This window comes from Gadus chalcogrammus, chromosome 11 (assembly GCF_026213295.1).
Source record: "Gadus chalcogrammus isolate NIFS_2021 chromosome 11, NIFS_Gcha_1.0, whole genome shotgun sequence".
Lineage (NCBI taxonomy): Eukaryota > Metazoa > Chordata > Actinopteri > Gadiformes > Gadidae > Gadus > Gadus chalcogrammus.
Genome location: NC_079422.1, coordinates 9,399,956 through 9,467,707, shown reverse-complemented (window position 1 = coordinate 9,467,707; position 67,752 = coordinate 9,399,956). Strand labels below are relative to the sequence as shown.

The 67,752-nt window shown below is 44.8% G+C and overlaps 4 protein-coding genes across 4 annotated transcripts in view; 2 read left to right on the top strand and 2 right to left on the bottom strand.

Annotated features, from left to right (window-relative positions):
* The first annotated feature begins 28,457 nt into the window (after nt 1–28,457).
* On the top strand, nt 28,458–32,773 carry si:dkey-82o10.4 (uncharacterized protein LOC797793 homolog). Its single transcript, XM_056602420.1, has 5 exons — nt 28,458–28,967; nt 29,648–29,719; nt 29,830–29,956; nt 30,470–30,617; nt 31,791–32,773. Exons 1-5 carry the CDS (start codon nt 28,584–28,586, stop codon nt 31,873–31,875), a joined length of 816 nt encoding a protein of 271 aa, XP_056458395.1. The 5' UTR covers nt 28,458–28,583; the 3' UTR covers nt 31,876–32,773.
* A 1,234-nt stretch (nt 32,774–34,007) lies between these two features.
* On the bottom strand, nt 34,008–45,348 carry efhb (EF-hand domain family, member B). Its single transcript, XM_056602584.1, has 12 exons — nt 45,160–45,348; nt 45,025–45,084; nt 44,784–44,927; nt 44,153–44,330; nt 43,670–43,780; nt 42,685–42,814; nt 42,046–42,113; nt 41,780–41,934; nt 41,157–41,361; nt 37,591–37,830; nt 36,143–36,327; nt 34,008–34,926 (listed from the first exon to the last, which is right to left on the bottom strand). The coding sequence occupies exons 1-12, from the start codon at nt 45,226–45,228 to the stop codon at nt 34,780–34,782; spliced, it is 1,692 nt and encodes a 563-aa protein (XP_056458559.1). The 5' UTR covers nt 45,229–45,348; the 3' UTR covers nt 34,008–34,779.
* Nucleotides 45,349–45,647: 299 nt separating this feature from the next.
* LOC130392028 (ras-related protein Rab-5A-like) lies at nt 45,648–55,401 on the top strand. Its single transcript, XM_056602425.1, has 6 exons — nt 45,648–45,818; nt 46,877–47,112; nt 47,508–47,659; nt 50,537–50,659; nt 50,916–51,009; nt 51,701–55,401. The coding sequence occupies exons 2-6, from the start codon at nt 46,947–46,949 to the stop codon at nt 51,814–51,816; spliced, it is 651 nt and encodes a 216-aa protein (XP_056458400.1). The 5' UTR covers nt 45,648–45,818; nt 46,877–46,946; the 3' UTR covers nt 51,817–55,401.
* Nucleotides 55,402–66,651: 11,250 nt separating this feature from the next.
* The window catches only part of znf385d (zinc finger protein 385D), a 73,980-nt gene continuing 72,879 nt past the window's right edge, over nt 66,652–67,752 (bottom strand). The window contains exon 9 of the mRNA XM_056601983.1: nt 66,652–67,100. Coding sequence (XP_056457958.1) covers nt 66,783–67,100 — 318 coding nt within the window. The 3' untranslated portion in view covers nt 66,652–66,782. The remainder of the gene's footprint in view (nt 67,101–67,752) is intronic.

Genomic DNA, 67,752 nt, shown 5'->3' with positions numbered 1-67,752 from the left:
TGTGCGCACGTGTGCAGGTGTGTACTGCGGGCTCGCGTGGGTGAAAGTGTGTGTCAATGAGGGCAAGGGGGAATAAAAAAAACAATCGAGCGACAACGAGATTAGGTATTTGTCACGCGATTTGAGAGTCTGCTGATTTCCTGCCCAAGCCGAGCCACAGTAAACAGAGTGCAAATGCACTAGTTTGTAATAGATGTAAAGCACAGACAGGCCTATACGTGTGAGTCTGCACGCGCATAGCCGCTCCCAGCCTTAAAACAGAGCTCAGACCTGGGGCTGGCTACTGGCAACTTTTAGGTCAAGTTAAGGGGTGTGAGGTCCCCACTTTGTCACGAAACGCACATAGGTTTTGACACTTTCCCTGTTAGAGTTTTACCACACGCCAGCGCTGTCGCTGATCCTCACTTTGTAATTAAACACACTGGGACAATCCAAGTCGTTGGATTCACGGTTTGACACGCAAAAGGGCTTTGCGTGGTCCTCAGTATGTCATTACACACATTCTTTGCCCCGATAAGATGTCGTTATTAACTCTATCGCGTACACACAAGGACTCTTTAAGGACCTCACAAAGTGGCTGGGGCTGTTTGCAGCCCGAGATCATATTTCATAAGAAGAAAGGAGTTACTATTCGGAACAAATGTGACACAGGAGTTGAATCAGAAACCTGATCATTCCGGCCAAACAAGTTAAAAAGCTGAGGAAAACAACTCAACAAGCCAGCCGTTTGAGTGTGTGTGTGTGTGTGTGTGTGTGTGTGTGTGTGTGTGTGTGTGTGTGTGTGTGTGTGTGTGTGTGTGTGTGTGTGTGTGTGTGTGTGTGTGTGTGTGTGTGTGTGTGTGTGTGTGTGTGTGTGTGTGTGTGTGTGTGTGTGTGTGTGTGTGTGTGTGTGTGTGTGTATAGGTGTATATGTGTGAGTATATAACTAGCACCAAGATTTCTCAGAGGACCACGTCTCGTGATGTTCTCTGACAACTTATGAGAAGTGTGTCTCGCAGAAGTCAACAGGAAGAAGGGCTGAGTGGCAGCGCAGTTCAAGATACTGACCAGAAGAGCCACAGCATTCTGAGGCGCTGATCGGTTCAGAGGATGCTACACACACAAACACACACACACACACACACACACACACACACACAAACACACACACACACACACACACACACACACACACACAAACACACACACACACACACACACACACACACACACAAACATAAACACACACACACACACACACACACACACACACACACACACACACACACACACACACACACACACACACACACACACACACACACACACACACAAACATACACACACTTTCAAGACACTGAATACTATGGCTATTTATATATTTCTGAGCTCACATTGATTATTGAAATTTTCTCTTCATTACGTGGGAAATACCATCTAACAGTAGTATCAATAATGTCAATAGTTAACGGCTAAAATAGAAACATCCATTTTTGGGGTCATGTTCTACACAATATTAGCTTATCTTATTAAATTATGCATTCATTATTTGCCTATAATAATAAATCTGGATTTTATTATTAGGGAAGTAGACCCGTTGTTATCTGCATTATCTTTAGTATAATTAATTGATTATTATAGTATAAATAATGCAATAACAAAGACAACACATAATTATTCGATTTTTTTTAGGAAGATGTTATGGTTAGATTTATTTAAAGTCCGGTGCGTAACAATTAAACTAATGATCGTAGCCTTGTAAATAAACGCAGGAAATAAAGTAAGTTGTGAGGCGAACGCATTGAGCAGAAGAAACCACAATACACTAATGCCCACGCACATGAGCACAGTAATGGTCGCGCTTTTTCCGTCCTTCGCTATCTCGCTCTTTCTCACAGGCGCACGCAAACAGGCATACAGGGCTTGCGAAACACACTCACCCGCACAAGCACACACGCACACACACACACACACACACACACACACACACACACACACACACACACACACACACACACACACACACACACACACACACACACACACACACACACACACACACACACACACACACACACACACACACACACACAGCGGAAGGTCTGCTTCTATCTCTGAAATGATTATCAGTTGGTTGACAGTACAAACCACAAGATAGGCAGGCGTAGCGAGCGCCAGTATTGACATGAGATGTTAATAGTATCGGTCCAGCCATCTGAGCCTCCTGTCCCACACGCAGCCAACCAGAGACGGGCTGGGAGTCTGATCAAGTGCCTCGTTCCCCGGGTCTATGGGGGCTGTGCCCTGGACTTGTGCTTCACAGTCCTTTAGAGCAGCGCGGAGAAGGCAGTAAACGCGCTGGGATAAGTTGCCATGAAGTCATAAGAAAGGTGCGTCAATAGACAAGCGCGTAAAATATGATACGGGCCATGATTTAGAAAAAAGATAAGACGCAGACACACCTGAGGGTTTATCCGAAACAACCCTCAGAGGGAACGACACATCTGGAAATAAGAACACACAATCTCTAACTGCGAGTGAATGATCCAAATAAAAAGTAAATAATAAAAGAGTGGTGAACTGTCCGAATCAACTTTTATTTACCCAGAAACGTGCGTCCCGCGGAAGTGTTCCGGATATCAGTGGCCAGACACCACCAGTGAGATGAGGCAGGGGCCGAGCGCAGAGAGACGGACACTCAGCGGCTGTTCGCCGCGTAGGAATTAAGACGTGAAATGGTGTGAGCGTAAAGATCAAATCTAGTATGATATCCACGTTGAGGAGACCGCCTTTTATTTGTATTTGATTTCTTGTATTCGTATACGCATTTTCATTTATCATTTGATAATCATTTGATTATACTGTATCAATTGTTATTTGAATTGTTGAAATGGCTTTTGAGTCGTTGTGAAAATGAACGCGGTGTCTATCAGATCGGTCTTCAAGGTAAACACCGCGTCCCTGTCATGTGGACATATAGGAATAAAACTATGGTTGTGTGTGGAGTCAATCACACAGCGCCAGGTTTGGCACACATGCGGACGCAAGCACAAACAGCCCGATGAGCGCACCACCATACCTGTAAAGTTAATAGCTGGCCGCCGTCGCGTTTTCCATCAAAAGTTGAGAAACGTCCTAAACTCTGCTCCACGACGAGAGGTCCAAAAAAAAAGCAAACTGCTTCGGTGTGGATCGAGATCAGGTCCTCCGGAGCGATGCTGGGAATATCGGTCAGAAAACACCGCACTCGCGGCTAATAGTCTACTGCGTAAAAAAAAAAGGCGAAAAAGCAACTTGGTGCGCAGGATGGAGCGCGAGCTGTGAGCAGCGCGTGCGGCGGGCAGAGGCGGGAGAGTGGAGTAGCGACATGCGAGGAGGAGGAGGAGGAGGGCTTCCTCGAGAGGAGGCTGGCAGGTAAACGAACCGCCCCTCCCCGTTTCTGATGCTCAAATCGATGATTTGCCAGCTGTGGCGCAGCTTGTGTCTCGTGCCCCACTTTTTTTATTTATTTTTTTGAAGACGACGCTCTCCGGGGAGAGCAGCGGCAGCGCGAGGAGAGCTCGAAGTCCGCCGCCCGCAGAGAGGCTCGCGCTCCTGCACATATTCAAATTTGCACGCCACGTGTTTCCATGTCAAGGAGCAATAAAAACACAGAGAGACAGAGGGAGAGAGAGTCTGGTGAAAAAAAATAAGGTTGTGCGCTACAAGATGTGGTTGTTGCGCCACGTATGGAGAAAACCCCCCTGGTTTTAATAATGGCTGATGGCTCGCTGCCAAGGACGTGTAGGTTCACACCTAAGGAGACGAGCAGAACCGCAGCCAGCGCGGCTAGGCAGAGGCCCGTTCTCGAGGTTGTGAGTGCGACTACGTCTCCTTCTGATACCGAAGGGTCGCTCCGTGAACCAGGTGGTTTAACTCGCTGGATAGTGCACTGTTACAAAGTTTAGAGAGACAAAGACTGTTCAAATTGATTGGAAGTGGATCAAACCCACACGTGCTTTCATTGTTTCGTGTTTTTCTGTAAAAACAGAACTAATAATGGATCGGCAATGCCTTAATGACTAAATATAATTTAGAGGGTTAATTGCTTCTGAATTTCAAGCTGAGGCTTTATTTGCAATAAATTATGTTTACTGTGAGATCATTTGCGGTTTAAAAAAAACGATATACGCCAATCCATATCCAACTATAAATATCATATGAAATCAAATACACCCACAACTGAAATCTCATTAATTTAACTGAATGCATTGCAATTCGGGCACTGCAGACACTGACCACAAGGATAAGCAAAGACAAGGCCTAATGATTTACACGTGTCATTTCAAATAATCCGTCAAGCTTATTTAAATATATACAAATTGAAGGCATCAAGTGGATGTTGTCAACATTGAGGCATATTAAGACAATCGTTTGCAAATAATTATATTAAAAATAAAGTTGCAGGCCCACACTTTTTTTTCATGAAATAAATCAAATAGATGGACGCCTTGCATTTTTCTATATCGCTATGTTTGTCTTCGCTTGTGAATTTTTCGTTAAGTGTGTACGGTTAATTGTAGCTCTAGCCTAAATGTCTCTCTCTCTCTCTCTCTCTCTCTCTCTCTCTCTCTCTCTCTCTCTCTCTCTCTCTCTCTCTCTCTCTCTCTCTCTCTCTCTCTCTCTCTCTCTCTCTCTCTCTCTCTCTCTCTCTCTCTCTCGCTCTCACCCTCCCATCATTTTATTTCTGTGTGTGTGTTTGTGTGTGCGTAAAAGTGAGAGTGTGTAGTTTGTTTTACGCTTGTCATTGTGCACGCGGATGAAACTCCTACACATGATTGACAGATTGCATCTGCACACAAACGAACTGCTACTGCAAGAGCAGGTGTTTTAGAGCCCACGGGCGTGTGTGCCTGGTTGTGTGTGTGTGTGTGTGTGTGTGTGTGTGTGTGTGTGTGTGTGTGTGTGTGTGTGTGTGTGTGTGTGTGTGTGTGTGTGTGTGTGTGTGTGTGTGCGTGCGTGCGTGCGTGCGTGCGTGCGTGCGTGTGTGCGTGCGTGCGTGTGTGTGTGTGTGTGTGTGTGTGTGTGTGTGTGTGTGTGTGTGTGTGTGTGTGTGTGTGTGTGTGATTCTATGCGTGTGCGTGTGCGCGTCGAACGCGCGCAAACGTTACCGTGCATCCGCCGAGGAGGAGATCAAACATGATCAGCTCATTCAGGCGGGAGGCTTACAGCCTTTTACCTCGGCCTATATATAGTCCAAACACGCGATTATATCACCTAAAACAGTGTTAAATACATGATTATAATTAACCAAATAAAGAGTGGTCCACACCATGACCGACTGAGTCTACTCTGTATTTAATAATCAACGAGAACAAGAACGAGTATTTACTGTAAACCGACTTGTGGCATTAATTATGAGAAATGTCTTTTTTATTAGTTGTGGTTTTAGGGTTTCCCTTACAGCGTTGGCGACGATCGGGTTTCATTATGAATCGTTGAGATTTTCCATTGCAAAAGAGAAACAAAACTATATTACAAATTCACTTTCTCTATATGCCTCCTGATTCAGACCTTTCACCGCGGGGGTGAGTTCACTGAAATAGACCAATTATTGTAATGGGGGGAGGGGGGGGGGGGGTGCTCACCTTAAACTAACGTCTGTTCCCCTTGGGTCATTGATATTCTCTCTTCAAATTTATACATCGTCAGTTAACACAGCGCAGAGAGATGGGTTCTGTGAGGTGAGGCAGGACTCCGCCTGTGGTTGGTTACTGTGACCACAAGAGGGACAGGTGAGGGAGACGGAGAGGGAGTGAGACGGAGGAGGGATACCGCACCTCGGATCACCACGATGACCTTGCAGATTCCGTTTACATGACTCTCTCCATGGGCAAACAAACACACCTCGACCCTGCATACCATTAAACAGATTTAATAACTAATAATAAATATAAGTGCAAAACATATTTGCGCAGTGCAGCGGTTCCAGTCAGATCATAATGCAACGCGTTGTTTCATCAACGAAGCTGAACCCCAATGTGGAAAGAAGATCGGAAAAATACCTAACATATCAAAGGACACCTTCAACGGAGATCTGAGACCTTTCAATAACCTGAACTTTTTGTTTTGAGTAGGAAACAGCACTTGGAAAATTACAAGGGTTCTACACCCCAGAATTAATCTTTTCAACCCGCAACTAAATAGAGAGACGGGCCTCTCTCCCCATCACGTGTATTTTAATTACAGACTATTGAGCGCTGAAAGTAATTTGTCTCGGAAAGATTGCCCAAGAGCCAGAAGACAGACGTCTCGTCGAAACGAGGAATGCTTGCCCTTTTTAATTTTTTTATTCCGCGGTTAGCCTTCACCACTTTCTCCAGTCACTCATTTGCGATCGCTCCCCCTTTAAAGATTAACAAGGATTCCTGAGGAGACGAACACTTGTCTCCGAGACTTATCTGGGATAAACCCAGGATCTTTATTTATTCCTCGACACATGACAGTCTGTCTGCCCTGCCCTCCCTGGAAAAACATGCCGCTACAGCGATCTCTTCATCCCTTTTTAATCCACAAAAGGGAGACGTGGGATTTTTTTACATTTGGTTTAAACATTAATCCCATAATAAAGTTGTATTAAGGGATGTTATAAAAAGTTGAACCCCGTTTAACACATCGACTCAGTTCGAAACAGTCACTTACTGGCCCTCATGTCACACACACACCCACACTCAACCCCTTGCTCCCCTCTCTCCCGCACACACACACATGCGTGCACACACACACACACACACACACACACACACACACACACACACACACACACACACACACACACACACACACACACACACACACACACACACACACACACACACACACACACACACACACACACACACACACACACACACACACACACATACACACACACACACACATACACACACAATTCTCTGGTTACCGTATTAAACTTTTGACCCCAGACAGCACATGGCTGTAGATAACAAGGACGGGAGCCTGACCTGTGATGTCATCAGGCCAATTAGACACTAATTGGCGTGAACCGAGGTGTTGTGCCAGACACTCCTCTGAGGACATTATGGACGTTTCATCGAAGGCTGATGCCTTCCAACGCAGTTTGCTGAACATCAAGGCCCCACAAGGGGTGTGGGAGATGCTTTGCCTTTCCTCAACCACCTTAATTTCCCTCTCCCCCTCCCTTTCCTCCCCCCCTCTATTTCTTCCTAAATTCCTCCCTCGCTCTTTTCCTCCCTCTCTCCCCTCTGTTCCTATCTCCCTCCATCCCTCTCTCACCTTCTTACTCCCTCTATCTCTCTTCCTCTCTCTCTCTCGCCTGTGTTCCTCTCTTCCTCATCCCTCTCACCCTCTCCCTCCGCCTCCTCCTCCCGCCGTCCCTCCTTCAAGATAACCATCTCCTGTTGTCGCTCGCACTTCTCGCAACCTCACAGTGTGCCAGCCCCATCTCCCCTGGTCTCTAAGACGACCCTTTTGGTAACTTCCATCCAAAGCACACTGCATCCTCATCCAGACATACTCTCAATAAGGAGCCTCAGACGTTGCTCATGCAGAGCCTCAGACGACCGCTACAGGTACAATGCCGAGGGGTTCGAACCCAGAACCCCTCATTTGACAATCAAACACACCTTAACACTACTAGACTATCATGCCCCATCAAACAAATGCTTTCATCAGTACACGGAATCCAGACACAACAAAGGAGCGTCTCTCACGCACGGATGGACTTCATGAACAAGGCGTTCGTTTATGTGCTGGTAATGTGCGTGTGGTCGCTTCAGGTAGACTGGAAAATATTTATTTTTCCTTTTCGCTGTTTGGTTAATCATAGTTCAGTGAAGGCTGTCAGAGGCAATAAAGTGCTCTTCAATTATGAATATTTTATTGATTGCAAGAAGTTTAGCCGGGAGCCTGATGGGTTGATGGTGGTTATCCAGGAATACGTTCTCATTCTTATTCAATCGTACAATTGCCCAGTAGTCAAACATTACGTTAGTCGATATTAATTTACGTCTTAGTATGGGCCCTACGGGTCCTACAAGTGTACCTGGAAGACTAAATATTCTGTCACAAGTAGCGACTTGTTACTACTATTCTAATCCCTACGTTGTACAGAGGACAATCATTTTCTCCACTTGTTCTTTGCTGTTCATCACAAATAAGCCTCAATATTGAGTATAGAAACAGTAATACTATGTTCAATCTTATTTTAATCTAAACGTATATGTTAAAACGACACATATTGACATAACCTGCGGAAGAAAGAGCAATAGAATAAGGGTTGGAGTTAAATCGAACGAAGGAAAGACAGAGAAAGACACTCTTTTGTGTGGGCGGGGGAGGGCGGGCTGACCTAGAATTGCAATAATTTAATGGCAGTTTACCACTCATTTCAGCTCTCACATATAGTTCAAGCAAGGTTCTAGGAATAAATAAGATGTAAAGCACAGCTTTGGCCTCAAATACAACAGAGACTGAGACAATAAGTTAAATTGACGTTAAACATAACGTATTATTCAGTTTCCGTTTGAACTCACTGCCCTTTTCGTCTCAAGAATTCAATAGTGACCTTGTTATTTTGCTGCAAGAAAAAATTGCTTAGCCTCCTTAGCCAATAAAAAGCAGACCATTTTTTAGCACATATAGTCGCTTTTACTGGGTCATCATCAGTGACTAGGAAAGGTTTCAGATGTGTGTCATCGGTTTGAAGAAGTCGGTTTGAATGATGGGTCACTGAGTTGGGTCTGTTACAATGTCCCCCCCAGTCTTAAAATAACCTTACAATAAATAAAGGCCTTAAAGGTTAACAAGGTCATTTTTTGTGACAATATGATTATTATCTAAATGTCAATTTTCAAATGTATCATGAGCAAAATGTTAGTATTTTAACACTTCATGGTGTCTGAGACTCGAGAAACTGTGCTATTTGACAACAGATACGGGTCAAATATCATGTTTTCCTTCATGTTTTAAAATGACTATTAACCAGTAATATTGTTTTTTAATAAAGAAAGACATGACTAGACATGGAGGGGGGAAAAAGAGACGCTTCGCACCTCAGTGATTCATGTAGTTGGAATAGCGTGTCACAGAATTCCACATAATTACATAGGGTAGACATGAGGTTACCATGACAACCCCTGTAGGCATCAGGGTACACACCTGTGTTGAGGTGGAAGGTGCGTGAGTGTCTGTGTACGAGAATGTGTGTGTGTGTGTGTGTGTGTTTGAGAATTTGTGTTTTTGTGTTTTTGTGTGTGTGTGTGTGTGTGTGTGTGTGTGTGTGTGTGTGTGTGTGTGTGTGTGTGTGTGTGTGTGTGTGTGTGTGTGTGTGTGTGTGTGTGTGTGTGTGTGTGTGTTTGCGTGTGTGTGTGTGTGTGTTTGTGTGTGGTTAGGCGAAGGCATGTGCAATCGAAAAACTTTGCGAACACAATTAAAGTTTCATTAAAGCTATCAAAACAGTCAAGTAAGTTTGATTGAATTAACAGTTTGTCCAAGTATGTGGGAATCGCATGGCGCAGGCGTGTCGATGGGAGACAAGTATGCAGAGAGCTGGAGGATCTATAATTAGACGTATTCAAGTGTTTGTGCTCACGTAAAACCGTTAAATACTGCATGACGGGGAGACGTTGGCGCAGAGCAGCGAGTCGCTCTTCCAAACCCAGGCCTGTGCCTTTTTAAATACGGTTGCTGTGTGCAAGTTAAAATGCATTGCAATGCTATAGGCTACATATTAACAATTATATATGGTATTCATTAGCAATGCCAGAGGCTACTCATTAGAAATGAGATTATCAACATAATAGCAATGCTATAGGCTACATCTTAGCAATGCTAAATTAACAGAGAAAAGTGACACAAACAGGTTCATGGTTAGCTCTTCCTGTCTCTAAACCAATCAAGAGGCGATCTGGCAATTATGACGTCAGGTGATTTTCCCGCCAAAACTGCTCTGCCCTTAAGAAAATGTTGTCCTCTTGTTCCTTTATACGCTCATTAGTAGACGGGGAAACGTCAGCTGATCATCCATCAAACCCGAGACATCTCCACATGCAGATACGCATCATTTCACCTTCAACAATGGCTGGTAGCGCGCCGCAGCAACGTGGCAGCTAGCTCACTGGTGAACATGGCGGTTCGTCAGCGAGCTAGCACTCCAACAGCAGCCTAGGCACCAAGGCGCGCCGCGCTGCACAGCAGGGGGGTGTAGTGGGGACGCCCAGGGGGATGGGGTTGATGGAAGTTGGGGGGCGGGGGTGTTTAGGGGTGAGGATGTGTTAGGGTTGGGAGAAGGTAAGGCAGGTCCAATAACTACACTTCACCTCCCCCCCCCCCCCCGTTACCTCTTGGTGGTTGCCCCTGGTGACAGTGATGGGAGTGGGTAATTGCCACCCTGTCAGACAGCTTCATTAAGACGAGTGTTCTCCGTGCGGCTGAACGCCGGCGCTTAGCGAAACACACGAGTTCTCGCATCTCGGAGACGAGAGAGAGTCGCTAACGCAATTACTTCCAGGGGGCCTCCGTCTATGGGGGGGACCGCAAATGGAGGGGGTCTCCCCCCCACTAGCACCACCCCTGCATCGCCGCCTGCACCGACACCAACACCACCACAACCACCACCACCCTCCCCGTCATTAGTTGGTAATGATTGGCTTATTGTACAGATGAATTACAGTATATGTCTTGCTCACAAACACTTCCCTGTTCTATCCATCAGAGCCATCACGGCAGGGCCGTCAGATGGAATTAGGGATGCAGTACGTCTAGATAAAAAAAAGAAATAATAAATTATAGTAATCCCGCATCAATGTGTTTTTAAATCCGCTAATTGTGTGCCGCTGAAGGGGTGTGCTCGGGATTGTTTGAGTGTTTTGACACAGGCAAAGTCTTTATAAACGCTAAAATTAGCCCCAGTGATGAGATCAAAGTGGCGATTAATTATTACATTCAGGGATTGAATTATTGAATATAAAAATAAAGAACCTGTGAAATCCATTTAGAGAAGCAAAAAGTGTGAACTGTCTTGTTTGCTTTGCCGCACACTATTTGGTAAGATAACGTTAAAGATAACCAACGTGACAAATTATGTTTTTTATAGACTCAACGTAACATGGTAGTGGTGGTTTTTTGTACCAGATTGTTCCCTCTCATCGTCTTGTCGTGCACGGCCACACACCCCACGATCATGATCCTCTCACTGTGCTGGATTCTCTCTCTTTGTTGTTTTGAATCCGCTTAATGAATGGTTTCTTTTAATTTAATTATAACTATTGGGGCCTGTCGCCCTGTATTTTATTATTTTGAATAGCGCAGTCATGAGCCATTTCCAACCGTGTGGACGGACGCATACAGCATTACCTCATGAAAGAGAGAGGGAAGGAGCTGGAGGAAGACGGAGTGAACCAGAAACAGAGCGAGCGGGGTTGTGTGTGTGATGGCAGTTGCTCTACCTCAGTCCACCCCCAGCTAAACACATTCCTTTCATCTGCTAAAATTCCACATGAGTGGAATTGCCCCTTGGTGGAAGCATATCATAGCCATCCACCACTCTTGGACTGCTCCCATTGGGCGGCTCGGCCCATGCCAAGCGCCTGGATTGGCCGAGAGCCCTCAGGGGAGCCGGGGCTTATGTCTCCATGGGGCCAGTAAGCCCAGGGGCCCCGTAGCCCAGGGAGACGTGGCGAATCGAGGCAGTACCTTGGCAGTGGTGGGGCCCTTAGCCTAAGGACAGCCAGGGCTGAGCGCAGGGGAAGGCTGGCCAGCAGGCAGTGCTGGGGTCTGGGGTGTGGAGGCGCGTCTGTCTGGGTTCATCTGGATGGGCGTCGATAAGCTCCCCCGCTCCTCGTCCTCTGCCTATCACCCCAGCGCACCGGGTAGGAGCCCAGCACACAGCCCTGTGTAGGTGTGTGCGTCGAAAGGACTATGTTTGTATAGTCAAGTGCCAGTAAGTGCCAGTGTGTGTATGTGTGTGTGTGTGTGTGTGTGTGTGTGTGTGTGTGTGCGTGTGCTTTGAAAGCCAGTCTCTATGTGCATATCTGCATGGTTGTGTGTGTGTGTGTTTGTGTGTGTGTGTATGTGTAAGTGGGTATGATAACATGACCCTATGTGTGTGTGTGTGTGTGTGTGTGTGTGTGTGTGTGTGTGTGTGTGTGTGTGTGTGTGTGTGTGTGTGTGTGTGTGTGTGTGTGTGTGTGTGTGTGTGTGTGTGTGCATGGGTGTGTGTGTGTGTGTGTGTGTGTGTGTGTGTGTGTGTGTGTGTGTGTGTGTGTGTGTGTGTGTGTGTGTGTGTGTGTGTGTTTGCATATGTGTGCACGTGTGTCTTCGGGCGTTTGCATGTGTGTGTGCGTGAGCTTGCGTGTGTGTCTGCGTGCGCTGGGTGAGTATGTGTGTGTGTGTGTGTGTGTGTGTGTGTGTGTGTGTGTGTGTGTGTGTATGCATGTGTGTGTGTGTGTGTGTATGTGTGTGTGTGTGTGTGTGTGTGTGTGTGTGTGTGTGTGCGTGTATGCATGTGTGTGTGTGTGTGTGTGTGTGTGTGTGTGTGAGTGTGTGTGTGTGTGTGTGTGTGTGTGTGTGCATGTGTGTGTGTGTGTGTGTGTTTGTGTGTGTGTGTGTGTGTGTGTGTGTGTGTGTGTGTGTGTGTGTGTGTGTGTGTGTGTGTGTGTGTGTGTGTGTGTGTGTGTGTGTGTGTGTGTGTGTGTGTGTGTGTGTGTGTGTGTGTGTGTGTGGTGGCACGGGGGGAAGAGGTGCTGGCAGCCAGTATCCAGGATGCCAACAGTGGCTGATGCCACACCACATTCCTTTCATAGACAACCGTAGCAAGGCTACTTCGCCACCGCCAAACGCCCCAACCTCCAGCCCCCCCCCAGCCCCCCGACCCCCGTAAGGCTGGGAGAAGACAGACACAACTCACTGGAAGAAAGCTTCTGAAGTCACACATGGAACGGAGATAATCTGAAAAGAAAACTGAAAAATTCATTTTCTGTGTCAACTTGTCAAGCAAAGACAAGGGGTGGGGGGGGGGGGTGGGGGGGTGGGGGGGGGGGGGGGGCGGGGGCGGGGGATGCCATTGGATTTGAATTATGTCCCGTCCCTTATCCTGCTTCTTTTCTATTGTCGTAAAGCAGAATGACCTACAGTATATTCAGGAACATGTCATTAAGGAGCAGGTCGGGGTTAGGGCATCCTGCTCAAGGACACCTACACAGGTAGAGGCTGTGGACGCTGGGAATCGAGCCCAGAACCTTTTGGCTGGGAGTCGAACATCCTGCCGCCTCTATTCAATTATTCTCACTATAATAATGAAATGATAACAATAGAAATTTCCAACTATAATTCACTTCATAATTTCCTAATAACAGAGGTGGTTCTCGACGGCAGATTAAAACCACGGCAACACCAACAACGTGAACCCCCCCCCTCCCCCACACACTCTCATTGAGAGAAAGGCTTCATGAACCTCTGGGTGTGGAGCAGTCGCTCAGAGCAGGACTAGCCTCTCCTCCTCTGCGGGGGGGGGGGGGGGGGTTAAGTGATGACAAAGGGTGATTGTAACGCAGGAAGTACCTGGCATAATGGACCAATTAGCGGTATTGATATTCACGTCCGTCTCAGAGGTGGAGAGCATCTCCCCCTGAACACGCTCCTTAATCAGAGGCAATGACTCCGCTTAACCCCTTCACACGCTAATCTGGTCTTTTTCAGCGGCCGCTGGGATTCGCGTAGCCCCGGATAAAAAAACTGTCTGCCGTCGTTAATTATACTCCGGCGCAGTGTTGTGTGGCTGTGACTTTAACTCAGCCGTGAGGTTTCATAACCCACTGTTTATGACACGGACAAGTGGCCAGCCGTATGTTTCACATATAGACCTTCTGTTTTACCTATGTTTAAATTCTTGTATATACGTCCTGTTTAACCTATGTTTAACTTCCATGTATAGACATCCTGTTTTACCTATGCTTCTGTTTCATGTATAGACATCTTGTTTTACCTATGATTAACTTCCAATTATAGATGTCCTGTTTTACTTATGTTTCAGTTTCATGTAATGTGTCAGTTGTACGAGTAAATGTGCTAAATCTGCTGTTTGGTAGACAGACATCAGGTTTAACGTGGCAAAAACAGCAGCAGCTGAGCCGGTACATTTAGAATCAAGGATGGAAGACATGTGAGATAGTTGACCAATTGTGGTGTGATGTCAACCCTTTGAGTCAGCAGGCCTTGTGATGACTTAGGGGAGCACCTGCAGCATCCTTTTACTGAGTATCATCAACTTTGAACGCACTCTGGTGAAACACAGACGTGTTATGAAACTGTGTGGACGAGTTTTACAACACAGGCTGTCACTGCATTCATTCCTCGCATGGATGGCACCAGTAAGGAATCAAACCCAACCCTGGCAGGTGTATCGCCAGTATCTACCAGTTGAGCACCACAGTACCGATACCGTACTATACAACAAAACCAACCATACCTGAACAGAATGGGCAATTCAAACACTCACACACACACACACACTTCTCCCGAAGGACACCTGATGAACCCCTTTGGTCTCCAATGGTTACTAACATCCTCAACCAATCCAGAGGACAGATGGCAAGTGAGACAACGGCACCAATCTTATCCCCAAGCGTCTTGTGAGAGAGAGAGAGAGAGAGAGAGAGAGAGAGAGAGAGAGAGAGAGAGAGAGAGAGAGAGAGAGAGAGAGAGAGAGAGAGAGAGAGAGAGAGACCGAGAGACCGAGAGAGAGAGAGAGAGAGAGCGAGAGAGAGAGAGAGAGAGAGAGAGAGAGAGAGAGAGAGAGAGAGAGAGAGAGAGAGAGCGAGAGAGAGAGAGAGAGAGAGAGAGAGAGAGAGAGAGAGAGAGAGAGAGAGAGAGAGAGAGAGAGAGAGACACACTACCGTCCCATCGGACACCCCCCTGTGAGATTGAGACTAACGGCCGTAACAGTGGGGGAGGGAGGGGCTGGCTGGTCTACCTCCTCCTCTACCTCTCCTCCAAGTGGCCACGAGGGACAGCCAATTAGCAGCGAGCGTGGCGAGCCGGCGAGGTCCTAATAAGAAGAGACGCCGGCGGGAGGAGAATTAAACCCGCCGCTGACCCTCAGCAGAACGCCACCGGGGGGGGGGGTGTCTGGGGAGGATGACATCATGAGTGTTGAGTCACTGGGAGCGTAAACAACAGCTGGAAATCACAATGGAGGAAAAAAGTGTACTCTCTGGTTCTCGAGTTGGTTTTAAAGTATATCGGTATAAAATAAATGGAAAATATAAAAAAGATCTGAAGGTATGTTTCACGTAGCCCAAAAAGGAAATCAATTTTAAATGTTTTCAACTAAATGGGTTCAACAAAGTCAACCAGGAAATGAATGTGCCAGATTCTAAAACGTTGGTGGTAATATACATACTTGTAATGTTTGGAGTGTTATGGAGCATTACGTTCAGGAATTTAACAGCAGATCAGTGCATTGTCGTCTGTTCTCTGGAGAGGCTGCTGATGCCAGCTGTGATCAACTAGTTAATGTATTCATTCCTTTCATGCATTCATTCATTGTATGTCGTTAGTCCTGATAGCAACACGGTGGAGACACTTATCTGCCCCAGACTAGTCCACAGAGCACAAACCTTTTGTTGTTCTGTATCACATACTTTCAGTTTTTCGTGTGGGAACTTTTTTGTCTCCAGTGATTTTTCCTGAAAAAAGTTTTGTAAATAAAATACAATCTATGGGGAGTGGAGTGGTGGGGGGCTGTGCAATGCATTGTGGGTAGCTTCCTCTCATTGATGTTGTGGGAGCAGAGGAGACTAGGTGGCAAGGGACCTCAGGAGAGAGGGAGAGAGAGAGAGAGAGAGAGAGAGAGAGAGAGAGAGAGAGAGAGAGAGAGAGAGAGAGAGAGAGAGAGAGAGAGAGAGACAGGGAGAGAGAGAGACACGCACGTAATGAAAAGTTTGATTATCCGAGCTGCACTCTGTTTTCAGACAATAATTCATACGAGAAATTAAATTCTGCGTACAGTTCTGTTAATTTGACTTTAATTAAACAATACTCCCATAAATGGTACTTTCAATGACCAAATGTTCCCACGTATCTACGCAGAAGGTCCCCAGCCATTAAGGCTGATGTAAAGTTGGCCTCGGGGGACCCCACTACAATCTGATTTGCAGGCGTGACAGCTGATGACTTCAAAAAGTTAATTAACTTTTCAATTAGGGCCACATCTGACATTGCGGCGAAGCCTGTTTTGGAACAGGCGGCTGCTTTGGGAGAAACCGACTCGGGGAATAGATTGGTGCACTTGACTATCTCTGAGCACTTGAATAATGATTTCTAACGTTGGATCGCGTGTCAGTCGGCTGTTTGTTTTGTTTGCGTCGTTTATGTTTTATTTCCGTGTTGTTTTAGATACTGTACAACAGCCTCATCAGATCTGTTGTTGATTAAGTCACGTAATAGGTCAACGGAAAAAAGCGAGCCCACGGTTTGTTTGTTTATTTGTAATTTTGCATGTAATTTTGTGCCGATAAGCTAAAATCGGTGTGAAACAAATACAGTGAAAGGCAGAGGATTTAAGGGAACATTAATTCAGAGTGCTACAAATTGGCCACGCACAACAGACTCACACACTTCAAAAACACACCTTCACCAACACATACACCATCAAGACACCTTCACCGACACAAACTCCACTAACATGCACACACACACACACACACACACACACACACACACACACATGCACGCATGCACGCACACACTCAACCAAAACACCCACAAACAGACACACACACACACACACACAAACGCACACACACTTCACCAACAAATGCATAGAACCCCCCCCCCCCCCCCCCCCCCCCCGTGATATTAGATCAGATATCCTATCTCTTTGTACCCGAGACTCCCTCTTGAATGCTACATTTGCAATTAGCTCTTGATTCCTCATTTTGGGCTAATATTAGGGCCCACGCAGCTTGCTAATTGTTGAGGCAGAATGAGTGGCGCGCTAGGCTAACCGCGGCGCAGGGGACGCAGTGCTAGCGTATAGCCCGCTCATTAGCCCGCTAGCGGCATACACCTGGGGTTCATCAGTGCACAGGTCAGAGGGCGAGGGAATTTGTACGATAATTATTGACAAGCAGATGTTATAAAATCATTTATGATAATGCAATCATAATAAATGGCTTTTGTGTTGCCGGGCAGATGAGCTGAAGAGGAGTGGGAAAGGGTGGAGGGAGGGAGAATTTATACAAAGCTGTTGGGTTGATTGTAATGAAGGCTCTGTGGGTGATAGTATAATGTATGGCTAGAGGACACGTGGACGCACCTGCATTCAGCACGCGAACAAGCGCGCACACACACACACACTCACAAACAGACACACACACATGTAACGCTCACATGTAAACACGTACACATGCACACTCAAATACAAACAATCAAAGGCACGCTCATTTATAAATAACAACCTACACGTTTGTTCATGCTCATGACAAACATGCAAACAATGGTAGTGTTCGACCGATTCTCAAAGCCGTTTTATACGGTGTAATTCCTTTTTGTTGGCTGTAGATTATGTGAAAACCTGCAGAAAAATGACCTACCATTTAGCATATTAACATTTTCCCTTTTTAAACATTTATCCTTCACACGAAGGTGTTGATGTCACACACACACACACAGACACACAGATGCACACAGACGTACACAAACACATTCCACATACACACACCATGCATAAACATGCCACATACACAAACACACAGCACAGCCTGGCGTTCCTGTCTAGCGTCCATAATGCCCTACTTAAGGTAAGCACTCGGGGTATTTCTGCTGTGTCTAATTGACCACTAAGTCTCGTTGCTTTTCATAGCAACACACCGCACATTTTCAATAATAAAAATAACCTTTTTTTTTAACATAAGCATAGCCCTCCCTGCCCCCCTTTAACAAACTAAATATTAGAGGACCTTTAAATAAAAAGGAGAAGTGGTGATGGGGGGGGGGGGGTGCGTTGAGTCGCGGGAAAGAAGAGGGGGAGGGAAAGGTGTCTTTACATATATTGTTCATTTGCTATAAGACACCCTATCTGTCTCCCAAAATGTGTCGGGAATTACCGCCAATTCCAAAAGCTCGCATTAGCCCACCATCTCCCCCCCAACCCCCCCCCTACCCCTTCTTCCCCCCCCCCCCCCCCCCCTGTTCCCTTCCCCCCCTTCCTCTAACGAGCGTCGGGCTCCTTTTAGGGGCGGGAAATATGGCGTTGGAACACGGTCGGTTCTAACCTGGCAGCGGAGCGGCACACACGCCAGGATGGCGGGGAAGAAAGCGTGCACGTTATCATGCACACACATGTGGTCCGGGTACAGATTAAGCTGTATTCATCCCTGGATGCCTCTCTCTCTCTCTCTCTCTCTCTCTCTCTCTCTCTCTCTCTCTGTCTGTCTATCTCTCTCTCTCTCCCTCCCTCTCTCTCTCTTCTGCCTCGGACCATCTCCAGATATGCCGCTGGTTCAGCCAAGAGAGGTGCCATGGATTTCATGGCGTGCTGGAGAGGTGCGGAGCGGATGCGGTTGCCGTGGCGGCGTCTGCTAACACCTCAGACCGGAGGACTCCCAGTCCCATCTCGCATCCCGTCGCGCGGCGGCGGGGGTTTGGGATGTTGTCAGGTTTGTTGTTGTTTTGGGGGGGGGCGGCTTTCTGACACACAGATACATCACAGATACACTTCTTGCACATCGATGACACGCACACACAACAAGGGCGTGCACACATTGACAGCGCACTGAGACACTAACGGGCAAGACCGCGCCACATCACCTGCAAGCCAGTGACACGGCAGCCACGCCAACACAGTCATGCTCAGGACACATCCAGACACACACACACACACACACACGCACACACACACACACACTCACACAACACAATCCCAAATTGAGCATCTGCTGATTCATGCTTCTCTAGGGTACAATGGTCCACAAAAACAACAAAGCATGGAACTATTTAACAGTTGAGTTGAGTTGTTCTGCCGCAGAGTGGATTATTTACGGGGCAGAAAGCAGGTGAAGGTTTAACACGGATGAGGACCAGATTAGAGCATTCCCCCGCTCACATGTACACTATCAGTGAACAGAGGGCTGGGGAGGGAGCTGTAGGACTCTGGGGAAGAGGCTTACTCCCCTGGAGTCACTAGGGGCCCCCCGCTTCGCACTAAGCTCCTAATAATTCTCTTTGAAAGAAAAAGGCGAGCGGGGGGGGAGGTAGGGACAAAGGGTATTCAGGGTAATGAATGTGGTGTATATGTTTCTGTGTCGGCCCAGGTTTACAATACGCCACGGATCTATCCCCAGAAGAGAACAGGACAGGAACACCCGCTGACCTCGCCTCTGATCCACCACATTAATACCATGACTAAGTGAACTGGCTTTATAGTTTGAAGTACAATTGTTCAGAATTTGAAGTTTGAAAGTTTTGTTCCATTAAACATATCAATCAAATATTTAAAGGGCTTCCAAATCTTTGCATGGTTCATGGCTAACTCGTTATAACACCATTTTCTATTCCTTAGACTTGCTGAAGGTAATACCTTACTCTGTTCTCACTGACTATGGTTAAATGACAACGCGACTATGGTCTTTTGTGTTGAACCGTATCCCATGGTTGGTTGCCATTCGTTTGAGCGGCTCTTCTTCTGTAAGCGCAGGTGGAGGCGGCGTTGATTGACAGCAATTAGTCAAACTGCCATACTTAAACCTGCCTCTCCAATACTAAACACTTCTGTCTTTCGACATTTTAAACACACTCACTTCATTCATCCTCCTGGGGCCTTTGTCACAAGGAATACTAATACAATCTTCCTCCTCTTTTTACACTTGTATAACACTTTGGATCACTCACACTTTTATTTTTACACCACACAATTTTTTTGAAGCCCCACCGAAAAAGTAATTCATTGGGTAGGGCAGTCTCTTTACGAAACCCGACGAGATCACATTGGCTAAATTTTATTATTTTGATCGACGTCTTTTAAAACCCTTGGTCCTCACTTTGCTCCGAGATGTTTGCAACACAGCTGCCACTTAAGAGGCATAGCCAATCACAGTAGCCTAGTCAGGCATACATGATTAGTTAACCTGCCTGCATGTTCAAGGTGATGTTGTGCTTTCTACCGCCTTGCTCTGCACACACACGCACAAGCACACACACACACACACACACACACACACACACACACACACACACACACACACACACACACACACACACACACACACACACACACACACACACACACACACACACACACACACACACACACACACACAAGCACACACACACACACGCGCTGCTTCCAAAGTGTTTTTCCTGTGTCAGTATTTTTATTTGTCTTTTTTTCCCCCGCGAGAGCCACTGGTGCGTAGTATTAGTCGTAATTCATGTTTACCGTCCCTCTGTACCCCGATTGACTTCAACAAAGCGTTTAACGTTTTAAGCTAGTGCATATGGCCTCCCTAATAGCTATTCTGCATGGAGGAGCACTCTAATGACTTTAAATCAATTCTTTGGGCAAACACTAATGAATTATGTCACCATGAGTGCAATTCAAAGTGCCTAACAACCAGTAGTAATTATTTTTGAGAGGGGAGTTTTGAATCACCAGAGAACTGGAAAGAGCACCCGCCAAGGGTACAGCGCGCTCAACAGGAAGTGAGGAGTGTAGGACACCGAGGGGACAGCGTGCTCAACAGGAAGTGAGGAGTGTAGGACACCGAGGGGACAGCGTGCTCAACAGGAAGTGAGGAGTGTAGGACACTAAGGGTACAGCGCGCTCAACAGGAAGTGAGGAGTGTAGGACATCGAGGCGACAGCGTGCTCAACAGGAAGTGAGGAGTGTAGGACACTAAGGGTACAGCGCGCTCAACAGGAAGTTAGGAGTGGAGGACCGCGAATCACTCGCATCGTCCTGAGCCAGGCCTTGAAGAACCTCACCTGAAGGAAACCATCGGTTATCTTACACCTAGCTTAACCGTTTTGACTCACACTTAAAGGTCCCATGGCATGAAAATTTCAATTTATCAATCCCGGGCCCAGGATTGTCTCCCGCCTGTTGAGAAGGTGCCGTGCACAGACGGACTGAAACCCCCACTGAAGTCCGTTGGAGCTTGGGACATATCTCCCCCCCCCCCCCCCGCTCTGAGGGAGTCTCGCCAGGGGTGTAACTGGACGTGGAACCTCCACTGCCTCCAGCTAATTTAAAGGTGAGGGGTAGAAAATATACTATATATATGTATTTATATATATACAGTTTATATTTATGTTTAAGGATAATTATTAATATGTTTAGTAAATTAATAGGTTGAGCTATTTTTTTAAATGCTATATGTGTGGATAACAGAACAATTTTATGATTCAAAAAAGTCTGCACAATTATACATATTTTTTGTTCTTCTGGAATTAGAAGCAGCTTTACCGTCTAAAAACATAGCGTTTAGCTGCTCAATTTTAAATGCTTCCGCATGCCAGTCCAGATTGAGATATTGGTTAAACAGTGTGGAAACAGAAACCTGTCTGGCTGTTTAACACTGTGATTTATAATTAGATATCATTCACACTGTATGTTTACCTCGGATCAATTTCAAGTGTTTTTCCATTTTTAGCTCGTATTTGTGATTTTCTCTCAAATTCATACCGTTCCTACATCGTTTTTCGGAGGACATCTTCTAAGAAAAATTAATAATAACCAAAAAGATGAATTCCGGTTAAAATACTATCCTTCTTCTAAACCCATATAAAAAATAGCAACAAGCTGTGTGTCTTTTATTATTTAGTATTACAAAGAAGAGGAATTGAAAAACGGCATGTGTGAGAGCAGCTCAAGGTGGCCGTCGTACAGAAGGTGTAGAGGTGGGATAAAATTAATTAGAGCTTCAAATATTCATTTGGCAAATATATCAAGGTGGGAAACGCAGGCCCAGAAAGGGCCTGGCAGGCTGGCAGACGCCCGCGATGGCGGATGGCGAATAGCGGGTGACAGTAATCCATGAAGAGAGACCAGACATTTATAGAATTTAGGATTCACAGAGAGACAGAGAGATAGAGGGAGAGGGAGAGGGAGAGGGAGAGGGAGAGGGAGAGGGAGAGAGAGAGAGAGAGAGAGAGAGAGAGAGAGAGAGAGAGAGAGAGAGAGAGAGAGAGAGAAGAGAGAGGGAGAGAGAGAGAGAGAGAGAGAGAGAGAGAGAGAGAGAGAGAGAGAGAGAGAGAGAGAGAGAGAGGAAGAGAGCGAGACAGAGAGAGAGAGAGAGAAAGAGAGCGAGACAGAGAGAGCGAGACAGAGAGAGACAGAGGCAGAGAGAGAGAGGCAGAGAGAGAGAGGCAGAGAGAGAGAGAGCAAAAAGAACTATTCCGTGTCTCTGATGTGTTCCCATCAGAATCCTCGCATATAGAAAAATAAACCTGCTTTTCTCTTTCTCTCTTTCTTGTTTTGGCTGCTGTGTTTTTTAAATTAAGGATAATTACTGGGATACAGAATGTTTTTTAAGGTAGGATAAATATTTTCAAAGCGTTGCATCCACCTCCGATGGAAAACAAGGTTGAACCACATCCGCATCCATTTATGGGATTATTATTTAAAAAAATGAAATGCAAAATCCTGAATTATTTTGTGGGTATGCAATCAATGGATTCAAAAATGTATGTCCCTCAAAAAACACACACACACACACACACACACACACACACACACACACACACACACACACACACACACACACACACACACACACACACACACACACACACACACACACACACACACACACACACACATACACATACACACACACACACCCACACACACACACACACACACACCGTTATGCCCAAACCCCTGCACCTTCCCTCCAGCTGTGTAAGGCTGCTGTGGCAATGCCAACCAGATCAGGTGTGGGTGAGGAAGAGATGGGGGCCATTTCCTGTTCCTGTGGAAGCGAGCAGAGGCGCTGCTGGCCTAGTTCAGCACCCCGCCACACACCTTCCTGACCTCAGAGCCGCTCTGGTGTCATCAGCAGGTGGAGGGGTGTGTGTGTATGTGTGTGTGTTTGCTTAGATGTGTGTGCGTGTTAGTGTATGTATAACGTACGGGTGCTTGTGCATATGTGTTTCTGTGTGTTTGTGTATGTGTGATGTGTGTGTGTGTGTGCATGTTTGTGCGTATATGCGTGTGTGTGTGCGCGTGTATGGGTCTTCACTTGGGTACGTCATATGTGTTCGTCAAATGTCTGAGTGTGGGTACATGTGTGTATGCGAGTGTGTATGTGTGCTTGTCTGTCCGTGTACCTGAATGTGTGTGCATGGGTGATCTAATGAGACAATGAGCACTAGGGACAGCCCCGTGTTCAGCATGACTCACAACAGCCAGTACAGTACTCTACTTCCCAGCCAGCTCCACATCCCTCTAGACCACTCATACTGGGCCTCTGACAGAACTGACTGTTACTGTTGAGTCATTTACCAGATGCTAGGAACAGTGACTTTCAGTTCAGTGTTTTAGACACATCATGGAGCAGGTGAGGGTCAGGACTGCGGACATTGGCGATGAAAAACGAGAACCGTTTGACTGAGAGTCCAATACTCTAACCACTTAGAATGTCCTTCAGAGGGCTTTAGGGAGCTCCAGTATTACAGACACACTCCGGCTACTGCAAACAGGGCAACACAAAGTAGGCCTTGATGCTAACTGAAGTCCAGCCAATGAGTTGTGTGCCATTTGGGGATAACAGAACTGAGTAGATATAGTTGATTACTGAAACTAAGGCACATAAATGGTCATCAGCCAATCATAGTGTCTCAACGATGCTGTAGGTCCGACATTGGGACTATGATGTTAGTGAGAAGGAGATCTCTGGTGAGACCTGGGGGGGGGCTCGGGGAGCTCATAATGCATCAAGATTAGGGGCTGTGTCTGGGGGGGTGCAAGGATGCTCTGGATGATGGCTGGATGACAGGAAGATACCGTGACGGTTAGTTGAGATGGATGGAGGTATAGAAGTATGAAGGAGGGATTGATGTACCGGTGGGAAGGTGGATTAGTTTATAGATGAATAGACTGTTGGATCGATTGATGGATGAATGCATGAATGGATGGATTCTCAGATGAATGGATGGATGGACAGAGATGATAGCGGTGGAGGAAGAGAGGGGGGGTATATGGGGGAGGTTTTGATAAAAGCCTGATCTCTTGCCACGGGGCATGTGCTGCTTGCGGGGGGGGGACGGGGGGGAGGGGGGGGACGGGTGGGAGGCAGCACTGGGAGCTGTGTCCATGCCTTATAGGATTGAGCTGAAGTTTCCTTTGTGTTGCCATTTTGTGGAGGGATTATGTTCTTTGAGGGAGTTGTGCAGGCGGGCGCGTTCTGGGGGCGGAGACAGCGGACCGATGGGGGGGGGGAGGTTGCCTTTGTTCAGACTGTTGATCATGAACAAGACAGATAGCAGAGGGTGTGTGTGTGTGTGTGTGTGTGTGTGTGTGTGTGTGTGTGTGTGTGTGTGTGTGTGTGTGTGTGTGTGTGTGTGTGTGTGTGTGTGTGTGTGTGTGTGTGTGTGTGTGTTTGTGTGTGTGTGTGTGTGTGTGTGTGTTCATATCTACTCATATGTGTGAGTATTTATCTGTGTGCAAGTATGCATGTTTTTTTTTTTTTCTATTGGGGTCTTCCTGCATTGATGTATTTATTTTCAGTGTGTGTGCGTGCTTGCATTTTTGTGTTTGTTTCCCAAAACTGTGTGTAAGTGTGCGCATGAATACGCCTGGGTGTGTGTGGGCATATTTGTTCCTCCCTCATATCTGTAGGTGTGTATGTGTATGTGTGTGGGTGTGTATTTGCATGTCTGTATGTGTATATGTGCATATGTGCTTGTGTTTGTGTGTGGCTCATATATAAGCCTAATCATGCTGGTGTGACAGAAATGGTGCTGTGTGTGTGTGCTTGTTTGAATGTGTGTGTGTGTGTGTGTGTGTGTGTGTGTGTGTGTGTGTGTGTGTGTGTGTGTGTGTGTGTGTGTGTGTGTGTGTGTGTGTGTGTGTGTGTGTGTGTGTGTGTGTGTCAAAAAGCAAGGGTAAGGGGACTGGTCAATCGAGGGAGCTTGAGAGAGAGCTATCAAGCCTAAGAGATAAACAGAGAGAAGGAGAGAGAGAGAGAGAGAGAGAGAGAGAGAGAGAGAGAGAGAGAGAGAGAGAGAGAGAGAGAGAGAGAGAGAGAGAGAGAGAGAGAGAGAGAGAGAGAGAGAGAGAGAGAGTAAAACAAGATGTCAGTTCATGTAACCAGCCATGTAACTCATTTAAAATCAATTTACCACCCCCGCCCCACTCCCTCCCCCTGCAGGACTTTCTCTTTATCAAAATACATATCTATGACATAAGCACTCTTTTCTCGCCACTCGACCGCCCACTGCCTGAGTGAGGTCCCTCGCCCTCCGCCCAGAGAGGGCAGGGGAGGGGGGGGGGAGGGGGGGGGTTTCCATGCCTGTGCACATAATTCTGTGTGATTGCCGGGGACATTTTACAGCGTGGTTTATCACACAAAACGGAGTTCCCAACCAAGAGGGAGGGAGTGGTGATGGCCCGGGGTGAAACCCCTCTTCACCTGGGGGTACCGGAGGGATGGTCATGTGACGTGGTCAGGGCTGGTGTACCTGGGTTACCTTGGCAGGTGTGACTGGGTAGGCACAAATTATAGATCTGCATATCGGACTGTAACTATAGGTTTAAAAGGAAACTATTATCTGAAAACATCCAGTTCACACAATAAGTACTTTTCTTCTTTGGATTATTTGTCATATTTTTGTCTTTTATGATGCAGTGGGATTAGTAAAATGTTGATAGCTGTATTCTGGTCTAAAAAAGAATAACGCAGGTCTATAAATAATATAATTAATATTCATTATTCATTCATCCTATTTCTCAGTGGCTTAACTCCCTGGGAGTCCATGTAGGTCAGCATTGTTCAGTGGGGGGATCGGGCCCCTTGGGGGCCACATGAGGGCCCTATGAGGGCCGCAGGAGCAGCTTGACTGGCATATGTTGAAATGTAATAACAATTTTCAATAAAATAAATAAATGAAATGGGCAGCGTGGACTGTCTTACAAATAAATAAAAACATGCAATAGGTTTGTTTATGGAAATTTGTTTTATATTTAAACTGTCTGTGTATGTCTATGTATCATCTATGCTATTTTTAAATTTATTACAGATAAAATGATCAAATGAAAGGTAATACTCATTTATTAATTTTTATTGATAGGGAGACCCTATATTCTTGGAGGAAGTTTACATAAAGTTTTGGACTAGTTTGAGTATCTAGTTCTGAGGTGTACTCATCTTTTTACCTCATCCAGCCCATTAGGTGAACTTCATTCTCATTGTGTTGATTTTTTTGTGTGTTCTTTTCTTCTTCGTGTGTTAAGACGCCACATGGCAGATTTGCATAGGATAACCAACGTATAGCGATTCATTTGCATGCCTGAAAGTGCACTTGAGTAACCGTAATTACACGTGACACCAATTACTCTGTTACTTTGTATTAAATTATAATGGAAAATTCCACTAGAGAATTGGAGCCTAATTGCATCTTAATTTGCATAATTTTGCATATTAATCACATCTCAGATGAATAATAAATTTCGGCAGATTTTTCTAATTTATGCTCAGATACAAAAACAAGTTGAAAAATTATTTTGCGAGGAAAAAAAATCAGGAACTATTACTAGAGTATTTTAACTAATTTGCCTCATTAGCCTATCTAAGTCAAACGACATCTTGCGTATCTTCCTCAACAAGATTTATGATTTGAAATTCAAACCTGATCATGGATGGCCTGCGCAGAAAAAAATAATAGTTCAATAGGCCTATATTGTTTTGTAATATTACATCAATTTGCGGTTAAAGTTTGCGGTTTATAAACTGCTGTCCATTGTAGAGACGCCGACTACTCTCTGCGATGAGAATTCAAATCCCGCTTTTTTCGGTCTGCTTCTGCTTGTTTTTTACCGTTCAACACCTGTGCCTGCGTGCTGTGTGTGGCTGCATGCCAAGAGAGAGGCGCACAAACACACGCACACACACACACACACACACACACACACACACACACACACACACACACACACACACACACACACACAATCTATTATAGTAGCCCGAGCAAGCCAAGAAAAAACAATAAAATACAAAATAAATAACAAAACATAGGGCTATCCTCTAACGGAACATGGCAGAGAGGTAGGCAACATAAAAACACAATTTATTTCTCTCTATTTACCTATGCACGTTCGTATTAATACAGGCTTACGAATTCTTCTGTATTCGTATTTGTTTTAATGTTTATATCTACAATTAATTCAACTGAACCCCTAATCACTTTATTCCTCTTTCCAAAAATGAACACTCACACGGGCTCACACACACGGGCTCACACACACGCGCACGCACACGCACACGCACACACACACGCGCGCACACACACACACACACACACACACACACACACACACACACACACACACACACACACACACACACACACACACACACACACACACACTGGCTAGTGCGCTTCTATCCCAAGGTTCAGCCGTGGACAACACTGCCTTCCGTGGCAAGCTCGACACTCACCGTGTAGGTTACAACAGGCCCGCCAGCTTGAAGCACATCCACAAATGTGCTACACAGTGAAGTTTCATGGGAATATTTGTAGAAGTGACTTTTTCTCTTCATTGCAATTTATCCCATTCGGTGAAATCCTATTCTTGGTGTGTAGACGATGGCTTTAGTCATCCCCATTTATAACAGATGTAAAATAACATTCCCAACTGAATCTGATGTGAGTCATATTGCGGAAAGGTTTTCCTTGTCCAAACACAATTTAAATCACCAAGTGCTGCTCTGTTAATGACTTATAAATACATTAGTTTCGCAATTTAGAGGGGAGGGGACGAAAGCAGGTGTCGTGCTCCTCTGGTTTTATCACGTTGATATGATGTCTCATCTTATTCGGAAATAAAACGGAAGGCAGAGACAAGCTGCAGACCTGATCCACAATACCGGCGCGGGGATTTAATGATGTTTTGATGAGGTGATGATCAATCTGTTCATACAATTCGTTTAGGCCGCCTACCAGTCGGTGAAGTAATGCAGGAATAATGGTAAATCGATGTCACTAAGACATTCTACTATAGACTATTAATTAAAATAAATGAAGTAAAAAAAACGATTCCCTCACACCACCTACCCCCTTCGTACTGCGTACCTTCGGCCTAGTATTTCAAAAGTTACTTTTAAACAGACTGAATTCCCATCACTTGGCACAGCGATACAGAGAGGAAGGCCTGGTGGATAAGTGATTATTTAGCTCCCTCTAGCGGTCACTTTTAGTACTGTATTACACAACCATGCATTGTGGGTACAGCATGTACCAGTTGCATAAGGTGGCCGGAAGAAGATGGACAACCGCTGCGTTTTAGTTGCCCCCTCGGATCAGCCCTGTTAACAATGTCCCGCGCGATATTGAGCATGGTAATCCCGTGATCAACTGTCATAATGCAGCGAATCACAAGCTTCGCTACTTGCAGGGACTTGGCGGGACTCGCAGCAGCGCTTTCCTCCAAGACCGTCCAACCTTGGAAGAGGACGTCTAGGTCCGCCAGTTACGCCCCTACACATCAGCAGTCAACCAAGTTGCCCTTTGGACAGAGTGTGCGTGGGCTCAGAAGACCACGCATCGCTGTCCCTCCTTTCGCCGGCCACGTGCACAGACTGTACGGTACGGCTGGGGAAGAGCGAGGGTCAAAAAAACCCGTGATTACCGTAGTGGGCATCCCCGACCCCATCACATGGATCCGGTGTAAATGCGACATACTTATTATCGAATTATTATTTGAATTGGGTCTCGGATCGAAGGAGTTTGAAAATGGGGTGAAACAGGTAGGCCTAACTGAATAAATAAATAAAACGATGTCTTTAAGTGATTAGCCTAAAATACACTACTGTACTGCCATTGATGTCACCTTGCTTGTTCAATAATGATAATACATTTGCATGTGTTGGATGGCAGGTATGTTCCACGTTAATGGCCCGCTTAGGGCATTGCATGCATTTTTGCAAGGCTATAACTGTATTTTTGCCAATATCATCTTGATAATAAATTTCTGTTCATAATATATCACAACGCGGTTCACCAACTGTCTGTCTGACCCACTGTCTGTCTGACAAACCGTCGGCATAACCCACTATCTGTCTGACCAACTGTCTGCCTGAATCTGAACCACTGTCTGCCTGACCCAATGTCTGTCTGACTCTGAACCACTGTCTGTCTGACTCTGAACCACTGTCTGTCTGACCCACTGTCTGTCTGACTCTGAACCAGTCTGTATGACCCACTGTCTGCCTGACTCTGAACCAGTCTGTCTGACCCACTGTCTGCCTGACTCTGACCACCTGCCTGTCTGACCCACTGTCTGCCTGACTCTGAACAACTGTCTGTCTGACCCACTGTCTGCCTGACTCTGACCACCTGCCTGTCTGACCCACGTCTGCCTGACTCTGAACAACTGTCTGTCTGACCCACTGTCTGCCTGACTCTGACCACCTGTCTGTCTGACCAGGCGGTGGTCCACGCCTCCCAGATGATGTCCAGTCGGCAGTTTGCCCAGTTGAAGAGAGTCGCGTCCAACGAGGTAAGTTACAGTCTGGACAAACACAACGCATACCGCAGTCACTATAGTGCTGGAATGGAACGTGAATGATTCACCCACATGGTTAAAGGTGTTGTGTGTTATTGTTACAGACTGTACAATATGTCAAGAAGAAATGTGCGTTGTTGAGTGAGGAACAGCGACAGGCCCTGGCGGTCTCACTGGAAGATATCATATTCCTTCTGCCTGAGGAAGTGTCCGTGTTGCAAGATGATAATGGTACATTCAAACGATTAATTATTCATTCATTCATCTTTATGTTCATTATGAACCATATTAACAAATAGCTTTTTTTAAAGTATATCTTTCTGGGTTGATTGGAATTAAGTGGCAGATAACCCAAAATTGCAATTTTTAAAAGACAGAATAGCAATATTTTGAAAGCCAACAACCCAAGAAGAAAATCCTCTCTGCTCCCTTTACACATTTCTCCACCATTACATAGTGTCGCACCGACCTACAGGCGGGATGGATTCCCTGAATCCTTGATGGACGAATTGCCCTGATTGGTTGTAAGTGAGTCCCCTCGAAGCTAAATTGGCCCTGTCAACTCGCACACACGGACAAACCTTGAGCAAGGTATCTCCTCAATGCAGACAACAAAGTGTTTATAGAGCTTATTCACAAGGGTACACAACTTGAAAACTGTAGACACAAACCACACTATGCTTCGGCTACCCTGACTACAGCTTAACCTCAGTTCTCTCACTGAACACACCATCTTCCCCCCAGGCAGGAAGGTTTGCCTCATCACCATGAGGCTCTGGTTCCTGTCCATCCTGGAGGGCCCTGATGACCATGAGGCCACCAAGATCTTCAGAGTGGCCCCCAATGGGGATGGCAGCAGCCCCCAGAAGAAGATAGTCACTGCCGTCTACGAGTAAGCAGTTAACGGAGGGAGGGATAGTCTCTACACACCAGTGGTTAGTTTTGGTTGACTTAAGAGTTGAAAGAGAGCGTTTTCGAACTCCAATGTCAACACTCTGCCTGTAGGCATGCTTGAGCAGGAAGTCTAGCCTACTCCTTAATGACATACCTCAAAAACAATTACTGTAAGTGGCTTTGAATTAAGGCGTTTTTTAAATGAATAAGTGGTAAAATAGTAACAGGTCCTTCATGCGTCACACTTAATAGATTGCTATCCTATCCCCTGGTCTTGGCACGTTTGGATAAATGAATCTTAAATACACTGCGTGGTGTCATTTTGCCCAAGGATTAGTGTTGATTATTAATCAGCCATGATTTGTAGTGTTCTGTCTCTCTCCCTCGCTCTCTCTGTACGGTATTTTGGCTTACCAGTTAAAGGTGTAAACATTGAGTTGGCAGCGTCACGGCGTGCAGGAAAAGGCTTAGTTCTGCCTCCACCATATGGCAGGTCTGTCCTCCAGCAGGCCAACAGAGCCCACATATGATATGAAGTTCTTGTGTGCATAATTAATAGTTTTTAAACTCTTTGGCTGTACTTTCTTGGCGAGGAATGGGGTGAATCAGTCGGCGTGGGCGGTAAGAGTGATGTAACAATTCATCTGAATAAATATTTATATTTATAAATTCACTTTTACGTTACGAATGCCATTTATCTGTCATTTAAAATATTGCGTTTTTAGAATCAAATCCAAATTAAATGTTTTTACCGGAATTAGAGACAGGCAGACCTAGTTTTACTTCACACTGCACAATTTAGATGTCGATTTGTCAAGTTCAAAAGGAAAGCAAGGAGAACTCAGAACATGTAATGAAATATCAACCATGGATAGCTTTGCTTCACAATGTGCCATCGGCTTACATCCTGTTCTTGCTTGGTGCTTTTTTATGTCTCACGCAGTGTTTCTCAACCTGTCGGTCAAGACCCTACATGAGTGCTACGAAATATGCACATTGGGTCAAGGAAGATTTCCAAACTACGGGTTGTATATCTTTAATAATGCACACAAAGGTTACAGGGAGACATCATATCCCAAAGGTCCCTGGTTGGGTGTAAACTAACTTTGTTCATTTCTGGTTAAATACCACCATGCCAGAATAAAACCTTGCATATGTTCTCATTTTATAGATTCCGCCAGGAACTGAGGACAGGGAGGCCACCGGAATGGGAGATTACCAATATATGGCACTGGCATTGGACACTGACGGAATGATTTGATTGGATCACAAGGAGGCTGCATCACACCAATAGGTTAACACGGAATTTATATTTATTCTATTTATCATTTATCATTAATGAGAGGTATTAGAGATGTATTCAGAGATGCTTTATTTAATGATGCAACACTTCATGTACAGCAAAGCAATGTCATAAACCAAAAAAGTGTATTTTCTTCAATATGTTTTCTATAATCTACTGTTTTATAGTAAGATGATACATTTTTCTTACCCACAAAACGTCTATTCTTGCAGTGAAGAACTCGGTTTACTGATGTTTTATTAGTTCAGGCTGGGACCTACATACTCCCACAGGTGTCAGTATTCAGCCTAGAACAGGAGGAATCTTTGGGGGGAACTGCATAGTTCTCGTTTAAATTATTGGTAAGACTAAGGCTCTAAAGATTCAATAACTGTCGAGCAGCAGCACTCAAACATTGAAAATACACCACAAGGACTGCTGGTATTCCCCTCTCAAGAATCAATATCTAACTCTTTTTCACTACACCAGATTTGTATATATTTTTTTTTACACAAGCCCTGTGTGCCAAACTATTAGACAAGACAAGAATAAGTAACCACCACTCTAGAGAGCAAAATAATGTACAGCTGTGTTGGAGCTCTGCTTGGATTCCCTTTCCTGAACAGGAGCACCGATCCTGATTAGGATTCCACTGGCAGACTCCATATCCTCTACCCATCTCTCTTTTCCGAGAGTCATAGCAGAGTAAGGTCAACCGCATTTCAACTGCAAGTGCTTTTCATCTGTGATGATGGTCTGTCATAGAAGGTTCTAGTGTGATTAAATGGCTCCTTCGAGGCACTCATTATTCATCAATGTCCAACAGCAACCATAAAGTTTAGGGAAACCATTTCTGGGATTTATTGTTGGTTGGTTCGACCATTACATGTCTTAAAACAGGCTACACGGTATGGATGAATTGTGTGGTTGAAACATCCTCATTAGTCAATTCATATTACGTAGGAAAAACTTAATATGCTGACATTCCTATATGCGGTACTTTCACCGGTGAAAATATTGCGGTCAACCAGATGCCAATATGTTGAAGTAAACGAGATTATTTATGCAACTCAAGTCTGGGGGTGGTGGCAAATTACCTCTGCTAAATGCAGGGTGTGCAGTGCTCCTTGAGACCGAGGGGCTACAAACAAATTAGATTTACCTTCTGTGATTAGTTAATCCAATCTGGGTGGTGGGAGTGCACCATGGGGGGGGGCCGTCACATGTCAGAGGGTTCACAACACCATCTAGCCATCCAGTGGATGCATCCTAGTGTGAACGCTGCCTGGACAAGTGACTCACTCGTACCACAAAACATCACCTGCTGCAGGTAAACTGGCGTCTAGACTACGCGCCGACTGATGGAGACGCCAGAGACGTCATCACCTGTCAGCGCAGACAGCCGGCGACGGCTCCAGTGAATGATGCGTGTCATTCCGTGCTGTCGTAGTTATTAACGTTGACAACGCGTCATCTCCCGATAACAACGGGGTGCTGTCATTAGTGTCCACCGATTCATGCATCGCAAAACATACTGGGGGGATTATCCTAATGTCTGCGTCGCTGCAGTAATGCTTGGATGGTTTGGGGGGGTGGATATGCGTAATATGAAAAAAACAAACATCTAAATTTGTGTGGGGGTGCGGTTAGTTCCGGTTAGGGGGATCTTGACGAACGTAATTAGATTATTTGAGTACGGTTTAGCTCGGCACGTGTCAAATGCTTGTGGACATGGTGATAGCGCCCTAAAGAATTTACCATGTGTGTGTGTGTCAGTCAGACTGATTAGCAGCAACACACAAAACAAGTGCAAGGGCAAAAAGATAATGTGTTGTATTTATGTTATTAATAACATGTTATCTGAACGCTTTGTAATATTCTGACGTATCTATACCAACTGCCAAGTGGTTTAATTAATCCGGATATTATATATTTATGTGTGTGTGTGTGTGACTAAATTACTGTGTAAATAGTTTGGCTTTGTCAACATTTTATGGTAATTAGCAATAAGCCCAAAAATGTTTTGAATCATACCAAAGCCTCAGACAGATCTAATGCAGTTAAAATGTCTTTCACATAAAAACAGCAATAAATAAACAAGCCTTTATTAATATTAATATCATACTTTCGACACATCAAAGATTTAACTAATTGTTGTATAGCAGCCTGCTATTTCAACTTAATAACTGGAAAAAATACTGTGACAAATTATGCTTGACAAACTTACAATTTCCCTCTGAGGCAATAAGGGTTCGAAACACTAACGAATTTAGACCAGAAATATTATCTTAATGCTTAAACACTTCAGTTAAAAACACCTTGTATATATTTCAGCTCTCCTATTCTGTAAGTCCAATAATTTATACTGATATTCTTACACAATATATATATATAGACGCAAGCTTGCAATGAATACTGTTTCGTATACGGTAGGACCACTTAACGGACTGGTTGTTTTACTCTAAATCACCAGTAGAGAGCAGCGCAAGACTTCAGGTGAGGAGGGGGCGGCCGTGTAGTCGCTAGGGTGTTCTACTACCAGTACCGGGTTTGATCCCTAATGTCTACAGTCTGCCCTGGCCTATCAGAGCAAGACCCCTTCCTCTGTCTTAATGAAATGTACAAGAATTCACTTAAAATAAAATCCAAGTATCAAATTAAATATTGATATGAAATAAGCTTCACCAGAAATGTAAAGGGTCCATATACCTATTGGTTTTTAACTTTTGAACTCTCTTTCAAAAGCTATAATTATGCCCTCTTATATCATGCATCGGTGTCATTATTGCAAAAATCGCCAGGTTTTTGGTATAAAGCAGTAACTTTTAATAAAGAACCATACGATCAGTAAAGAGGGAGGGGCTTATCCTGATGCGAATCAGATCGCTTTCATTTCCCTGAGGACCTCGCGGAAGCCATGAACACACACCTCACTGTCGGTCTGCCGGGCTCTCGCCAGCTCCCAGGCTCCCTCAAACATCTCTGTGGAAACGCTGACTCCCATGTTACGGAAGATCCCGGCCATCTGCAGAGGAAGAAGAGGGTGGGTATGAGGAAGAGGAGTGTGAATATGAGGAAGAAGAGGGTGAGTATGAGGAAGAGTGTGAATAGGAGGAAGAAGAGGGTGGGTATGAGGAAAAGTGTGAATAGGAGGGATGAGGAAGAGGAGAGGGAGGGGGTGTCAACACATGGTATGTGGTGTCATTGGCGTACTTCTCTGAAGGTCTAAAGTAGAATTGGCAACATAGTCCAGTACCTGTAGGTGCCTAATGTCTTAAATTCCCTGTCTAACCCCGACCTGCTCCTTAATGTCATGTATCTGAATTCCCCGTCTAACCCCGACCTGCTCCTTGATGTCATGTATCTGAATTCCCCGTCTAACCCCGACCTGCTCCTTAATGTCATGCATCTAAATTCCCTGTCTAACCCCGACCTGCTCCTTAATGTCATGTATCTAAATCAGGGGTCTCAAACTCGCGGCCCGGGGGCCAATTGATGCCCATGGGATGATATTTTGTGGCCCCCTACTTGACATCAAAGTTTAATGTTAGTGCGGCCCGCACGTTGTTGTCAAACGCACAGAGTGGCTTGCCATGCTTTTTTATCACTTGTGATAGGTGACCAGATGTCCCGGTTTTGCCGGGACAGTCCCAATTTTGGGCTGCGTGTCCTGAGTCCCGACAAAAACCAAAGGACGCTGAAATGTCCCGGTTTCAACCAACCGCTACGAAATGTCCCCTGTTGTCAGCGATTACATAGCCAACGTGATCTAATTATAGCCCGATCATTAACTTCGATTGGGTCAGTTGTGCTCCTTTTTTTTGTGGAATACTTGATGGGGCCCAGCCTGACCCAGACTCTACCTCCGGCAGCCCCCAGGTAACTAGAGTTTGAGAACCCTGATCTAAATGAACTAAGAACAGATGCTCCTTAATGTCATGTATCTAAATTAACTAATGTCATGTATCGAAACAAAACCAAAAAATGACTAAGTCACTAGTGTGAAACGTGATATGTAGCGCTGTGTATGTTTCAGATATCCCGATAAACCATTCATATTTCTATTTAGCAGTCAATTCACCCACTTACTGCCACCACTGATTCTTGTTGCCATCACAACTATTAATCAACACAATAAATACAAGTTTACATTGACCTGCACACAGCGCACAACCCCACAGCAACAAACGATTGATAGACAATCCATATGAAGCCAGACGAAGAAGAGCTCCCTGGCGTACCTCCTGCTTCGAGCGGGGGCGGAAGAGGTGCTCCTCGTGGACCCCCCACAGGGAGAGGAGCGAGGGGTGCAGCAGGTGGCCGGCTCCCGCCTGCTCGCCGTAGTTGTTGGTGTCGCCCATCCGCTTGAGGCGCGGCGCCGGCAGGTCAGTCCGCACGGTGGGCACGCCGTAGGTCCTCTGGCCTTCTACAGAGGAAACAGAGATACACAGGGAACATCTTACTACTATAATAAATGGCCTGCCGCACCAGTTACTCAAGTTACTCATGTGCGCATGTGCCAAGCAGCCTGCAGCTCTCACACACATACAGCAGGCGTGACGAATACATACACCGCAAGCATGCACACACACCGCATAGACACACCACAAACACACGCACGAATATAAGGCACACACACACACACCGCACGTCAAGACAAAGGCAGCGACACACTCGCCGAGCTAAGACGTTATGTTTTTAAACATAATGGCTCTGCCATCGACACACGCACAGGTAAGAACACACACGCACACGCACACACCGCAGCGACACTCGCCCTTTAAACATAACGGCTCTACCATCGACACACACGCAGGTAAGAACACACACGCATGCGCACACACCGCAACGACACTCGCCCAGGTAAGACGTTATGTTTTTAAACATAACGGCTCTGCCATCGACACACGCACAGGTAAGAACACACACGCTCGCACACACACCGCAGCGACACTCGCCCTTAAACATAAATGCTCCGCCATCAACACACACGCAGGTTAGAACACACACCCACACGCCCCGTTTCCTTAAGCCCCCCCGAAATGTCTTTACACTTTGTTGCTCAAACTTCATGTAACTCTCCTCCTTGAGCCTCCCCAAACGTCTTGCGATATTGATATCCCCCTCTCCCCCCTGCGGACTGTTTTAGTTGTTTTTTTTCTTATGTTTTGTGTGTATGCTATGTGTGACTGATGATTATTATTTTAAGCTAACCAATAGTAGTTGCCTTGCATTTTTAAATGTCAATGCAATTTTCATCCCTGCATAACAGATAATTGATTTGCATGCATAGTATACTACCCTTTCCATTGAACAATTACCCCTGTTATCATAAATTGACTAATTACCTAATTCCTAATATACGAACATGTATACATGTATACATACATGTATACATACATACATACATACATGTATACATACATACATACATACATACATACATACATACATACATACATACATACATACATACATACATACATACATACATACATACATATAAAAAATCGTAGCAACGTAACCAAATTGTTTTGGGAGAAACCTATACTACCTTTTTTACTGGCACTGATTCAACCTAGGTAAAATAACATTGCATCCACAAAATAAATGGTGGCTGTCTTAAGCCTTGCATAGTGAGCCCTATATAGTAGTAAACATGGAGGTCCCCATCCCCTCCCACACCAACCTGTGGTCCCGCGATCAGCCACCGTAGCTCGGATCTTGGACGAGGAGGTGACGAAGTGGTCTGGGGCCGTCCTGGGCTGCAGGCTGATGGTCCGGGGCACCTTGAGGCTGCTACCTGGCTCAAGGGGCTCCAGGTCCTCAGGGTTAATCAGGGCCTGGGTGGAGCGCTGCCTGGTGGGTGTCCCCCCGTTTGAGAGGGCGCTCCTCTGGGGGTGGGCGGGCGCCGGGCTGGTCCTGCTCTCTGGGGAAGGACCACAAGAAGAACAGGGTAGGAGGAGAAACCAGCCATTACAACTGAAACTCTGACTGCTTTTCTATAATGAGGACACGTGTCATTTAGCAGACATGTGAACCAAAGCGGCTTATGAGTGAGGCTAACAACAACAAAAAAGGCATGCAATTGGAGCCGCTATAAAAAGATAGGGTGCAGTAAGAACATTTGTACATATATTTTTTTTTATTATTATGATATAGGCTGAAGATAGAACCCCTTTTACAGTGGCAGACTCAGACTGTTTGAAGGGCAGGGGCGAAAAAATAAAAAGGGCACAATTTGCACAACATGGGGCCCAACCAGCTTGCAAAAAGATATGATGCATCATGTATGATGAAATAGTCCTCATCCTTGATTAAGATTAGCCTTTAAATTATGAGATCCAGATCAAAGTAATTAATGATAGGACAATTACAATTATAACCACACCTCTATCATAAAACCAAACAGGGAACTTTAAAACATTTAAAATATTTATTCCAAAAACACAGCAAAACATTCAGTTTAGAGAACGAAGCAGTTGTCTGAAGCAGTTGTCACCGGGATTGTAGCATATGTTTGTCGAAGCAAAGTCGGACCAGGGAAAACTGATTCCACATCATTGTCTTTTAGGCACTTTAGCACAGCTTTCACATTGCTGGGGGGAAGAGCATATGATGAGTGGAATACCTTGAGTTCGGTGACAACATTTTCTTCCTCCACATCATAAAATCGGCACACATTTCTGATAGATAGGGCAACTCTGTCATTTGTCATGCCTTTTCAGTGACTTGGGATGGTAAGGCAGTGAAGGCCTGAAATAATTAACCCAGTTGGTGTGTCATCCTTCCCCCCCGGTGTAGCTCCTGGGAGAGTATATCGAGAAAGTTAAAGAAAACCTTTCCCCGGTAGTGCTCCTCCAAGTCGTGGGCTCGGTAGTCCTCTGTAGCAGATTGGGTGCTGTATTTGTAGGCCTACTTTTGAGGTACCTTTCTGCGTCTGGCTTGTCCAAATTTTTAATCTGGAACCTCAATTCATGCTGCCTCTGAGTTCCCTTTTGCCTTTGAAAAAAAGACCATGAACTCCTCATCCTTCCTCATTAATCATTAACAATGGTGTATGATGTTGTCAAATCAAGGTCTTTCTTCTTCAGTGAAGCAGATGCGATGGCAGTCTCATTGAAGATGGGTGTGGTAATCTCCATGCATAGAATGAACTCAAAATCTATCCTACGCAGGAGCATCCGGGCATCAACTTCTGCAGCGTCTGGTGGATCACTGTCAGCCATGTTCCGAAGCAGCTTAACGACGGCAGAATGAACCTTCTTCAGGGACCTCAGAGCATCTTCTCTGCATGCCCACCTTGTGTCAGACAGCCTTTTCAATTCACAGACCCTTTGGTCAGGGTACATGGATTGTTGCATTTTAACAAACCATGGCATGGCGTTTTGTAAATCCGGCAAAAAATGTGTAAAGACTTTCCACTAAGTTGGAAAACCAAACAAAATGCTGGTTCGATTTGGCACTCTCCACCAAGAGCAGGTTTAGACAGTGGGCATGACCGTGCACGTATAAAGCTTTGTCATTATGGCTCTGATTTTGCGACTGCAGACCCTTGTAGCTTCCACTCATATTTGCAGCTCCATCGTAGCCTTGGCCCCTGACATCTTCCAATTTCAGTCCATTCTCCTCAAGGAGTGTCCTTACAACATTCTCCAATTCCTTTCCTGTTGTTCCTGTCACATCGCAAACTTGTAAGAATATCTCCTTGATTTCCATCTGATGGACAAAGCGAACAACGAAGGACACCTTTTCGACATTGGAAACATCAGTGGTGTCATCCAAGAGAATGGAGAATAACTTTGACTCATCTATTTCTTTGAGAATGACCCTCTGACATAGGTGGCAAGGGCCTTGAAAATGTCATTCTGTGTCTTATAGGACAACAGCGACATCTGTGTTTTTTTTTCTGTTGAGACTGGATATGTCAAGGTGCCTTTTGAGGGTAGAATCATATTTGGCGTAGTCACTGAACAAGTTCAAGGAAATTTTCTTTGTTCAAAGATGTTATACTTCCGTCATGACCCCTGAGCGCCCCATCTTGCCGCGCAAGATACAGTGCGATGCCTACCAGCCTGGTCATTAATTCCCTGTTTCGTTGTCGCTCCTGTTCTTTTTTGGGTCTTTCTTCTATGTCTGCCCTCCTGAAAGCTTTTTCTAGTGGTCTTTGTCTGAAGTTGGTCCTCTAGAGGGCACTTTTTCAACCATGGAGGCACTGTAAGGGCATTTAAGGGCACTCATTGAGGCAATATATCAAATTTTCTTGTTCTGAGGGCTCATCATCATAATTTATTGTATGAAGGGGCACCAGAGGGCCCCAATATTTTTTTTTCACATATAAAGAGGGGCCTATAAGGCACTTTCTCTCATATTCGCCACTCTTAAGGGCACTTTTTCAACCATGGAGGCACGAGGGGGGGCGGCCGCCAAACACACGATAGTGATACATAGTGAAGATGAGTCACTAATGTGATCTTCATATGGGTGGAGCTCTCTCTAGGAAGCGGTTGATGTTGTTGGCGTCGCAGAGGGAAGCTTCCCGGACACTTAGAATGTGTGTTTCGTGCATTTAGCATACAACATCATTAGAGCGTTACTCAGACACGAACTAGCTAAAAATGAAATAATCATTAGTTGGCATGGGCCATAACCACGGGGATATCCCCACACAATTTATTTTTTTATATTGAGCTGAAAAAGGGTCATCACTTACCCTTTTCTGAGAAAACTTCTCCTATTGTCCGCATGGTTGCTTGAAAATATTGGCATCATATCGTAATCAGAGTATCTGCAGGATTCAGCAAGTCAAATTTAAGACTTTTTAAGACCTTTTTAATACCACCTTGAATGAAATTAAAGACCTAAAACACGCGATGGTGGGGGTTGGCAACAGACACGAGCCAACTTCGGAAAAGGACGTCTTCCAGCCAACTGTCCTTGAATTTGCACCTACCACTTGTCGCAGACTAGCTAGCAAGCACGCAGATAATCGTTTATATATGCAGCTAGCAAGAAAGAAGCCTCTCTACATGTCCTTCCTGAAAAGTCCCACGAGAAAAAAAGAAAAAAAAATAGTCCTGCCCCGACAAATGTAAGACCTTGAGTTACAGTATTTAAGGCCAGCATTTGACAATTGTAACGAATTTAAGACTTTTTAAGGCCTCGAATTTAGAAACATGAATTTAAGACTTTTAAGACTTTTTAAGGATGCGCGGACACCCTGGTAATAGAAAAGTAGCGAAACATTGAACCGACCCGTCAGGACGCGCTGCTCGGCGTGGCTGATGGGCATCTTTTGTTTCCAGTTGAGGAAGTTGGCGAACTCCAGGAAGTCCAGGACCCCATCCCGGTCCGCGTCGCAGGTGCTCATAAGGTCGTCCAGAACCGCCTCGCCCGCCCTCACCCCATACTCCAGGCACACCGCCCCCAGATCCTCCCTGTCAATCACACCTCTGCCCTTCTGTCCAATCAGAAACACACGCACACACACACTTCATGTTCTCTACAAGGGCTATGGCATTGAAGGAGAATCAAAATGTTATGTTTAATGAATTGATCAGGGATTACTACAAGGGTTTGTTGAGATTTCAACTCAAACTTTGTAGTAATGCCTGGCCAAATAATTACAAGTGACCCACATATAACTATATCCCCATGTGAACTAGTACCAGGGTTTCTCCAAACGTAATCAGAAATAAAATGGAACCTACGTAGTTGGACCAACACACATTCCAACACCATGTTTGTGGGGATCTTGTCCTGACGCCTGAAGGCCTGGGCTCACTGAATTACATGGAACCTACATATTAGGACCCAAGGCGCAATTCCCATGTGGCCCACACGTTCCTGTGGTTTGTGGGGACCTGGTCGGGCGGTACCTTGTCGTAATGACTGAAGGCCTCCATCAGGTTGGGGAAGGCACGGCAGTTGAGCTTCTTGAGGGTCTGCTGGATGGCGCTGACCGCCCCCCGCTGGCGTTCTTGAAGCCGTGGGAACCGACCCGGGTCTCCGCAGTGGATCAATTCTGCCGCGCCTATGGAAGTGGAGAATCATCATTTGCTGAGACATTCACCTTTAAAAGGAAAACTTACCCCATTTGCATTAATCTTTGTATCGTTAGAAACCCAGTCCTATTTTTGTTTACCGAATTTATCCGCTGGAACGAGAACGCCAAAGGTGTGATCCGGTAGGATGTTCGGTGTTTCTGCGATCCTGAAAGAACAATGCAGGGTCAAAGTTCAAGGTGCCGGCAGGGATGTCAGACCACCTGTTGTCACAGCAAAATGGGACTCAGGATTCCGTATGAGTCACCTACAGTAGGTCCATAGGTTATCCTCGCCCTGAAATCAACAGAGATCTCGGAGGCAAAAATTGCATTGCATCGTGACCAATGAAACAGGCAGGGGCATCCAAGTCAAAAAAAGATCTGAACATTTTCTGAGTGAATCCACAGGATTTGGTGTCCCAAGGGATTTCTTATCCCTTGCCACTTTATTGAATCAATCAGTGTGTTCATTAAGCAGACGCTTTTGACTGAAAAAAATGATAGTTGGAAGGTGGGAGATGCCTGCAGGGACATGCATTGGACATCGGGGTTTGAACCCAATCTTTGGACAGGGCTTGAACGACTTGAATCTAGCGGTTTTCAAACTGTGGATTTGGACCCATAAGTGGACGTCAGCGGCAGGGGAGCAGTTGGTTCTCAGGGCGACCAATAGACAAACCTAGAAAGTATCCAACGTAGCCTGAATCAGTGCTTTGAGGAGACGGGGTAGATGCTTACTTCTGCTCATCGCTCGGCCAGCGGAGCAATTTGGCGAGCCGCCGTCCGTCACTGTGGTGTGGCGTCGAGACTCCAAACCGGCTGCTTCTACTGTGGACGCTCCAGTCATACTTCCTGTCTATGGGCTCGCCTGCAGCAAAGTGGAGCAATGTGCAGAAAATGAACAGTATGGCTGTGCCTTGTTATTCAATGCGCGTGTTGCATTATCAAGAACTGAAAAAAACGCACACGCACACAAACACACGATGGGTGCCTCACAAACAAACACACAGGCAGACACCAATACACACACATGTATGTCCGTCAAAAAATACACAAAAATACACAAACACCAACACACGTAAGTCTTTCACACTAGTGATGGATTTAATGATTATTTTCCTTGATTCAGTTCGCGTCAGTCAGTTCCCCAAGAAGTGTCGTTCAGAATCGTTAGTTTGTTTGTTCGTTCAGTCGAGTTTCCGGTAGCGGTGACTCGAATCATGGAATGCACGGTTCTCAACTGAGTCAGTCAGACTCAGCTCCTCCCTCGTTCTCGTTCTCATTCTCAAACGATCGTGGAAGTCGGTCATCAATCAATATTACAACTTTAACCAAACGCAGCGGGATGGGGGGGTGTCGTTGATCATTGGATGTTTATCATATCAGCAAGATAATAGATTGGATTTAGCAATGATGGTGGGGGTGCCGGTGGAGAACGAACCATGAGAAAACGAGACAGATTGACGAAATATTCAAATATTTGATTAATCTGGCATGACACAGAAAGTACAAAGACAGCATGAATTTATAATTTCACTGATATTGAATCACACTCACACTACCTCACCGGGTGAGGTAGTGTGAGTGTGTGACAGACTTACGTGTGTGGGTGAGGCTCACCCACACACGTAAGTCTGTCACACACACACACACACACAAAAGTCTGTCTCAGTATAATTCACTGAAAGTCGAGGGAGAAGAAGACACCAGCCCCTCCTCTTACCGACAAAGTAGGCATTGTGACTGAGGATGTAATCCTTGTGTCCTATGAGGGCTTCCGTGTCCACCTGCTCTGCTGTTATGGGTGGATTTACAGTTTGGCCTGCAGTTCCAGCTGGAGACAAAGGAGACTTTTACTATTGAGTAACTTAGCTGACACTTACAGTATATCCAACGTAAATTGCGATATAGGTAAATAAGGAGCAGGAAGGGGTTAGACATAATCTTGCTCCAGGATGACAAGTGGAAGGCTGTAGACTTGGGTTAAAAAAAGTCTACAACTAGTATTGTAAAACGTTATTTATTCGCACTTGTCCATTACGGACATTGGGTCTATAAACCCCATGCAAGTCATTTGTTTTTCAAACTACCCATCCCAAGTAGGAGTTTCAAACGAACCCAGATGTGAATAGATCAAATGATAGATTCATGGTGAGCTAAGAGCTCTTTCACCCATCTTCTCCTTTTCCACGATGCGAGTACTTACTGCTGACAGATTTCAAGCCAAACGTGGTCGCATCACCGTACCACTTCGGGAGCCCCGCGCTCTGTGCATGTGACCTGCCCAGCGGGGCAGTTCTCCTGCTGGCGTAACCGGCCTCGCGGTGCTCAAGCAGCTTGTCCTGGAAGCGCGTCTGCCGCGGCGGGTTCACCACGCGATCGGCCTGGTGGGGAGAGGGGATCACGTGATCGCACATAACACGCTAATTGACGTTGTTTTGAGTTTCATATTAATTTTTTCATGTGTTATCGAATTTTTTGTATGTATATATTTTGATATGGATGATGGTGTGTTTATTGTTTTAATTTACATACATAGGTCTAGTTAACATGATAATTGCCTTACGTCGTGTTTAGCCCTACTGCGCTTTTGAAAAATGCTTCTGTCTTCGACACAGAACCACAGTTAAATAGTAAAAGACACCGACACGGTCAACTATAGCAGACTAGACTTATCGGAATGTAGTGCAAAATGAACAAGGAAAAATACAAAGAGATGCTATCCATCCTATTTTTGCTGCATCGCCACTTGATATAGGACCAACGTATCCATGCCTGTATAGATAGATAATTACAACACAAATACATGAATATAAGTTCCAGACATAAATACTCACATTAATTGAAGCTCTAGTTCTAATCCCGTGAACTAAGTCAGGGGGGATATCTGGATCATTTGCCTTCCCAGAGAGCACTCTAATAAACCCGGGTTCTGGCTGGGTGGTTTTGAGGAACTTCTTCAGGTCCGGTGGGGTGGGAGGCTGGAAGTGGTAATAATATCATTAAACGAGACGTCCTATGTTTAAATCAGTCTCCACACACAGGCAAACACACGAACACAAAAACACACACACTTACCCTGGGTATCTCTTGCAAGCATGTTTTAACCCTGTCTCCCGGTGGTATGAGTTTCCCTGCCTGTAAGGACCAAAGTTAGTAAATACACATCAAAAATATAAATATTCGTAAGAATGTGATGCATTTAAATTTTACTCGTCTTCTGCTGGCAACTCTGTCAGTGTATTTCCAGTTGTTTGGTGATCTCTCTTCTAACAACGTCATCCTTAACTTAATGAAACAATGTCTTATAAAAATGCCGTCTTAATATAACACATTTAGTTACAAAAGTTGTGAGACACTAAACTAAAACAGTAGATGAGCTATGTAAGGGTATGCATGTTTATGTTTAGTCGCATGGCAACCCGTTTTCTCAGGAACAACCAACGTGACCCCGCCGTCCTATTGCATTACTGCATGAAGCCAGGGTTTTTTTTGTCTACTAATGCCCTGCTCTAGATAATAGAAAATAGATAATAATCTGATCCGACATGTCAATTAAGTACCAAACTATGTGAGGCAAACATTTTAGAAACACAACGGCTTTATTTCATGTATACTTGCATTTGTGACTGTCAGATAAATTGATATGAATTGGGGCAGGGTTCCACGCGTCAGCCATTGGTCCGTGTGTTCCCCTACGTCATCGTCCTCCGTACAACGCCAAGGGGAAGTTGATAAAAGTGGGAGTGGGACCTCGCAAATCCTCATCAAATTCACTGTCCGCTAGCTCACTCACCCGTCGTATTGTGAATTACAAACCTGAAAACCTACCACTATATACTGTACTGGCACTGATTCCCCCCTTGCGAAAGGTGAGTAGCTAACGTTAGCCAGGCAGTGTTTGCTATCCGAAGGGGCTGAATAACAGCATTAGCTTTGTGCATTAGCCTGCTAGCTATATGTCGCTAGCTGACAGCTAACAGTGAAAGGGCCAAATTGTATAATAACACAGCAATTACAAGCTTACCACCATCGACTTTCGTCTTCTATCGTTCACACATTATATTTATACATGGTTATAAACTCGTATATAACCAGGACATTGCGTTTAAAACAGACCAATAAAAGGCTAATTAGAGCAAAACACTAGCAGTACACACCCAACCCAAATACACTTGTTTTTGTGACAACAATAGCTCTCAACAGTTCATATTTCATAGATGGGAAATTATACTTTCACATTTTTGAACACCCAACTGTGGAGTTATTAATGTTTGCAAGTATTTTTGTTCAAATACAGTATTTAGCGAATATGTGTATGTATATACTCGCTAGCCGGTCATCAGGGTGTTAGCTGTCGTTTACCAAGAGCCGACCACACAGGTTATTTATGGTTAACTATGTCGTAACACGATTGTCAACAATTATTCTTGGCTGTCTAGTGTGTGCGTAGTTACTTGGGGATTGAGTAATGGCAAGCTATCGTACACCTTAACGGCTTTATGATTAAAAAAAAAAGGAGCAGCTGAGCGATGTTTACCTATGACCACATATGTAGAGATGTACAAAGGAAGGACTGACACATATGTGTCAGTCCTTTGTATCGGTCCAGTTGAAACACTTCCAGGACATTACAAAGATTCGAGACATTGACCCTATTTTTGTGTAAACATCACTGCAATATGTTGCATTATTGAAAATATGCCTACAGTCCTGGAGCTAGTTTATTGTTCCTCCACAGTGTGGCATTATCACAATCACTTCCTCCAAGTCATTTATTTTAATGCAATCATAGTCCCCCCCCCCCCCCCCCCCCCATTATGTGTTGTCACACATATCATCTTTTCAGTACTCGAAAACAAAAATGTATTGTCATTTTTTGCACTACCACTAACTGTATTCCCATTTTCCGCACCTGATTGCTGCTCAGAGCCAGACTCATCCAGGGTTACCACGGTAAAAGCGAGCGTGTGAGCGAGCCCTTGCGAGTGTGTTGTGACATGGCAAACAGAGGCGGAGCCACGCGACCCAATGGTCCCAACGCGGCTAATAAGATCTGCCAGTTCAAGCTGGTGCTTCTTGGGGAGTCTGCGGTGGGGAAGTCCAGCCTGGTGCTGCGCTTCGTCAAGGGCCAGTTCCACGAGTTCCAGGAGAGCACCATCGGAGGTACAGAGAACTGATGCTGGAAGGGTTTTGTTTTGTTTTTAGCTCCGTTTCCATTTGTTCAATAACTGTTTTCCAGGCATGACTTTTGAGTCATAAGCTTTCGGTTAGATGGCAAATATTGTATAGGTTTGGAGCATTACAGATCTTGCATAACATAACCACACATTTTAATAGATAAAGAATCAAATACAGTGTCTGTTGAATTTACATTCATTAGCAACGAGCCAACAATGTTGTGATAAACAGATGGAGAGAGAGAGAGAGAGAGAACCTGTAGTTGGTTCTGCTAGAAAAGTGTCATCTCATCTGTCAGATGTCTCAGCACTCTCGCATTGTGACCGGCAGTACTGTTTTGCCACAGGTGTAATTCCTATGCCTTGTGTGTCCCTTCACAGCTGCCTTCCTGACCCAGACAGTATGTTTGGATGACACAACGGTGAAGTTTGAGATCTGGGATACAGCCGGCCAGGAGCGCTACCACAGCCTGGCCCCCATGTACTACCGTGGAGCACAGGCCGCCATCGTTGTCTACGACATCACCAACGAAGTGAGTCACCGCCGCCCATCTGATCCCTGGTTCTCCTTATGCTCATTCTTTCTGGGATGTTGTTCCGTACTTCAATCCCTAATAGCTGTTATCAGTCAGTTCCACATTATGTCAGTTTCTCCATGTTAAAAACCAGGGCTTCTTTTATGTACTCAAACAATCACATGGTCTGTTATCACAGGCTTAAGAGGAAAACAGTTGTGTGTTTTGGTGATGTTTACTGCCTGAAACAAAATATGATAAAAAAAAACGTAAAGGCACAGAATGATTTTGAGGCATCATGCTGTGAAGCTTGCAACTAACTGACCTCCAGTTTCCAAAGATGTCTGAGAAGGTACAGTGGCCTGAAGTGGCATGTAAGGTGCCTGTAGTTACTTCAAAAGACCTCCCTCTCTCAAGCTGTTTCTCTATCCTCTGTTCTGGGCTACTGTACAACATGGAATGCAACATGGCATGTAATTAAAGTGAGGGGTATGGTTCGAAAGTTTTTTATTTTTTTATTTGAGCCAATATGAGTTATGGATATGATTAATTGATAGCATTATTGAAATCATTTCCAATCAGCATTAAGACACAGATATGTATCATTTTAAGCCATAAGATAGTTAAAATTTTACTTATTTGATCTTTAAGGGAACTCTCCATTATCGAGCTATTGAACGAGTTTACATGCGTGTCCGGGTGGTTAGGAAAGGTGGAAACCGGTTAAATACATACCACATATTTAATGTTTAAAAAAAAAATAATTGCAGTGACTCTCTGGCTGTGTTAACATACACCACCAAAGGAGTTTGAATTAATCAAGCGATCAACTTGTCCCGCAAAACAAGTTAACAGTAGGGTCTGTTCATTAGATGATATATATATATGGTGGCTGGTGATTCTTAAAGTGAGGGAGGAAGGACTGCGTGCTTGGTTGCCATTGACCTACTTGCACTGTTAGTGGCGTGTGGTGGCATAAGTATGTGAGACTTAAGTTGTTTCAGGGTGTTTTGGTGAACTACAAAAGAGCTTGGTGGAATAATTATGTGAATTTATTCAAATCCACGAGTGGCAGCATTGTACTTTGAAAGCTGTTGGGCAGCATGTCTGGGACTACAAGGGCAGAAGCAAAGGATGCAAAGCCAATTAGTCAAATCAGGCCTGCTCTTAATTTGTAAAACTAAATAAAAAATTCTGGGCCTATCATTGACTGAAGCTATGGGTTGCAATTTGGCTATGTTTATTTTCAGCTACGATTGTTTTAAAAAAAATGAAGACAAAAGACCAAAAGTGATGCATCATGCTCTGAATCATTCACTAACATCCTTTCCACGATATCAAACAGAACGGTCAGAGTAACAACCAATTAAAAGAACAACAGGAACATTACTTCACAACTATTTACATGGGCTGTAAGCCTAACATCGTTTGAGGCAAAAGCGGTTGTTAATGGGTGTTTCAGAATGTTGGTCATGGTGTTAAGCCAATTAAGATTGAGAGACTTCATTTAAAGATCAAGTCAATCCTCCTCGCGGGCTCCGCAGGCTGGCTGTGGGCAGCCCTGCCCGACCGCGGGCTACGCAGCCCGGAAGCGGGCTACGCAGCCCGGAAGCGGGCTACGTAAAACTACTACGGTCATTATAAAGCGAAAAGAAATGCAACTAAGGCATACGACTGAGCGGGTTCGTTGGTTCTCATAGGATAGACTTGAGGGGATAACCCCTCCATCCGGGCTGCTCCACAGCCAGGACTCCTGCTTATTGGTTCATAGCGCAGCCAGGGCTCGAGCCTATTCGTCAATAGACGTAGGCGGGATCCAGATCCCTTAGTTAGTCACACCCTCTCAGAGGAGGACTTTCCTACTCTCTCCCAATGAACCCCATGGAGTCAATGGAGGCTGAGGGAGGAACGACCTCCCTGAAATTGTCAATAGGCGATAGGGGGTACTGATGTCCCTTTACCCAGGGAAACGAACATTACATATACAAAGGCATTAAAGTAGTCATTTTCAAGGGCATTAATTCATTACAGTAGTCTGGAAAATCTACATTTTTTTATTCTCAACAATGTTAAGGAGGATTTTCCTCTCTCTCCTCACTGGAGAAGCTTCCACTGAGCCCTGACGAGTACTTATTGCTTATTGGCCGTCTTTTGGAGATTTCTGAAACTTGTGACAGTGTTTTTATAGTTGTTTTTAATGGATTATATTGTACTAATTTTGGTAAGTAACATGATCAAGTCATATTTACTTTTTATATTTTATAATTATATACTTTGTTTTGCTTCTGAAACTAGCAACAAACTAGCAGCAGTTTTTACATTTATTTAGTTTTTCAGTGTTTAATATCTTGGGTTTCGTTTTTTTGTTCTCATTTGAGACAGTTGTGCTCAATGTCCCTCCAGTCCATTGTCCATATCGCACAGGCCTAGTAGGGGTTGATCCACTGGTATTTATTTAATTATATAACTCTTATCGCCTTAGGACAAACCCTTAAATGGAATGCCATTATGAAAACATTTTTTAAAACATTCCTATCTCTTCAAGACACACTAGTTAGTTTTGCCTTTAACAATAGTTACTGTCCCATTATTCAACTGTACAGTATATGTTTTAGTAGCATAGTCATAGTAGCAAAATGTACTTCAACATTTTCAGAGATCAGAAATGTGAATATACCGTCAGGAATAGTTTGTTTGGGCGGCTCCGTGGCTCCACCAGCTAATCTGTTAACCTAGTACACACACCTGCATTCCTATGCTAAATATCCTTCCCTCCCACTTGCCTTTCCGTTAAGGCACAAAAAGCCCATTCAAGTATATAGATGTTTAAATATATATAAATGTTCAGTACTGCATTTCCTCACTGACTGTGCCTTTCCTACTGCTTTGTGCCAGGAGTCGTTTGTGCGGGCAAAGAACTGGGTGAAGGAGCTCCAGAGACAGGCCAGTCCCAACATTGTAATAGCCCTGGCTGGAAACAAGGCCGACCTTGCCAACAAAAGAACCCTCGACTTCCAGGTCTGTACCTCTACTGGACTTGCACCTTGTTACTTGGAGACTGTTAAGCAAGGATCAGATTATTTTTTAACAATGGGTTTACACATTTTTTGATATCTTTACTAACTCTGCATTACAAATGCAATGATAAACATTGTCAATTTGACCCAAAACAAAGCCTTTGGTCCTGTCCTCATCCTTCTCCTCCAACCTAATTCGGAACTGCTCCCTGCCCGATCAGAAATACTCAATGTAATGAATCTGTTCTGTGCTGCAGGATGCCCAATCGTATGCAGATGACAACAGCCTGCTCTTCATGGAGACTTCAGCGAAGACGTCAATGAACGTGAACGAGATCTTCATGGCCATTGGTATGTTGCAGTTTCCCTTTAAATAGAAAGTAGGGTTATACCAGTCATGATTTTTAGTTGCCAAATCTGATTGGCGATTTTTACTTACAAAAATAAATTCTGAATGATATCAGTTATCAGCTATAATTGTCTGAAAGTTTTTTCATAAATTCCCTTAAACAATGTGGCAGGTTTAAGTTCTGCTTACAAACCCTTACCAAACCTAGTTCTATATAGTGGAACATAATTAAGAACATTTTCGAATATAATGAATTATTTAAATGTATTGGAGTCTATATGCTATTCATATAATTTATAAGCATTCTTGGAACAAAACGATTCATATATAGAACATTAACAGTTGAAAAAACTTGATGTTGCACAGTACATGGATGATGGGTGAACATTTTCACTCCTGTGATGCTTATTATTCATCAAGTCGCTGAATGATCTATCACTTAAAAGAATCCAGGTGTGTGTATTTTTACAACCTTATCTTCTATTAACTTAACGGTGATAATGTTTAAGTGTGATCCGTCAAGCGGCTAGGAGTCCTGGGTTACATTAGCTGTAGCTGTAAAGTTATAGTTATTACTGGATTACTCAGGTTTAACACTAAACACGTGTACCACTGTGCAAACGTGCTCGACCAAGAGCACGGTGATGTTCCCGCTGGTGACATCATCCCCCTCTTCCTCATTTTCGTTTCCAGCAAAGAAGCTTCCCAAGAGCGAACCACAGGCGGGCGGAGCCAATAGTGGGCGGAACCGAGGGGTGGACCTAACGGAAACCGCGCAGCCCGCCGGCCGCACCTGCTGCAGTACCTAGGCACCGCCCCTCTTCCCACTCTGACCCCAACCCCTCCCAAACACACACACACCTTCCTGCCCCGCCCCGCCCCACTCCAAGCAAGTCAACGTACGGAACAACATCTGGATTTTGGGCTTTTCTCCTTTCCTGCCATCGGATCTGACCCCAACCAACACCCCTCCCCCAGAATAGCTAAAGACTCTGTATAGCTGCGTTTCTAATACTTTCTTTTGTTGGTCTTTTTTTTTTTTTTTTTTTACTTTTGTTTTAAAAAATGGTGTATATCAGTATAATAATGGATGCATGTATCACTACACAACCCTAAAAGAGACACACGCACACACACACAAACACACACATTGAAAAGAATATATATTTTAATCAGTTGGACGACTAATCCCTTACTTTCGAGCGAGAATCTCAAGTATAAAAAGGTGGGTGTGATTGTTCATGTTTTGTGTGTATGCTAACATTTTAAGTGTAACAGGGTTACGTGGACGGAGTTTGAACGAGGTTTCCTCAGATACATTCTGTATGTGTGGGCGTTTTAAGTAGTTTTTTCCCCACCTGATAGATAAAAAATAAATAAATAATAAATATTTCCTAAAAAAAAAAAAGATCTGGCAGCTGATAGTCGTGTTAAAAACTTCACTCAGCACGCCACTACTTGGAATAAGAGGATTTTCCCCTCCGCTTTCAGACGCTGACCAACATGCTATGCGCCTGTGTATAACATGAGGACAAGCACACCTTCTGAAAATGCTAAACTGGGGTTTCCCTTGCCCCTGGGCCATGTCACAAACCGCCCAATAAAATGTTATGACTAGTTGATATCACTCCACCATTGATGTAAATATGACTAAAGTTACGCTAAATTAAGTAATTGATTAGGTTACTTCATGAACGGTAACCATAAGTTTGTAACGGGGAAAAAAAAAATCCTGTGAATTATTTCTAGTTCAGTTGGTAGACGCACATAAAAGGGCAATTTCTTTTGTGGGCCCTTATGTAGCTGGCTGACAGGATTCCTGAGTTTATCTGTGGTTGGGGAAACCCTTTCTTGACTTTTGATTGGTCAAGGGTTGGCTCCTGTAACATCACAGCAGCGTAGAGCTGAGTATTGGTTGGCGTCGGAGATTGTCATTGAAAATCATATACTTCCTAGCTCTGTGTTTGATGACCTGTTTCAAGTGGTAGTGTTGGTTTCAGCTAGCATAAATGATGGGTGGTTTATATTTCAATCCGGACAATACACTGACAACAAAAACAACCATCTCATGGCTGCAGAAAAATTATACTCATGATTTTGAGGTGCAATGTTGTCTACCATTTCACAATTAATCAGGATGCATCCACACAAGTGTACAGTTAATTAATACTATGTTCCCCCCCCCCCCCCTCCTGTTGTTTTCACCTTGTCATAAACTGGTCAACTGGTAAACATTTTTGGTATATGTAGTGTTACTAACATTTTCACCCCCACCCCAGCCCCACTCCTGGTGTCTTGTTACTTTTTTCTCAAATGTCTTGAGGAACTTTTATTGTGTTGCACAACAACTGTTGATCGTGTTGCCGTGAGGGACGGCTCTCCTTCAATTTTATACGACGGACCGTATTGGACTTTGCTAACGTACAGCTAGCGGGCTGCTAGCAGATTTAACCCGACAGACGGTTGGCTGTTACAGCTCAATGAATTTTAATGATGTACAACAGCATTACTAGTGATGGGCTAATCAGTTTCAGTGTCTGGAGAAACAAAAAAATGTTAATAAACTCAATAAATTAGGTCTTGTATGTGTTCTTGCTCTGAGGATTTCAATACCGTGAACTTCTAGTTATTTAAAACAAGAGGACGAATGATGGTTGTCTGTAATAGGAGTCGTCTATCAGGTTCCATGAAGGTTTTCAATGGTTAAGGATGACTGACTGAAATGTTTTCCTCTACTGATACGATGGGGGTGTCTAAATTAAATCGGGTCCACGTACTCATCTCACGCTGGTTCTCTGGATTTAACAGTTGAACCCTACCTTCCCCCTTATGCCTCCTCTATAACAGAAGCTGGCAAATTAGTGGTCATCTCTTCGCCTCTCCGACCCATTGATCGCATCCAGGAACTTCTTGACAACCTGGCCCACCATCTCAACGTCCAGCAACTCCTGGAGGCCAGAGGAGATGGGACAAGGTGATCACCCAGCCACCCGTGGGGATGCCCTGCACCCAGATGCCAGTATTTTACATTAATTTTGTGCTAAAATAACTGCCATTTACTTGTACCGTTCTCAGCCTGACTAACACCATTATCACATTGAAACAACTCTATTCCATGATTTTGTAAGAACGGCACAAACCAATAGTCACCATTAGTAAATGCAAATATGAAATAAATTATTGATCAGTGGCCTAAATGCATTTATTCTACATAACCTTCACACATAGTAAGGTGTGAATTGCATTTAGGACGTTGAAACCCCTTCCAAATAGGGGCCAGTTCCAATGGCAGACTTCAGAACAACCATTGCTGTTGACCATAATGACTTATGAACCAGACACTAATGTTGTTCACTATTCGTTGTGGCTGGATTATCCAGGGTGTCTCCAAATGGTACCCTTAAGTGACATGATAGTCCGGTTCTTGAATGAGTGGCCTTCACAAATGCAAACCATGCAATTTTGATTAGCCTGAAAACAGGGATTGGACTTGGAGAAAGTGTTTGTCAGAAGATGATCTGTTCAGAAGGAAAACCCAGTGGTGGGGTTGTAGGTCTTCCATCATAAGGGTTTTCCTCAAGAAAATGTTCTTCTATTGCATCTGAGCAGAAAGCAGATCAGGACCTTCCTGGTTCAGATAGAGCTGGCTCTCGGAAAGATGACAACTCTTTTTGAGATGAGGCTATTCTCATGAGGCAGAGAAACTTGCTCAGGCTTCAAGATCCGAGAGAAATGTTTAAATGTGTTCTATGGTTCATCGGTTTAAACCCTAGGCTGTGTCCTAGTCGCTGAGAGTCCCATTTGGCCACTTCACCCTGCAGAATCCGAGGGGCCCTCTTTTAGCACATTCCAATGAATACAATTAATTAGTAGGCCTAATTTACATTTAAATTAGGTAGTCAGAAAAATAAGCCTCCATCTTCTATCCACAGCAGGTTCAGAGCTTTCGTTCAGTTTACTTCAGAAAATCTTCAGAATAAAGCTTTACAGCAGAGGGTGGTTATCATTAGTCACATAGCCTACCTGTTAATCGGAAAATTGCACACAACATTAAAACCAGTGTCTAAGAAGCATGGCATTACCAAGGTGCTGTTCGGTTTACTGAACTGAAATAAACGCCAAGAGAACCAGCAGGTGATTTATTAGTGGAACCAAACGTAGCGTGAGAGCATTTATTAACCCACTTTCATGACTGAACGTGTATGTTAAATGTAATCCTTCAATTCTGAATCAAAATCCATAAAAACATGATTTAATTCAATAAGATTTCCCTTGCACCATGATCAACGGATGTTTAAATAATATTCATCAACCACCAGGTTAACACAAACCAAATGGGCTAAGTTAGGGCAACAAAAACGACTGCTTGTTGAGCATATATCTACAGCTAACATTAATAATTATAGGCTTACATCTCTACTCAACAGAACAGTTTCCTGGGTTTACTCCAAACAAGCCTGCTTAATTAAGCTGTAAACCAGTAGAAAGGAGTCATTAATCCCATGGCCGAACCTTTAAGCAGAAAATGACAGGACTAAACGTTCTGGATCAATTTCTAAAATTATAAGCACATTACCGTGTATTTTAGGAAACGGATAGGTGCTGATAGGTTATAAGCTGAACAGCAACAGGTGAACGTATTAGTGAAGCCAAATGGAGCGGGGAACTAATTAGTACAAATGTAATCAGGTGCGACACCTCCGGTGACCTTGGTTAAAGGGTCTGTTTTACCAAGCAGCCTTTGTCCTTTAATCAGGGCCGGTGTTGTGCCTTATTATAGCCCGGTTATTTACACTATTTCAATTATTTTTTAAGATGGGTAAATAGCTGATGTTCTTCTCAACACAAACTCATTAAAACGGTAACTTATTGTTTGTGGCCAATGCTTTGGAACTTGTTGGTAAGAAAAGTAAGGATTTTATCATCACACCTGGGTTATATCTCCACATAATGGGGTATGGTGGGATAATAAAGATATTGGTATGTGTTTGTTATTATCCGTTAGGAAAAACGTGTTTTCAGGATTATGTGCTGAGAGGAACATTATATACCCTCTTTAAAAATCTTCTAAAGTGTGTGGATAACATCTGCCCGACTCGTCTATACCCTTCCAGCGTCCGAGACAGAGTAGGCTTCCCTTCCTTGGGGTCTTCGGCGTATGGTGTAGACCCTAAATAGGCCCGAAATAAATATTGCTGGACCCAAAATGTTAGACCCCCTGATATCCTGTCGTACTTCCCCCCCTGGGGGGCGCCAAATCCTAATCTCGCCTAGGGGACCAAAATGTCTCGAGCCGCTCCTGCCTACAATGGTAGGCTAATTCTTGGCTAAATACCGATAATGCAATTAATAATATTAGCATTGACTCATTCAGATACATAGTAACATGATTCAGATACATCTGGTTATATGTAGCTAGCCGCTGCCATCCGGTTGTCATGTACTGGCCTAAAGGGTCAATAGGGCGAAACTGTATTGTCTGTCGATCCCGTGAGGCCAAAGGAATATGTAGGGCTTGAAAATCATAATGATGAAGGAATTGATGCATAGGAATGTATTGAATGTATGAATTGGTTGAAAGAGTGTTTTGATTCCGTTTGAAACTGCCATGGTTCCTCATGTGAGACATCTGAAAACAAAGTTATGAGTAGCCTAGGCTAAGGAATATTATAATATATTTGGGATTATACATAACTACAACTTTCTCAAGGCATTTCAAAATGTGAATATTGGCAACACAAACCCTCATGATGCATTCTCATGAACAAGCCCAATAGACCTTGGCCTATATCGGAGATAGTTGCATTGGGCTAACTAATCTTGTATAACTTTTCAAGGGAGGCAGCAGAGGAAACCAATAATTGGAAGTGTATTTCCCACAGTGGACAGTCTGTGTTTAATTTAATCATTTACATACACTTTGTCTAACAGTGATTATTGCCGGACAAGATTTTTTTTACTTGTTTTTCCACCAGATTTTTTTTACTGGAACGGGTCGAGTTTGTAATATCTGTTAATAGCCCCCTCTGCATTACAGATCCCATGCGCGTAACATGATTGGTAAAACAAAAGAAAAAAGCTAAATAAAATGGCCCTGTATACCGGGATTTGAGCAATAGATGTTAGCTCTCTTTAAATGATCTAAAGTCTTTGAGAATAGCCTCTGAGGAGCAGTTTGTGTTTACTGTTGTTATCCTGGGTCCCTGCATGTTCTGTCTATGGTCCTGAAACCTTACCTGTCTGTCTTTCAGTCTGACCCTCTCTCTCTCTCTCCTACCCCCTCACTCTTGCTTGTCTGCCCGGTTATGGTTTATAATTCATCTTGTTTTTTGGTGTTGCTCACTTATTTCAAACCAATTACATTCAATCCCAAGTATTTTGTTTCCAAATGAAATGCACAAATTTACAAAGCAGGTCACACTAAGGGGTATGAACTCACAAGAAACATGGCACCAAACAACTAGGGGTGAAACGGATCAGTGTGTCCACGGTTCGGTTCAGATAACCGTTTTGGGCCTCGGTTTCGGATACGGTTCGGATTAGGATCATGTCCGTGATAGTAAATAGGCGGACTTTTTTTTGACGGAGGGTTTGGGGGAGAAACACAAAAATGAATGAGACCCACAGGCTATTTGCAATGTGTTAATTGACTGCAATCAGACAACTTGCAAGGCTTTTTTGTGCAATAAATGTTCCCCTAAATGCATTTGAAAACATGGTGCACTGAGTGTAACATGTAAGGGATAACAGCCGACGAGGCTTAGAACTCTGGCGACGAGCGCAGCATGAAGCCAGAGTTGCCTCTACCTGTCCATTATTTCCATCGAACCGGTCGACCTCGAAGGCCGTTATCCCGATTATCACCCGTTTGTATTTATCTCCCGTATATTTAGAATATAATTGTATCAATTACTTTCTTTAAATTTCGGAATCGTGCGCTTGAAAAGCCCAGTTTGTTTTGAACGCTGACAGGATGAAGGGAGGGGCGGGAAAAGTCTCATTGGCTCGGGCAGCACTGGAGAGAATGCATTCCGCTGGGTCCTAAACACCCTTTTGTATCGGACGTAGGCTACAGTAGGCAAAATACGCTACATAAGGCAATGCCTTCATGAAACCGAAATCCGCGGATCTCCAGAATGCTCCGAACTGTGGTAAACGAACCGAACGGATTCGGATACAATTCGAATCCGCTGCAGGCCTACAAACAACCCACCCAATGTACGCACCAAGCGCTATCATAGCTCCAGCATAGGTGTGTGAACGTAACACTACTTCATGCTGGGGAAACAGAGAGAGGGAGTGGGCTCAGGACAACTTGGGTAGAATGAGAAGAGATGTGATACAAAAAACAAGAGGCTATTCTCGCAATACAATCACGGCTGTCCGTGGAATCCTGTGAAGAAGCTTGTCTCCGGTCTACAGACACTGCGATCTGCCAGGGTTGATTTCCTGGAGCTCTCATCATTGTACAGAGTGGCAGAATGAGAGGGAGGCCACTCTCTGTGGTGATGATGTTTTCTCTTGCCATGTGAAAAGAATTCTGTCCGTAGGGTTTCAGTAAAGTAGTTTTTTCTCACTAAGGTGTAATGTTTGAACATCAGTGAAGCAAATATCTGAACAAAAGGGTAGAAGGTATATAGATTTAACTTGAGGACCTTGCTACTCAAGTATCTGAGTCTAATGATACGTTTGAATTAGAGCCACTGTCCACACACCTATGAGTATTTATCACAACGGCTTTCGTTGTTAATTTTAATTACTCCAACTGGTTTGGGCTGCTTCCGATGTTTTACCATGAAACAAAACAGATTGAATATCTTTAGAATGACCAAATGTTGTTATTTACCGGTCTGTACTGGGAATCACCACAGGTTGGCGCAAGATAACTGCGAATGCATGACCGTTGGTAAAATTCCTTATTTGGATACATTTATCCAGCGGTGAGGAAGCATCATCGACGTTTAAAACTGCAATATAACTCAATAAGTGGTTGATCTGCTGTGCAGATGATGAATCACCCTTGTATTGGAAGCTTTCATTGTAATAGGGACACAGAGAAATAATTAGATCGTCAATTTAACCACTACAAATCGTGCTTCTTCTCTGTAACTTGGTAACTGGCCTGGGCGAAATTCATGATTTTCAGTCATGGTGACATTTATTAACTAGCATCTTTCCTATTTATCTTCTTTATTATTTTTTTACAAAAGAATCCAACAAATCCTTTCCAAATCAAACACATAATAAATAATTTGCCAATCAACAAAAGTCCTAGCTGTGTGGGTGTTGTTTCTTGATAATAATTCAAAGGAAAAAGTTAACCTGCTTTGAAACATAACCAAATAAGTTGACTTGCTTGGGCTACCATTTGGCACACAGTAGGGCCTACTTATCGACGACGGGTGCGGAAAACGATTCTTTTTGCTTTGTGTCATGTTTGCAGAACGCAGTCGCATGGCAGAGAAATGATAGTCCAGGCGTCACCTGTCCCGGCTGTCACCCTTATCCCTGGGATGTCGCGGCGGTGACAGACTCATTACGATTAGCTCTGCATGCTGAATACATTACCGCTCGGTCCCCGATGCTGTTATGATGTTGCAGAGTTCCGCTGATGACCCAAGAATACCTCCGGCAAACTCTTCACTCCCGATCGCCTTCATTGTGTGTGTGTGTGTGTGTGTGTGTGTGTGTGTGTGTGTGTGTGTGTGTGTGTGTGTGTGTGTGTGTGTGTGTGTGTGTGTGTGTGTGTGTGTGTGTGTGTGTTGAGGTAGCCTAGTAGTTGCACAAACTAGACTTACAAATGTTTCGATATGTGTGTTTTGTTTTTATTTATTGAGCATATTTATTTAGCCTTTATTTAGCCTATCCGAGTCTGATAAAACCGAGCAGGGTGAAATCCAAGAGCTGTGTATCTTAGATTTCCTAATTCTCAAAAACAGGGTCTTCCGACCTGTTAATTATAGATTATTCTAGCATTTTGTAAACAGTAGGCTATCCTAGCAAATCTTGACTATAGCACTAATGTAATAATACGATTTAAACCAATGATTGAATGCCACTGGGGCAGGATCTCCATTAGACAAATGTGAAAAGGAGAACCAGGGAAAAACAACTAAGATATTCCAGCTATCATCCAAAAATATATCATCAATAACCCAGTCAGTCAGGGTGATTAATATCAACCTTTATAATCTTCAAGATCACATGAACCAGACTCACAGCCCGGAGTCTCTGCAATTTATCTCAAAAGATCAGAAAACGGCTGGAGATACAAAAACATATATTTTTCTGGATATGCTAGCAATTTTATTACTTCTTCTTTTCTATCCGGCTGCATGGGTTCCAGGATACATCATGAGATTGGGATCTCCCAGCATGCATCATTATCTCTGTCATCATTATAACTAGGTTTCTGCATGCGCGTGGTTTATAACACCCCCCACCCCCCCCCCCCACCTCTCTCTCTCTCTCTCTCTCTCTCTCTCTCTCTCTCTCTCTCTCTCTCTCTCTCTCTCTCTCTCTCTCTTTCTCTCTCTTTCTCTCTCTCTCTCTCTCTCTCTCTCTCTCTCTCTCTCTCTGTCTACCTGTACCTGATACAACGTCAAACCTCACGTCATGGATACTTTCTTCTTCAACTTAAAAAATGAAACCTCTGTGAATCGGTACTCGGTTCCCCTAGGGTGAAATGGCGCGTTGGACACGTTTGTGCTCGTCGCATGGCCTGTCACATGGCCTGATTTACGAGTGCCGACCGATGCTCCGGAACCGTTCCTTCTAGCGGTTCTGCGTTTGCCATAATTTATGGCACCTCTCAGGGGTGTTCACACTTGAGTGACCCCCCCCCCCAACAACTCCCCTCCCCACTCTCTCCCCCGTCGCCAGGGTCAAACAGGCCTTCAGTGTTTATGCCCCCCTCTCCCCTCGGTGATGTATGGGAGTGGTCGCGGTGTCCGCCTGGCTTGAGTGGCGTCTGTTTGTGGCGGAAATTGATGGCCTCTGTAATTGACGCGGCAGTCGTGGACATGTGATGAACGGGAAAGGGTGGCGAGGTCAGGGTCGGTGGCTAATACAATATAATGAGCGGCGGAGGGTGGGGGGGGCTAATGACCCTGAGAGTAGTGGCTGTTGAAACAGTAGACGTAGATGTTTGAAGGGGAGGAAAGGCGCCATTAGTGTGCGATCCGTTCATTAGGGCATTAGGCGGTCAGTAATGATTACTGCCTGCAGAGCAACAGTATACGTTATGTCACCGACAGTCAGGAGGTGGAGCGAACGTTACGTATACTGCAACATTCCTAACCTGCTATTATCTGCTCCTTAATGATCTATCTGTGTATTCACTGTTTTACCAATTATGCTCCCTAATGACCTGTACATATAAGTAAATGAGTGCAGCTAATTCATCAGCAGCTGTATTTACTTGGTATACAGGTAAACCTGTATAGCATAGATCTACCTAGATACTACAGGTACACCTGAAGAGGAAGTACCGCCCTGGGTAGTGCAGGTACACCTGTATAGCGCAGAGATACACAACTGTGGATTACAAGACATGATGCTGGCCATGTAGACTTATTCATCATCAGAAATGTTTACAGGAAAGCACTTCTGCGTGGAGACTGGAGCACTAACACTTACATGACTAGATTTATTTCCCTGTATGTGTAGGTTTGAATTGAGGTCTCTAGTCTGCTTTTAATGTCAGGGTATTTTTGTCTGCCGGCATTAAAATTCACTTAAACAAACTGCATCCATCTGAAAGATCGACCCGCTGTGCCGACTGTGCTCAGCAGACTGTTATTCGCAAATCCCTCCCCATTTTACTTCTGATTCTTCTGAACTTCAAACGACTGCTGGTACTTAAGCAGGGATTTTTTTGCAGGTGTTTCTGTCCGACCCTCGGAGTAGAGACTCAACATAAAACCACTAATGCCCGGCTGGATCGTCTCTGGCTGAAGCCCTAATGTGCTGGAATGCTAACCGAGGTAGTTATCATTATGTACAATCAAAGCCTGCTGCCTGGTATCTGGCCCGCTTTGCCCCCAGTGGAGCGGGGGATTTCCAGCTCCACTTGATGTTAAATCTATACTATAACATCTTGTCTGCCCCCCACCATTTGTTATTAGTCTGCTAGTTAGAAAAGGTAGATAACGTACCACCACATTGCCACGGTAATGTACTATTGGTAACCTACTGCTAAAATACGCAACTGCTGCTTCACACTATACACCACCTTGCTTAAAGGAGTTATACAACATAAATCACATTGACACCGGTACACACTGTCTATTGCTGATGTACAAAGCACAATGTTCTTGTGCAATGTTCTAGCTGAGCTAAAGTCAGCGTTGCCAGGCTAGCTCTCCCAGCCCAGTCACCAGCTCTCCATTCCCACGTCCTTGTGGCATATTGCAGTTGTGTAGCTTTTACAATTAATAATAAAGCCTGTGATGTATGTCGTTATGATACATTTTATTTATTAATTACATTTTGAAATAAACAATTCTCATTATGTTGAGGGGAAGGTAGCGAAAGTCTCTCTGGATTACGTGGGAAAATAGCAGACTGCAGCAGATGTCTGGATGGCCTCACGCAACAGCCAATGACAAATTGCAGGTAAATATGTATAAGATTACCCAAATCAGAGTAATATGGCATGGAGTTTGAAGGGTTTTAAGCTGTATTAACAATTGAGTTCCTAAAATCACCACCACTATTCTAAGGGGTTCATCCCTAGGTTCCCCAGGTCCTATGTTCCCCGGGTGCAAAAGGTTAGGGTCAGGTTTAAGGTTTGGGTTAGGGTTAGGGTGAGGGTTAACCCTAAACCTAACCCTAACCATAACCAATCGGAGGAGAGCCATTCTAACCAATCACAGGCGAATCAGAGGCAAAAAGGCGGTACTTGCCCCTACCATCCTATGAAAAAAAGATTAGCTCACAGGGTCCTATGGTCCCCGGTCACATACAAAGCGGGGAACATAGGACCCGGGGAACATAGATACACTCCCATTCTAAGCTAACACTGTGCTATGTTGGTAGGTCAGTAACGGAAACGGACCTACCACCAAGGTAACCTACTAAGCTAAACATGCCACCCTGCTAAAATGAACTAGCACTGTGAAAAACTAAGCTACAACCACATTGAATAACACTGCTTAATAACCATGTTTCATCTAGTTTGTTTGATCTTGTGAAAATGTATGTCCTGCCATCTGTAACTTAAAGCCCAGCAATATAACAAGCAAACAGAAAAAGGGCATTTCTAGACAGTAATGCAGTAGATAAGCTTGCAGGAAGGGCTGAATATAATGATCAGACGCTAGAGCCAGCCATGGGAATACAGCTAAAAAGTCAGCGCGCTATCAGCTTGCAGCGTACAGTAGCCTGTTCTGTTCAACGTTCACTGCTGAAAACACCGTTGAGAATCCATCGGGGCCCGAACACCGCAGATATTTGTGAAATTGTGTACCGGTAATTCATTCCAAAAATGAAATTAACTATTTTTTTAAATAGCTCATTTGTGCTGCCACTTGGTTTCCTGCTAAAATAAGGTGACAACGATTTTCTGAAGGCGGCCAGGAAATGTAAGGCACCAATGGATTTCATATCAGACATATTTTTCATTGGCAGTACTACTAACACCAAGAGGCAAATAATGATATATAGGCCCACCCTCACAATTTAAAAGTTTGTAACTCCAAGCCTCAGTACATATAATTACACTCTTACTATAATGCAGATTGAGTGTAACTCTAGATAAAGAGGCTAAAGGTTTCAAAATGCTGCAAATTGAAAACACATGGATTTATTTATTCACATTCTATCTATCTTCCAGGAGCGATTTTTTCAGACCCCTCAAATTCATTTTATTAAGATAACATGTTTTGATGTATTCCTATGAATATCATGAATATCAGCCTTAGGCTTCTTTGTGTAAAAAGATGTTTTTTGTAAATTCATAAAATATATATTCCCCCGAAGATCTAGTCCCAATAAGAGATAACATCAACAGCTCTGGGGAAGCGAAGGAGTTTCATCCAGCATGTCTTCCCATCTGATGCTCCAGGCCTGGCTGGCTGAAACATCCAGCTGTTCCCCTCTCCTCCCTCTCCCAGCTGTAGGGGGAGGCTTGCGGTGGGTGTGTTGATGGGTTTCTGGAAGAGCAGAGGGAGAGTCTGAGGCTCCCCCAACGGCCCCCTGGCAGACATTGCTCTTTGTCATTCAAGGGTGAGTGTAATGGAGGTGATGGTGTTCAGTTCTGACATGCTAAGCAAGTGTGCTAGGTGGTCAGTTTTGTAAGTGTAAACAAGCTAGTGACCTTATTAAAAACAAGCTAAACTTAGCCAGTAACCAGTGTTTATAAGAAGAGGAAACCATTACGGCGGTTAAGATAAACCTTGCATTATCTTATATGGTGCAAATTAACCTAGAGTCAAAGCTGTTGCTTATGATTACATTTACAATAGCTACTAGCTACTTTAATTTAATAAAAAAATGGGATTGATTAATTGAAAAGGTTTTTAACCAATTAACAAGCTCAATAAACAAAGGAATTCACTTAGGGGATAATTCTTTCACATACAAAAAAAAAGTTTGAGTCATCAGTCAATGGTCTTTTTTCAGCAGTTGTTTTTTTCTTTGTGATGCGGCCCAGATTGTCCGAACTGGGACCAGAGATTCCACTGGTCCAGCTGCCTGATAAGCTGCCTCCCATGTTGGTTTTGGAGAGGGGTCGGGGCTTACTGAGAGTTCTCCTTCCCAGGGACGGACAGCCAAGTGTCGACACGTCGGGGCATCAATCTCAATGCACAGTTGGCGGCTAAAATGTGCTAAAAAACTAAAGAAAACATAAAAAAGAGAGACAGAGGGAGAGAGAGAGAGACGAATGGTGCGCAGGGTTCGTGGAAAAGTTCACAGACTAAACAACTGGGGTTTAATATGCACGTGAGTTATGGTGTCGTGACAAAGTGGTGCTTCTTCAAAATGTCAGCGTTAAAGCGCCAAGGCGAGTGCTCTCAGAGTTATATTATCTCCAGAGGTACTAGTGATTTTCGAGTTAGCCTGCGCTGAGGACGGTTGGCATTCAAGGTTCACTGTCCACGTGTGTGTCTGGGATTCAACAACGTCCTCTTATTCTGTGCTTATTTCAACAAGAGAGCCTGCATGGCCGATGTATACCCACAAACGTACAGTGTGTGTACACACTGTTCAATACCTGTCAGTTAACACATTACTCTTCTTTTCTACATGCTCACAGGGACGTGGAGCATGTGGAGGTGTGGCTATTCCCAGTGGGCACTGAAGTCCTGTCTGTGGTGTCTGTGGTGCCATTCCTCCCCCCGGAACCACAGAGTTGATAACATGCACGTACACTCACACACACACACGCACGCACGCACGCACAAACACACACATACACCCAATAGACTCCTCCCACAAACCCATCTCACTGACCCCCGTCTTTGTGAGGGTACCAGAAGGAAGAGAGCTGATTGAAGTAGGACTTTTATTTGAAATTGTTCACCTTTAACACATCGACATGAATATACACACACCTTGTGGTCCCGGGGGTCCGGAGTCATCAGCGAACGCTCGCTCTGTCAGCTGGGATGAACGGCAGGTTCACTTAAGGCGCACAGGGACTGGGTATGTGCACACGTAAAGACACACACACATACAGAGACATTTTAACTCTTATTCACACACACCGACACATACACATTAACACACACACACACACTTACACTCGCACTCAGGCAAGTGCATATACACTCGACCGCATGGACCCAAAAACAAGTAAATACTGGCGTGTACACACACACAGAGTACCTTGCACACGGCCACACATTTACATACACACACACACACACATCAACGCACACTTTTAAGCAGTGATGGGAACACAAACACACACACCAAATGGCACATTATGCAAGAGAGATAACAGTAGCTACTCTAACCACAAGACAAAGGCTAGCCATCTATAAAACCACGGAGGCGGGGCTTAAAGTGCAAATCACTAGAAGCAGGGTCCTTTCTCACGCGTTGTGACCGTGAAGAAACGCGCGGCGGCTTCCTCTGATAACCCTAAGTTACTCATCTTAGCGCTGCACCTGCATGTATTAACAAATTAAACCTACTGTAGCCGATCTCCCCCACACACACACACACACACACACACGCACGCACGCACGCACGCACACACACACACGCACGCACGCACGCACGCACGCACGCACGCACGCACGCACGCACGCACGCACACACACACACGCACGCACGCACGCACGCACGCACGCACGCACGCACGCACGCACGCACGCACGCACGCACGCACGCACGCACGCACGCACGCACGCACACACACACACACACACACACACACACACACACACACACACACACACACATACAATTATAGCTTAAACTGCTCCTCTGCGGTGCAAATCGACGACACTGCATAGTTCACACATAGTTTAGTATTCGACATTATTGCAGAACGGAGGTCCTGTCTTGGGTGTGGGGGTGGGGGGGGGTTCAAGTTCAACATCAATGGCCTGAAGAAGTTGGGTAGGGGTCTCCAGGTCTCCCCCCCCCCCCCCCCCCCTCAGTTGAAATGCATGACCATACTCCATATGTGGGCGGTGCTGTAGTGAGGACTGTCCGTCTCCTACCACGGCCCCACCACTCCCCTAGCCTCTGTGTTGGTTGGCGGTCAGAGGCGATGCATAGAAGAAGAAGTCTGGGCCCAGTAGGGGGGGCAGAGGGTGGGGGGTCAGTAAGGGGCAAACAGCATCTGCGGGTGGGATGTCCTGACTGGGCCGGGGGCGGGGCGTAGCAGAGCGGCTGGGAGACTCTGGGTCTGGAAGAGGGCGGGTCTGGAGGGGAGGTGGTGGGCGTGGCCTGTGGTGAGGTGGGTGTGGGCGTGGCCCGTGGGGAGGTGGTGGTGGATGTGGCTGGTGGGGTGGACGTGGCGCAGGGAGAAGGGGTTGCCCATGGCGGCGGCGGCGGCGGCGGCGACGGCGGCCAGGTGGGCGGGCATGATCTGGGCGGGAAGGGGCGGGCCGAGGTCCTTCCCCACCGACAGCGTCACCTGGCGGAGAAGGAGGAGGCACAGGGCAACAGGTCAGTACCCTGCTCTGGTGCCCTCTTAGCCGGGCTATTGCCAGTCCAAGCTCAATCGTAGATTGCACGCTGGTCTGGGTAAGCTGCTGTCATTTTCTCCAGCACAAGAGGCGTGATCAATGGACCTTGTTCAGATGACTCTGTACGCAATTGGCTGCTTGCCGTCGCTTCCCTGTCATCATTGTGTTAAAGCAGCCAATAGTGCGCCAGGGGGAAAAAACAGCTTGGTGATTGGCTCCCGCAATAACGTATCGAAACCAGAAAGAAATGTTTTGCTCTTCTCCAGACCCTTCTGCAGGGCAAACTCAAATCGCCGGCAGAATGTTTAGTTTATTTGTTTAGCACAAATGACAATCTGTGTGAGCGAGGCTACCCAGTCTAGTGCCCTCCCTCAGACAGAGAGAGGGCAGAGGTAGTAACTGTTGGTTCGAGCTTAGAAGCGCCACTGGAGGGAGAGAAGGTTGGGGTTCTGGCCATAGAGTATAAGATTGAGTGAAAGAACGATAGAAAAAAAGACAAAGAAAAAGTCAATGAAAGAAGAAGAAAAAAGGAAAAAAGGCTTTGGCGATGGACAGACAGATGGACAGGAAGGAACAGACGAGAGCCACTACCCGGGCACA

Bases quoted from the DNA above. Each gene is read 5' to 3' on its own strand.
- si:dkey-82o10.4 (XM_056602420.1), top strand. From the start codon at position 28,584: ATGCAGCGAATCACAAGCTTCGCTACTTGCAGGGACTTGGCGGGACTC. The intron at 29,957-30,469 runs GTACATTCAAAC...TCTTCCCCCCAG, and splicing joins CGTGTTGCAAGATGATAATG to GCAGGAAGGTTTGCCTCATC. The intron at 30,618-31,790 runs GTAAGCAGTTAA...CTCATTTTATAG, and splicing joins ATAGTCACTGCCGTCTACGA to ATTCCGCCAGGAACTGAGGA.
- efhb (XM_056602584.1), bottom strand. From the start codon at position 45,228: ATGACGTTGTTAGAAGAGAGATCACCAAACAACTGGAAATACACTGAC. The intron at 43,781-44,152 runs GTAAGTACTCGC...CTTTGTCTCCAG, and splicing joins TGGCTTGAAATCTGTCAGCA to CTGGAACTGCAGGCCAAACT. The intron at 41,362-41,779 runs GTACCGCCCGAC...CTGATTGGACAG, and splicing joins CCTTCAGTCATTACGACAAG to AAGGGCAGAGGTGTGATTGA.
- LOC130392028 (XM_056602425.1), top strand. From the start codon at position 46,947: ATGGCAAACAGAGGCGGAGCCACGCGACCCAATGGTCCCAACGCGGCT. The intron at 50,660-50,915 runs GTCTGTACCTCT...TCTGTGCTGCAG, and splicing joins AAAGAACCCTCGACTTCCAG to GATGCCCAATCGTATGCAGA. The intron at 51,010-51,700 runs GTATGTTGCAGT...TTTCGTTTCCAG, and splicing joins CGAGATCTTCATGGCCATTG to CAAAGAAGCTTCCCAAGAGC.